The 72,089-nt window shown below is 43.7% G+C and overlaps 1 protein-coding gene across 2 annotated transcripts; it reads right to left on the reverse strand.

Annotated features, from left to right (window-relative positions):
• Positions 1-607: 607 nt before the first annotated feature.
• On the reverse strand, positions 608-55,180 carry AMMECR1L (AMMECR1 like). 2 transcript variants are annotated; one of them, XM_040348859.1, is made up of 7 exons: positions 55,086-55,180; positions 18,464-18,793; positions 17,251-17,361; positions 12,561-12,675; positions 10,149-10,239; positions 8,501-8,597; positions 608-2,760 (listed from the first exon to the last, which is right to left on the reverse strand). In XM_040348859.1, exons 2-7 carry the CDS (start codon positions 18,778-18,780, stop codon positions 2,649-2,651), a joined length of 843 nt encoding a protein of 280 aa, XP_040204793.1. In that variant the 5' UTR covers positions 18,781-18,793; positions 55,086-55,180; the 3' UTR covers positions 608-2,648. The 2 variants fall into 2 exon arrangements, with proteins under 2 accessions (XP_040204793.1, XP_040204792.1); XM_040348858.1 differs by lacking the exon at positions 55,086-55,180 and adding an exon at positions 29,777-29,869.
• Between the last annotated feature and the right edge of the window lie 16,909 nt (positions 55,181-72,089).

Consider the following 72,089-nt stretch of genomic DNA (forward strand, 5'->3'; position numbering starts at 1 on the left):
CATCCAAAAACGTCCAGTGTGCATGAGGCTTAAAGGGGTTGTAAAGGAAAAACATTTTTTTCATAATAAGCATCCTTTACCTGCAGACATTCCTCTTTTCACTTCCTCATTGTTCGTTTTTGCTCAGAAGTTGCTCTATTTCTTCTCTGTTCTGTTCACTTCCTGCTTGTCTGATTGTTACTGACCACCGTGATGGGAGGCTTTACTGCGGTGGTGAATAACGTGCTCACCCCCTCCTGGGAACTACATCTGTGCGGCAGGATGCTCTCTACGTGTTAGAGACTTCAAGGAGGTGTGGATTACTGGGCGTGCCGCAATTCATACTGGGAAATGTAGTTCTTACATGAACAAACGATGCAAACCAGGAAGTGAATGAGAGAACAGAAACTAGAATGCCGGAGGTGATATAGATGAAGGAATTTAATAGGTATTTACTCGTTTTTAACAGAATTCTGTCTGTCTACCTTGCAGACATTAATTTTAGGCAATTTTTTTTTCCTTTAGTGACCCTTTAAGTGCTTTATTGATTGATTCCCCCAGAATACAAGTTCTCTTTTGTCAATGTAAATGTGCCCAAGTGTTGTAAATCAAGACAGCACCAAATTCCATTGTCTGATTCAATCAGTTCAATTTATTCTGAGCAGCATGAAAGGAAAAACAATCTTCCGATATTCCTCAGAGGAAGGGAGGGGGTATATGCTTTGGGGGGGGGGGGGGGGACTTATCAGATTTACTGCCGGAGAGGCCAGAAAATTGCTGTCTCGTTGCTGGCTTCTCCGGTAGTGAAGACATCAAGGAAGTCTGACATTTCATGTGCAAAATCCATCCTCTCTCCCTGTCCCTGCTACACAAGTGCACACTCTTCCCCTGAGCTGCCTCTCCAGTTTGCCAACAGGCATGACAACTGTCATAAAATATGTCATTATAGACATAGTGTCCATGGAATACAAATGGAACAGTAATGTATAAATGTAACATTTAAAAACAAAAGTAACTTTAATTTTCAATTAAACTTGACCCTACTGACTAATTTGTTTTAATAAAAGCTCGGCAGTGAAATAATTAATGAATCAACTTTGTAACTGGTATAGATTACCTAACGTTTTTGTACTAGCTCTTGAACAATCCATCATGCCTGGTAAGGAACAATAACATTATGTTTACTATCATACAGAGCTGTTGCTGTATCCCCATACATATTTAGAGTAATCCAAAGGGTCCCATAGGCACAGCATTCCATAGACACAGCACCGTCCACAAATCCACACTGCAATTTGAAAAATGTGAACATTTCCCATTCAATATATTGAATAGATCAAAATCCTGTACAACAATAAGGTTAATGCTCAGTCTACACCACCAAGCTGGACAAACTTCAATCTGAAAATCGAAAAAACTGGGTAGGAAATTCTTGGCTGAACAATTAACTGCAGCCAATCAAATGCAGTCACTGTTCAGGTATTCCGACAGCTGCAGAAGCAGCAGCTGTCATAATACAAATGCCAAGTGGACAGATTCTTCCATCCATGCTGTTTAGTGTAGATAGGAAAACCTATTGATTTCTCTCCTTTAGTTTGAAGGACTGAACGAGAAAAATCGTAACATGTATGGCTAGCCTAAGGAATGCTGTTAGCTAGAAAAAAAAAGTTGATTCTTTCACTTCCCTTGCTTTATTTTTTCGAAAACTGTCAGAAAAGTAAAACTGGGCTTTAAAGTGGACAGGAGTTTCCATGGGTAATATTCCAGATCTGTGTTTTCTTTATATTTTAATGCAGAGATCCCACAAGCACTGCCACCCATGGCAATTATAAAAGAGCTGTCTTGTTTGCAGCATAATATAGTATAAATAATTTCTATGCTTGTATCAGTAATATGGGCCTGAATGCATGTGTATACTGCATGGTATTACAGAGCTCCAATAAACGTTAAGTTGTAGTTGTATCCCTATTATATAAAGAGACTAAAAAGTGAAAAATGGTAGTGCTAAGGGTAAAATATATATTTTTATATATGTAACAATTAAAACCACATGGAAACTCACATGCCAGGTAAAAGTTATTTTGTATATTGTCTAGTCTTTTTGTGCCACGCGTCTCTCATTAGCAACAAGTGTGGCACAAGATCTGGGTTGGCCTAGCTGTTCCTGATGCAGAGCACCACACTAAGTACATGTTATCCAATTCAAGGCAAGCATAATAGGTAAGAGATCCCATTTTGTAAGTTAAGGATATTTCTTGAGGTTAGAAAAAGACTATATATATATATATATATATATATATATATATATATATATATATATATATACATATTTATTTATATAATAAAAAATTAAGGAGTTAAGAATGTAAAAACCTAAAAGTGCTATTTTTGTGGGGCAAGTGACCCCTATACACTTCAGGGGTTGGTGGAGACTGTAACATCCCCCGTAGCTCTCCCTCCTTAGTCCCTGGAGAGCGCTTGGGTGAGGTAAGGCTGCATGTGTCTGCGAGTCTCTGGGCACTGCTCCCCCCTCTGGTGAAGCTCATAAGATGGTGCAGTAGTACAGGTAACTGGACCAGGAGGAGGGAGCTGAGGAGGAGTCAGATGTCAGAAGGTCACAGGCATTGCCGGCGAGCGGGGGACAGGGCTGCGGTGGGGGCAGCGCTGTGTCAGGAGTAATGCGTATAATGAGGCGGTGCATGCACAGTGCCATTTTGCTGTGCTGGTTGGCGGGAGGCCATGTATTCCGTGTAACTGATTGTCACCTTCTCACTTCGGTACCTGTACCAGAAACACAGTGATACATGAAATGCTTAAACACATAAAAATGTAAGGTGATAAACAGATACATTTGCATGTTTTTAGTCAATAAGGATCAAAGCTGACTACATACCTATGGATTAGTCAGCCTGTAGGATACCTGGAACTCAGGAAGACAGATCTATGCATACATCCCATCATTTTCATTAAAGTGAAACTCCAGACAAAATAATGTAAACATCTTAGGTAAATACCTAATGTATGTCATGTCTTACTCTTATAGCTGAAAGCCTTCTCTGTGTGCACAGTTTAACACCCGTATCCCTTGAAATTATGAAAATGGTGCTAGCTTATCTTTTACTGAAGAAGTTCCGCATTAGGATGCAACATGTATAGGGGGACGGAGCCTGGATTGTGATGTCATCCCATGATCATCTTACTAGCAGCGTTGAGCCGATTTGTAATACTGCGCTCCTGTTCAGCATTGTTACAGTGCCGTATCCTGTAAGTGGATTTTTAGCTTTACATGGGCAGTATTAAAATTTGTTAAAATTTGAAACGTAGAACACTAGTGGCTCTTTTCTTTTCGCCTTTTTATAAATGTATCCCCATGTTCAGTGGCGGGGAGAGAGGAACGTTTGAGGACACCAGAGGATTAACCCCTGAAGGGGGCAAATGCTTTTGTGAAAATACTGGTGATTTATTGGTCATATTTTGGAGTTGAGCAGCCATCATTCACTGTTGGTGGAGGCACGAATGACACTTGAATTTTTGTTTTTACAAAGATATATCACTTTGAAGCATAGTGGTGGATTTGTTTATTACTTTGGACTTTAGTATATGATTACATCTGTGAATTTTAATTTGATTTATTTCATAAAATATTTTTTATTCACTATTTTTGTTAGTAACATATCATTGTATTTGGAGATTGTCATTGTTCACTCGTTTGATTGTATTTAAAGGTTGCGCTGTACTATATTGTGATTATATTAGCATGGAGGGTGTGGTGAAATCATCTTTAGCGTGTTCAGCTTGCAACTTTTGTTCATTTTTGCAATATCTGGTATTTATTGTTTATTTATTTTTTTATTGATTGCACTGATTAAAAGGAATTTAATATCTGTCAGTACATGTTTAGAAATCTCTGTTAAAGAGATTTTTGTACTTACTTTTCCACTGGAGTCTAGATGTGTGCATCTTGGGTGAATGGCATGTGAAATATGTACGAAAACATTTATAGATACTTTAATTTGTGTGGGGAAAAAAATCTATAGATTGTATATTGACGATTTAATACCTGTGCAAAGTTAATTACAATAATGATTTTCAAAACAGGTGCAGTTGTCCTTTTAGTACCACCTAATATTTTATACAAATGCTGGAGTCCTTACTAAAGAAATATATAAGGTTAACTTTGCAAAGTGAATTTTCACTTTGTGAATTTGATGAAAATTCACTTTGCAAAGTAGACCCAATCACATGCATGGAAAATTTAAAAAATAAAATGTATTTTGGTTGCACAGGTTTGTAAATTTCCCTTAAAAAGTAAAAATTCACTTGGCCAAGTAAACAATCTAAACCCCTTTATTAAATCAACCCCATTGTGAGCAAACAGTAATATTTAGCCTGTGTACAGGTAATTATAGATGACAAAATGGGATTATTGATTTATCACTATTAGGTAATCGGACAATAGCAACAAAAAGCTACTGGGACATCCTCCCCATAGAACCTGCTCCCACTCCCAGGTAGTGTAGTGATGAAGGGACAACCAGATTAATAATAGGTATATGAGCCGCATTTAATAACAACGTCCCATATACTGCAAAAGGTGTCCAGGATTGCTCCCCAGCCCATAAGGCAGCATCAGAGAGAACCTTTCATGACTGCACAGGAAAAAAGTTTCCCTAACTTCATCTTTGTGTTGTAAATTTTAAGGGGAGGGAGAGTCGTGTCTTGGAAGTCAGATGCATGGGATGGTCCAGAGACAGCTTGTACATACTAGAAAGAGAAGCCTGGGGGCACCTCAGAACTGCCCCTGGCAGGGGGGAGAGAGACTTGTACTATCTCTGTACCTCAAGGACATAAACAAAAGAATATCTTTTTTTTTTAATTGAATAATATATAGAAAATAAAAACATTGTGGAAAGAACCACATTGACAATAATTGTTAAATACAGTCAATCGTTACAGCCATGTGTACTGCTTAAACATTGTAGAAGGGATGGAAAAGACCCCCAGTGTTGAGATCCTTCTGAAGAAGCGACAATTGCTGCAAAACTAGTAAAGGACAATCGCCAAGACGCATCATATCTGATACCCCCATCTCGACACTCTCATGTAGACACAAACTGAGAGTGATCTTTGAGCCTTGAAATTCGATGTGCAAGCATGGTAGGATAGATGTTTGCCACAGTGCAATAGGGTCCTGGACAAAGCTGTGTCTAGAATCAGGCCCAGATACTCCAGCCTTGGAGATGGTTGCAGTGAAGATTTAAATCCTGTGGAATTTCTGCCAAGATTGCACAGTATGGCAGTTGTGGTCCCTTAAGGACAGAGGAGACTGATTCTTCAGCAGAAGATCAAAGTAGTAGCCAATCCCTTAGCAAGAGTGACTAACTGGTAGTGCAGGTCACCCATCGCAAAACTCAGATAATAATGGTTTTATGGAAAAATGGGGGATGTGCAGGTAGGCATCCTTGATATCCATGGGAGCCAGAAAACACCCCTGAAGAAGGTACACAATGACCAATCTCACATTCTCCATGTGAAGTTTCTGTATCTGCGGGAACATGTTGAGACATTTTAAGTTCAGAATTGGACGCAATTCTTCAATGGGCTTTGGGACCATAAAGAGGTTTGAATAAAACCTTTGAAAGCATTTTCCTGCTTGGATGATAGCAACAACCCCTGAGAATAGTTGCTGCATACCAGCTATTAGTACCGCCTGGACAGAGAATGGGCTTTGTTTGAGAACATAAAGTAAGGGGAAGGCAAAGTGTGAAATTCCAGCTGGTTTCCAGGTCCAAAATAAGTTTGAACCAGAAAAACCTGAAAGCTGACAAACGTCTCCCACTTCGAAAAGTGGGGTCTCCCTGTCACTGGCCTTGGCACCTGACTTGGCTAGTTTGGAAGGCTACATCTTATTATGGAAAAACATTCCAGTCTTAGCCTTGGTGTTGGAAGTCATGGAAGGATGAAAGGAACCCTTTCTAACATCCAGAGTGAAACACCTACTGATGGAGGTGCAAGCCCTCTTTTTTTGGAGGAGGAGAGTACTTCTATTCTTATAATCTTCTTGATGTACTTATCTCAAGAAAGAGGGCCCATACTGGAGAGTTGACAGAGAGAATTAACCAAGGCATTAGCAAATGCATTTACACAGTATTGTAAGGCTGTATGCAACAATGCTAATCAACTGTGGACAGAAGTATCCCTAATGAACTAGGGTCTCAAGCCATACGTTTTGACCAGATCACAATTAATCTGATGGACAGTCATGGAAGCAGGCTGCATGGCAGGACTAGCCAGGGAAAATGGCTTTTAAGTGACACTAAACTCTGGTTTAAAAAAAGAAAATTCTATACAAGTATGTATTTATTAACTCAAAAAGTACCTTTTATTGCCCTCAGCCTCCTCCAATCTCCTCTAATGTCAAGCAAAAGTGTACTGTGTCTATGAGCGCAGAAAGTATTTCTTTCAACCTAGAGACTTCAACACTGGATGAATCCTCTCAATTCATGGCCTCTGATGATGAGGGATCCTCCTCTTGTAAATCCACCTTCTCTGGAGCCTCATCAGGTTCAATAGTGAATTCAAAGGCTGAATCTGGAGGGTAGGCAGAAATGGAATGGGTGTGCAACTCCTGTTGCCCATGGCCTTAACAAGGCTTGAAATTCTATCCATGAACTCAGACAGTATGGCAGAAAATTCTTCAGAATATTACCACAGGAGGACAGGGAATCAAAAAGGGTGCAAGGAACCAGGCCCATGAACAGCAGTAGTGACCACCCCCCACCCCCTACATTGAAGCCGTAAACTGACGCTGAGCAACTGGAACCCTCTGGACCCTTGACTCTATGATCTGCCATACCCTCAAAACATTGCCCTAGAAGGGGTATGCACATGCACCGCTGTGATAGAGTGGGGAGGATAAGCCCTCAGTACATCACCTGTATGTCCCTTTCAAAGCAAGGCCATTCAGGCGCAGTATGCTACACTGGCATGCGCCATTGCCACCAATTCGAACAGAGGCCCTACTGCACAATAGAGTCAATATCCAAACGCACAACAGCACTACCACAGGTGACCTCCAGAATAGCGCCATCCAGGAGGAAAAGGGTGCCAATGCAGTGCTAACCCCTGAGCTTTTCGAGCTGCCACCTGTAAGCATGACCAGAAAAAATAATCCCCAAAGGGGAAAAAACAGGGGTACCCTTGGTTCTGAATGTTTAAAAGGCTTCCGCTAGAGCTGCATGATTAATCGTTAAAAAATTGTGATCTTCGATTCAACTCCCCTCACAATCTTAATCCAGCATTTCCACGATCCTATGTGCAGAGCCGTTCTCTGCTCAGATCTGTAAAAAAAAAGCCAGCAAATGTTTATCAACATTCCTCAGTGCTGGGAGATAAAGAGAAACATTGTAACATTTTGTTTTTTAGATCAAAGGGATGAACTTCGGTCTGTAAATGAGGTCAGTTTAACCACTTAAAGACTTCGTTTTTTTCTGACACTTGTTGCTTACAAGTTAAAATCAGTATTTTCTGCTAGAAAATGACTTAGGACCCCAAATATTTTTTTGAGATATATATATATATATATATATATATATATATATATATATATATTAGCAGAGACCGTAGAGAATAAAATGGTGGCTGTTGTAATATTTTATGTCACACTGTAAAAATACACTTCAATGAATTAAAAAAAAACTAAACAGTAAAGTTAGCCCAATTTGAAAGATGATGTTATGCCGCGAGAATCATGAGAGAACCGTGATCTTTATTCTAAGCAAAAAAATTGTGATTCTCATTTTAGCCAGAATTGTGCAGCTCTAGCTTCCACCCTGACTTACTGATCAAACAAAGGAATATTGAGAAGTTAAACATTTCCTTACTTTGCTCTCCTTGATGGGCACACCCCTGCAGGGGTCTTTAGAGTCTGGGCTCTGCACCAAGCAGACCAAGGCTCTGGATGTGTAAAGCATCCTGTGGCTAACTCCACACATTGTGCTATGTGCCAAGGGGAGTGTCCTCAGCATAGCACAACATTACAGGCCAGACATGCGTCTTCATTGCAGTGAGGTCTGGGTACAGCCGCTGGAGGTGCTGGCTGAGAGACAACCTATCTGGAAGCTGCAATAAAAAGCTGCAGTGTCTATGGTGCAGCCAGTTTAATAGAAGGTTCAGAAGAGATCAAAATCCAGAAAAAAAATGTCATATGAGAAGGCAAGCTTCTCTCAGCAGAGAGAAGTCCATAACCCAAGGACACTAGCAAAAAACAGAGGCTAGCTGGGAGTAAGAGAGGTTATATGGAGTTTGTCCCAGCAGCTTTTTTTATTTGTCAGTGTCCACCCAGCTGATGATAGGTGCATAAAGCTCAGTAATAAAGACTTAGAAGCCTGTGTTCTGTATTATATGTTCAGGAAAGTACTGTTGCATGATAAATAGGAAAATAAAACTAGATGTCTTAAATGTAATGAAAAGTTTGTCGTTTTTGGTACAGGTAAACATATAGTACCCTAAAGGAACTTACCTTGTGAGTTTGATGCTTTTCCTAAACTCATTAGTAATAGGAGCTTTAAAGCCGCCTTTCCTGAGCAGAGAGTCTATTGTCTGAATCTGATCCCAGTCTGGGGAAACACATATACATATTAAGATATGTAGACACTTCAAAGTAACAAAAGTCATTACGAAACTGACAACAATGTTTTTTTACAACTTCCAGCTGTGTGCACTCTCTCTATTTATGATCCTCAACCAAAAAGAAATAACCAACCACAGGTAACTTGCAGGTGCCCATAGGTCAAGAAACGACCTAGTCCCAGTATGCTTTGCAAACAACAAAATAAGTCATATACAGTAGATACTCCTAAATGTACACTGCAACATCCCACCAATTATTTTAGTCCAGATTTTTTTCTTCTTCCATCTTATTTAGTCCTAGTGGGGGCCTGGTCCATAAACACTAAGCAACAGATCATGTGCCCTTAGCAGCTAACCGGGATTTGCCAGGTTTTCCTGCGTGAACAAGGATAGGCACATCTCTACACTAATGTTATACATGTTACAAGTTATATAACAGACTCAATTCCCATATTGATACATGGCCATGGGTTTATTCATTAAAGCAAAGCTCAATGGCTGTAAGCATATTATAGCCATTGCATCTGTAGTCAGATCTGTAAAAAGATTATTTTGGATTGGTAAACTTGGGGCGCCGCTCAAAACTGGAGGATAACAGGTGTCCCTGTCAGAATTCAGAAAGTAGGAGCAGGAATCAGGCATTAATTCAGAAGTCTGTGCATATGTGGGATAGTACGCTGCTCAAACCGACCTAGTGCTTCAGATGTGGATATGGCTGTGTATGACCTCAGTCAATGCTGCTGTGGCCACCCCCCCTTGAAATGTTTCACCCCGCCTGCCAGGGAAGTGGGGCGAAACATGTCAGAGGGAGTGGCTGGAGCAATGCTGGCTGAGGCCATACACACCCATATCCACATCTGAAGCACAAGGTCGGTTTGTGTGGCTTCTTATCCCACATATGCCCACACTTTTGAATTGAATGTTGACAGGATGAGATGAAATGGACTGATGTTAGATATTTATACTCTTCAACTTCATAAAGTTGAAATTGCTCTCCTTCTTATTCCCTGATCTGCTGGTGAAACGGCGATGGCTTACATGTTTTCTACAGCAGGTAAAGCCGTGACAGTCCATTGTCTAGGCTGTTCTTATAATTGCAGTACAACACAGTGTATCGATCTGAACAGCCGTATTAAAGGATACGTTCACTTTAAAAGAAAAAAAATACAAATTTTTTTGCATGTAAAAAAATTTGCATTTATTAACTTTTTGTTTTTGGAGCCTGTAAAGCATTGCACCAGTGATCAGCAGATCGCTTGTGCCATGCAGGTCTCCTGCAGACCTGTCAGTGTATCTGTGTGCCCGTACATCCATAAAAACAGGTGAAACATGTAACATGTTCCCAAAGGTGAATTTATGCTTTAAAGAAAATTAGCCTGAAAGCCATACATCAACGTACACTAAAAGCGCATGTTAATGCAGTGAAGAAAATATGCAAACAGTCAAATCATAAGTACACATTACTATATCTTGTCTTTGTGTAAACATGAACCAGGAAAAAATATATGTAAAAGGTAGAGACACTCAAATAGAGACACCTTGTTCCTTGGCTACTTCTGGCAGGTAGGTGGCTGTGCGTTTTACTCCTTTTTCATTTAGGAACTCAATCCGGATTCCATGGACTCCAACCTGAATGGGAAAGTTAACAGAACTAGACAGAGTTGAACCCTTTTGATTGGAAACATTTAATAAATGATTGTGAAGACTTTGGGAAGGAACTGTCATAAAATAAAATTAAACATTGCTATACACAGGAGAAAATGTACTTGTATATATTTGTCTACTGACAGACCATAGCATTTTGTTACTTGCAATGAACATTCACTGCTCAGGAAACAATTATCAGCATGTTTATTTCTGCATATCTACTAGGAGGGAACAATGGTGAATGTGCTAAAGCCCTACAATCTGCTGAATTGCCTTCCTGTGTGAATCCAGCATCACCAGATGTGCTCAGTGAGCTGAACATGTGCTGATTGGTCGCAAACATTAAGGCAAAATCTATTTTTGTGAGATTTGCATTTCAGCCTAGGTTCACACTGCTGCGAATTCAAAATCGCGGTAAAATGCGCGATTTTACCGCGATTTCGCGGCTGCGATTTTGCCGCGATTTCTGCCGCAATTTAATGTAAATCGACATGTCAAATCGCATCTCAAATTGTTCCAAATCGTACCCAGTGTGAACCAGGGCTTAAAGTATTTCATTTCCAAAAAAAAGACAAAGAAGATCGAACTTTGTAAATGCAGACTTGTTTTCTATCTGTATCAGCTGATCATACAGAATTAAAAAACAGGCATAGGCAAAACTGTATCAGCTAATCCCATATCTGGAGTAGATTGGTGCAAAGCCAGCAGCCATTTTTAAAGTGGAACATCAGGCAGATAGAAAAATGCAGTGATGCCCATTCTCTTTCAATGATTTGACATAGCTGTGCTGCTGTGGATTTTTTGCATGGTCGCATGTTGTGCTAGTGATACCGGAATCACAAGACTGACTTCAGAAATTCTTTATCAGGCAAAACAGTTCTCGTCTTTGTACTTAGCTGTTTGCTGAGAGTTCAGTGAGCCAGTATTCTGAATAAACTAGCTATAGTAAGTGTTCTGTATAGAAAGCATATTTTTAGCAACAGGTATGGGTCACGTGTAAATGCTCCACTATCTCCCACAAAGCAGCATTTGGTGCCTGCTCACACAGCAAAATACTGTTATGCCTTGTACACACGATCGGAATTTCTGATGGGATAAAATCCGATGAAATTTTCTGTCGGAATTCCGTTCAAGCTGTCTTGCATACACACTGTCAGACCGAATTCCGACCGTCCAAAACACGGTGACGTAAAACACTACGACGAGCTGAGAAAAATGAAGTTCAATGCTTCCGAGCATACGTCGACTTGATTCTGAGCATGCGTGTTTTGTTCCACACAGACAATCGTAATTTCCGATAGGATTTTTTTCCATTGGAAAAAAATAAAACATGTTCTATTTCTAAACTCCGACGGAAAAAAGTTCGATGGGGCCCACACACGGTCAGAATATCCAATGAAAATATTCCGTCTGACCTTTTTCATCGGAAATTCCGATCGTGTGTACAAGGCATTAGGTGGGTAACGTGCTGCCAAGCCCTATGAAAACAAATATATTCAGAAAATCTGAATTTGCATGGGATTTTCAGTGGATTCCCAGGATGACACGTGCATCATATGGTACTGAAACGGGCAGGCATTGACCACGTACTTTAGCTAGTGAATATAGAATACATGTTTACTCTAAGGGCCAGTTCACACCACAAAAATACACTCAGGATACGTTTCGGATCAGTTTTTGCTTACAGTTCACACCACACACAGTTCCAGTGCGTTTTTGATATCATTTTCTAGGGTCCATACAGTTCTGTGCAGAAAAAATGCAGCACACTCTACTTTATTTCCTGCACTGGAAACTGACTGCACAGTGTGAACTAGAGCCATTGGAATGCATGGAAAATACTGTCCATGCATTTTTAGTGACAAAAAACTCACGGAACTGCATCTGGTGTGAACTAGCACAAAAGGTAAAAATCAAGCTTATATTGTGTTTGCTGGCCAACAAAATTGCACATACTAGCCCTATGCAGTCAGGGACCTGCGTTCCAGGCATTCATCCCTGAATGCATAGGGCCCTAAAAGGGTAGAGAGCGGAGAGGGGGGGGGGGGACAGGTCAAACTTCATAACTACACTTAGGAAGCTCCTAGTTACACAGGACAAAATGTTACATTGTACTTGTCCCACAGGGGGCAGAACAGTGTAAAAAAAAATTATAGCGCTTCTTTGAAAACATCAATAAAAATGTATTGAAATAGAATAGATAAAAAACATCATCTTTAAAAAACTTTCTAAATCTAATCAAAAAAGGTAAAAGAAAGTTGACCTACAACCTTTATAGATTCTTTTTAAAATTACTAAATCACCTCCCAATCCAGAAAGTCGCCTACATCTTCAAAGTTGGTGAGCAGAGACACGGAGCATGACAGCTTGGGCAGCTCCTCGCGGGTTAGTGGAGGAAAGCGGCTGTCCTTAAGGGCACTGCAGAATGAAAAACTAATGTAATAGAAATCATTTTTATACTTGTAGTATGCATAGTAGATGTTAAACATTTGGATCGGTAAGCCAAGTATGTTGACAAAAGTAATTTATGCATTTCACTATATCCTGCATTTAAAGAGGAAGTAAACCCTGATTGGGTGTTACTTCCTCTTTGTTTCCCTGCAAAGGTAAAGAATAATGGGTTACTATGCATCATTATTTTCCTCAAAATTCTAAAAACAATGTTTGTTTGAAATCTTTGCAAATTTATTTAAAATAAAAAAAATGAAAAAAATCACATAAGTATTCACAGACTTTGCCATGACACTCAAAATTGAGCTCAGGTGAATCCTGTTTTAACTGACCATCCTTGAGGCCAGGTTCACCCTAGTCCAACAAACGCTCCGACATTGGGAGCTCATGTCGCATGACGTGTGAAAATCAATGTTTCTATATGGGAGCTGTCTTAACTGGTCTGACACATGTCGGAGCGACTTTGCAAATGCTCCCTGTACTACTTTGGTCCGACTTTGATCCTACTTCACTCCATTGAATATCATTGAAGTCAGATCAAAGTCGGAAAGCAGTCTTGCACGCTCCGACTTTGGCATGCGACTTGTACTCTGCTGATCTTGAGGGGGAACTCCACGCCAAATTTTAACAAAAAAACGGCATGGGTTCCCCCTCCAAGAGCATACCAGGCCCATGGGTCTGGTGTGGATTTATTTTTTGTTTTCAAAAGAGCTTTATTGTAAATAGAAAAAGGCAAGACATAGTCAAGTATAGGCAAGCATACGGCCAAAAGGCACATGTGTACATTGTAGGTATTGGTTACAACAGAAGCAACTTCAAACAGTGCTCGTTTCAGAAAGATGCAAATATATCGAAACATGGTACAACTGGAATAAACAATAACCAGAGACATTATCCTAGGTTGCCAATATTGCAGTCCAACGGGAGACCGAAAGGTCGGTCATCTCGAGTAGTCGAGAATTAGAAAGGGAGTAAGAGAAAAGATGTAAAATTAAACAAAAAAAAAAGAAGTAAAAAGGAAGGTCAGTCCTGGAGTCTGAATAGAAACCATGGGTTCCATTTGGCGTCAAACTTAGGTAGCGAGTCATACAGGGTGTGAAATATTTTCTCAGACAGCATCATTTGGTCTACTCTATTTAATATTAGCGTGAAGGGAACTGCATCTTTCTTCCAGCAAAGGGCAATAGCCCATAACATGGCCAGGCAGACTGCGTGAATAAGCCTAGCCATGGGCAACTGTACTTCTTGAATTTTATCAAAAAGAAGACATTGTGTAAGCTTAAGGTCCACATGTTCTCCCGCTAGGGTGTCAATCAGTTTCAATGCTTCTGTCCAGGTGGGTTTGATTTTGGGACAGTCCCAGAACAAATGGACATAGGAGCCCGGTGTCCCACAGCCCCTAAAACATAGTTGGGAGGCCTGGGGGAATATACTGTGGAGGCGCATAGGGGTGTAATACCATCGGGTTAGTAGCTTAACCACAGTTTCCCTAATAGAGAGAGAAAGAGTGCTTTTACGCATATTGATCCAGCAGGATTGCCAGTCCATGTCACTGGCGGTCAACTGTAGCTCCCGTTCCCACTGGGTCCTGTATTTCAACCCAGTGGAATGAAGAGCCGCGACCATCATAGCATAGATCCCCGATATCAACCCCTTGCCTCTGGGAGTAGAGTTACATATAGTTTCAAAGTCAGAAGGACGATCAGAGGGGGGGGGTACCATAATGCGATTGAAAAAAGTGCCGAATTTGGAGGAAATGATAGAATTCCCCCCCTAGTATCCCAAATTTTGACTGTAGAGTGGCAAAAGGCATAAACTTGGAGTCCTGCAAGAAATCCCGAAGCCTGGTTAAGCCTAGGTCCACCCAAGTCTGAAAAGCCTCAGGGCAGGAGTAGGCTGGGGCAAAACGTGAGTCACCCAAGTATGAGGCGTTCAGGGGTGGTCGTGAGACTAAGCCTAGTTTAAGTTTATAACTATCCCAGAGGTGTAGGGAAGAGGCCACTATGAGGTTCTTGGATCGGATGGCAAAACCCGTGGGGTTAGAGGACCACATGAGGCCCGGGAGATAAAATGGGACTATGGAGTCCATTTCAAATCTAACCCAGGGGACCTTGGGATTGCGGATATTCCATTGGGCCTGTTGGGAGAATCTACTGGATAAATAATAGAGCCAGATCTGGGGAACCCCAAGGCCACCTCTCTTGGAAGAACAGTAAAGGACCTCCTTCGCAAATCTAGGGGGTCTATTTTTCCAGATGAAATTGTTAAACAGGGATTGAATTTTGAGGACGTAAGATTTGGGTAATTTGAGCGGAAGGGATCTAAATAGGTACATTAATTTTGGGAGGCAATTCATTTTCAGGGCAGTCACTCTTCCTCTGGTGTGGATTTAAAGGGGAACCCCCTACACCGATAAAACAGCGTGGGGGTCCCCCCAATATCCATACCAGAACGTATCCGAGCAGCAGCCCAGCAGGTCAGGAAAGGGGGTGGGGACGAGCGCGCACCCAGCATTACAGCGGGAAGGAGCGTCGAGTCAACACCGGAAGAAAAGAAGAGGGAAGAAGAAGTTAAAGGGGGCTCCCAGATTCCGATAACCCCCCGCCTGCATACCCCGACAACCAACGGCCAGGGTTGTCGAGAAGAGGCCCTGTTCTCATCAACATGGGGGCTGGGTGCTTTGGGGGGGGGCCAGGCTGCTGCTCGAATACGGGTCTGGTATGGATTTTGGGGGGACCCCCACAAAGTTTTTTAGGCGTTGGGGGTTCCCCTTTAAATCCGCACGAGACCCATGGGCCTGGTATGCTCTTGGAGGGGGAACCCATGCCGTTTTTTTGTTAAAATTTGGCGTGGAGTTTCCCCTCAAGATCAGCAGAGTACAAGTCGCATGCCAAAGTCGGAGCGTGCAAGACTGCTTTCCGACTTTGATCTGACTTCAGTGATATTCAATGGAGTGAAGTAGGATCAAAGTCGGACCAAAGTAGTACAGGGAGCATTTGCAAAGTTGCTCCGACATGTGTTGGACCAGTTAAGACGGCTCCCATAGGAAAAAATTTATTTTCACACGTCATGCGACATGAGCTCCCAATGTCGGAGCGTTTGTCGGACTAGTGTGAACCCGGCCTGAGATGTTTCTCCAACTTGATTGGAGTCCCCCTGTGGTAAATTTAGTTGATTGGACATGATATGGAAAAAGCACACACCTGTCTATATAAGATCCCACAGTTAACAGTTCATGTCAGAGCACAAACCAAGCCAGAGGTCTACAGAAGTCCAAAGAATTGTCTGTAGACCTCCGAGACAGGATTGTATCGACGCACAGATCCGGGGAGGTGTACAGAAAAATTTCTGAAGCATTAAAGGTTCCAATGAACACAGTGGCCTCCATCAACTTGAAATGGAAGAAGTTTGGAACCATCAGGACTCAAACTGAGAGATCAGGGGAGAAGGGCCTTAGTCATGGAGGTGACCAAGAACCCGATGATCACTCTGACAGAGCTCCAGCATTTCTCTGTGGAAAGAGGAGAACCTTCCAGAAGAACAACCATCTCTGCAGAACTTCACCAATCAGGCTTGTATGGTAGAGTGGCCAGACGGAAGCAACTTCTCAGTAAAAGGCACATGACAGCCCACCTGTCAAAAGGCACCTGAAGGACTCTCAGACCACGAGAAACAAAATTCTCTGGTCTGATGAATTAAAGATTGAACTCTTTGGCCTGAATGGCAACCGTCATGTCTGGAGAAAACCAGGCGCCGCTCATCACCTGGGCAATACCATCCCTACAGTAAAGCATGGTGGTGGCAGCATAATGTCGTGGGGTTGTTTTTCAGCGGCAGGAACTGGGAGACTAGTCAGGATCAAGGGAAAGATGAATGCAGAAATGTACAGAGACATCCCTGATAAAAATCTGCTCCAGAGCGCTCTGGACCTCAGATTGGGATGAAGGTTCATCTTTTAACAGGACCCTAAGCACACAGCCGAGATAACAAAGGAGTGGCTACGGGACAACTCTGTGAATGTCCTTGAGTGGCCCAGCCTTGAACGTCTCTGGAGAGACCTGGAAATGGCTGTACACTGACACTCCCCATTCAACCTGATGGAGCTTGAGATGTCCTGCAAAGAAGAATGAGTGAAACTGCCCAAAAATAGGTGTGGCAAGCTTGTAGCATCGTACTGAAAAAGACTTCAGGCTCCAATTGGTGCCAAAGGTGCTTCGACAAAGTTTTAAGCAAAGGATTTGAATACTTATGTACATGTTTTTTTTTTTATAATAAATTTGCAAATATTTCAAACAAACTTCTTTCACATTGTCATTAAGGGGTATTGTTTGTAGAATTTTGAAGAAAATAATTAATTTAATCCATTTTGAAATAAGGCTGTAATAACAAAATGTGGAAAAAGTGAAGCACTGTGAATACTTTCTGGATGTACTGTAGTAGCCTTATATGAAGTGGATGATACAAATTATCCCTAAACTAAACCCAAATATATCCATAATATAAATTGCCACTTGAAAATCGAATCTGTTTTGGTGTTGGTACCTGGTTAAGGTGTATTCCCTGAGACCTGAGTGTAGATTCATGGCTGAAAAGGTCCCGATACAGCCACGAAGACGCTTATCACGTCCAGCTTTCCAGGTAACAAACAACGGACTGGAAATAAGAGAAATGAACAAAAGTACACTGCAAATTATCCACAAAGGTAAATATAGGAAAAGCAAGAAATTACAGGTTAATGTATTATACCTGCATACCTGTATAAATAAAAGTGTATTATATATAGTGTCTCACTGACTAGACTAACTGGCCAGAAACTCTGAAAACCTGTTCAGTACCTTGCTGGATCTTCTAGACAACACCATAACTGTGACTCCACAGGAGACCTGAAGCATCCCAGAATAAGAGCATCCACAAAGACATCAGTGGATTGCGCAACTGTCCAAGGATGGTGAGCGGGGTACTCCGTCCCACAGGTATTACATCCCAACAGTGTTATGCTGCATCCTGAGTTTTCCAGCAAATGCAACAAGGATTCACATAACTAAAAGACACTTTTCTAAAGACTTAAGCCTCGTACACACGATAGGTTAACCAGAGGACAACGGTCTGAACGGGTACGATTTGGAACAATTTGAGATGCGATTTGACATGTCAAATCGCATCTCAAATCGGTGGCAATTGTCGGCAATGGCACTGTCCTAATCAGTGCGACGCCGCATCTGCGATTTCAAAAAGTAGTTCCTGTATGCTCTAGCTTACAGCAATCAATTGATCTAATAAAAAACGAACCTTTAGTGTTCCTTTAAGTGACTTGGTAACCAGTCAGGGGCCACAATGAGCGTAGCGGGTGGATGACAGGTCACGGCTACTCTATAGGCCCTCCGATCCGCCAATGTATCTGAATCCGGCCCCTAGAGTTTATGGATAGGAATTCTCCTGCGACCAACTCTTTCCATTTCCACCCTTAATCTGGCCATTCATTATACAATTTTCTTATTCAATTTCCTTTATGTTCACCTTGACCTCATATTATATGGTTTTGGTAATTCTAAAGGAAAATTGTATAATGTATGGTCAGCATAACTCTTGAGTCATGTCATTGGTGTGCGTTTACCTTTTCCAACCAGAAGCCAATTCTGTATTGTTCATATTGTCAACACATAGAAGTATACAGTATGGCAAACAAATAAAAAAAGTGATGGCTACAGTGTTTGTATTAGAGGCCACTGGTGATAGAAGCTATAGATAGACTTACTAGGGGTCATTAGTGAAACGTGGCAGACGAGGCTGTGGGAAGCCATGTAGGTGACAATACAGAACATCAAAGCAGTAGCAGCCCATTTCAGCTGACACCACCAACTGCTCCCTGGTGCTTGTGGTCCCGTTGGGACGGGAGAGTGGGGTGAGGGCACCTGGGCCCACCGTCTTGTCCTCAGGGGGCTGGCAGTTATGAGGAGCTGGGGGCTGCTGGGCACTGCCTGCTGGAGAAGGGCACAGTTTGGGTTTCTTCACTCCGCAGCAGCCTGAAGATGGCTTGTTCTCTGCAGTCGATACACAGCGTCTCTTCCCCATGCTGTGACACACCCTGTCCATAACACCAAAACAATACATCAATATACATACCGGAATCCATCAATAATGGGCTACACGTATAAAAGCGTAAAAAAGAGACAGTTTTCACCCTCAGCAAACAGATTTCCCCTTTATGGTTCTAGAGAAATGTGGAAATCTGGTGGTTGTGGGCTACAAGAACTGTTCTTCTATCAAACACGTATATACATGACGCTCACAGTGAACAGTAATACGAGGCATGGTACACTCCAATCCTTATCCCCATAAAAAGAAAACCAAATTCTATTAAAATAGAAAAGGCATAACTTTTTTTTTCCGATTTTTGTAATGGAATAAAGGAAGATTATAACCTCAGGCAGATTTTTGCCATCTGTGTCCCATTGGGGAGATTTCCCTTCACTTCCTGTCCCATAGACAAAACAGGGAGTGAGAGAAAATCCCTCCAAAGTGAGGTTTCTGGATGGTAACAGCTAAACACGCCTGCACAATTTGTGTCAATATGGCGGCTTATAGTCCCTGTTGAAAATTTACATGACAGGGTGACTAGCACTTGAGGGGCCAAGACAGAGCATTGTCACCTGAGAGGAAGTGCCCTAACAAGGATCTTCATGACAAGATCATCGGGTATTGTATTAATCGCAGCTGCAGATTTGAAAACATTCAAAATGACTATTGAATTCCCATTAACATATAATGCTTTTATGACATTTTAATTATTGAGCTTAGATCTACTTTAATGAGAATTATTTGGATTGTTCTTCAAGCATTGCAAGGAACAATCCACACAGTGCAAAGTGAAGTAATCAATAAGAATTTACTTTACCCAAGTCTAATACATGATTTATGCCCTTTGTTTGCTAAGAACACTACACATTGCGCTTTGCTCCTTGCACTACTTTATGTACAATCATTTCCTATATTTATATATATCCATACAATATCATGAAACTTTTTAATTTCCCAAAAGAGCTTACACTCTACGGTCTATAACACAGACACCAACATACACACTTCAGGGCCATTAATGTTAAAAGCTGAATAACCAACCAGGACACTTACACACACAGGGCCAGATCCACGAAGAAGTTACGACGGCGTATCTATTGATACGCCGCGTAACTGCTAGGTTGCTCTGGCGTATCTTTGTTTTGTATCCACAAAACAAGATACGCCTGAAGCTGGGCTAGATCCGACTGGCGTACATCTTAGTACGCCGTCGGATCTAAGTTGCATATTTACGCTGGCCGCTAGGTGGCGCTTCCGTCGATTTCCGCATTGAGTATGCAAATTAGCTAGATACGCCAATCCACAAACGTACATCCGGCCGGTGCATTTTTTTACGTCGTTTCCGTAAGGCTTTTTCTGGCGTAAAGTTACCCCTGCTATATGTGGCGTACTCAAAGTGAAGTATGGACGTCGTTGCCGCGTCTAATTTTGAAAATTTTACGTCGTTTGCGTAAGTTGTTCGCGAATATGGCTTTGCGTAGAATTACGTTCACTTTTAAAGCATTGGCTTGTTGCGGGTTAATTTGGAGCATGCGCACTGGGATACCCCCACGCATGGCGCATGCGCCGTTAAAAAAAACGTCATTTACGTTGGGTCAAGACGTATTAACATAAAACACGCCCCCATCTCATCCATTTGAATTGCGCGCCCTTACGCAGACACAGTTACACTATACCGCCGTAACTTACGGTGCAAATTCTTTCAGGATACGGAAAATACGCTGTAAGTTATCAGTATCATGACAACCCTAATGGAAACTCAGCTGATTCGTTCCACAACCACTGCTAGTGGATGCATACTGTATGTGGCCAGAAATGTGGGGGGTGCTGGTGACGCTCGGAGACACTCAGGTGTCCCCAAACACTTTTTATGACAATAACTTGCATATAATCCTTGAAAATTAGCACTTTAGATTTTTCCTATAGACTTTTACAGGGTGTTCCCGCGGCTTTTTCGAATTTGCCGCGAACATCCCAGTGCTCTGTGTCCCGAGCCACCCTTTTTTAAAGCCAATTAGAGCCTTGGGCTCTAATCATGTGCTTAAAAAAAAAAAACAATTGGAATCCATGCGTCTGGTGCCCTGCGTGAAGTTTAGGGGCCGGGTGCATGGATTAGGGGGGGCGGCGCCCCTGCGCCCCTAATGGATGGGCCGCCACTGACTGGCTCTCTACAAGAGCAGGTGCCTTAATATGAGTGGCTCTGTACCAGGGCCATCTCAAAATGTGACTGGCTTCCCACCAGGGTAATCTCTAAATTTAGCTAGTTCTCTACCAGGGCAGAGTCTCTAAATATGACTGGCTCACCAATAGGGTGGTTTCCAAATATGACTGGCTCGCTACTAAAGTGGCCTCAAAACATGATTGGCTCTCTACCAGGGCTTTCTCTAAATATAACTGGCTCCCCGCAGGACAGTCTGCAGGACAGTCTCTAAATATGGCTGCTTTTTCTTTTTTTTTTACCAAGGCAGTCTCTAAATATGACTGGTTCTCTATCACGGCAATTCTCTGTATGTTACATTTCATGTACTTTACATCTTTATTTTATATCTTTAAATTCAGCAATGCTTGTAAGTGCCATGAAATTGCAGATATTTAATTAAAAGTTGGTTTAGAGATATTTTAGTTTTTAGGTGAGGCTCGAGGGTCAACAGGTCTGCAAATATGTGGCAAAGAGTTTGGGAACCACCCATCTATGTTTGCTGTCAGCACTCTAGAGGCAGATTTATGTTATATATGCTGCATATTGAATACCAAAATGGCATGAACTTAGTAGAGGTATTATCTGGGATTATTTTAAAATGCAAACTTGACATTTAGCATACAATTTGTGAATAGACATAATGCAATAGAATACCCAGAAGCTAGAGACAACAGATCTTTAAAATAATTTCCTGGACACTACAGGATGCAATTTAATCTATAGCAATGCTATTAAAAACAATTACAGTAGATTCAGGGCAAGCTGCACCTAATGTGCAGACAGCAATAAAACAACTGGGTTCCTGTATGTTTTAGCTTTGCAAAAAGCTTTGGGAGCTCATAAATGAGAGTGTTTCTATCGGCTAGCTGTAAGGCCGCCAAAGACAGAGGGAATTTCTTTCCAGCAACCAGGGGTTGGTGATCACTGCTGGGCGCACTTTGTGTGTCCATGTCTGTATCATAAAGCTACTGGATGTACAGTTGGTCAAGGAGCATAAATTAAGAATTTACATGATTCTGTCCACTATTTTAAAATGAAGATTGAACCCCATGATTTTGGAATTTGTGATATAATTGAGTCAAGTAGATTCCTTCCATTAAAGAAAGCTTATTTAACCACTTCCATACCAGGCACTTACGCACCTTCCCGCCCAAGCCAATTTTCAGCTTTCAGCACTGTCGCACTTTGAATGGCAATTGCGCGGTCATGCTACACTGTACCCAAACAAAATTGGCGTCCTTTTTTCCCCACAAATAGAGCTTTCTTTTGCGCAACAACTAAAAAAAGACTGAAAATTTTGAAAAAAATTTACATTTTAATTTTTTTCTGTTAATTTTTTTGTAAATACGTTTTTCTCTTTCAATTACGGGCACTGATATGGCGGCACTAATGGGCCCCGATGAGATGACATCGATGAGGTAGTACTGACGGGCACAGATGAGGTGGCACTGATTGGCAGCGCTGGTATGCGGCACTGATGGGCACTCATAGGCGGCACTGATGGGCACACATAGGCGGCACCGATGGGCACACATAGGCGGCACCGATGGGCACACATAGGCGGCACCGATGGGCACACATAGGCGGCACTGATGGGCACACATAGGCGGCACTGATGGGCACTCATGGGCGGCACTGGGCACTCATGGGCGGCACTTATGGGTGGCACTGATGGATACTTATGGGTGGCACAGATGGGCACTGATAGGTGGGCACTGGGCATGGATGGACACTGTGGGGTGGCACTGATGGACACTGGGGTGGCACTGATGGACACTGTGGGGCAACACTGATTTATCCAGGTTGCCAGTCAGTGCCCATTTGTGGGCACTGATTGGCATCTTTTTTTAATGCTGTTTTTTTTTTTTTTTTTTAGACTTTTTTTTTTTTTTTTGGTGATCCGAGGGGGGGCTGCGCTGATAAACAATCAGCGCGAACCCCCCCTGTCAGGAGAGCCGCCGATAGGCTCTCCTTTACTCGCGTCTGTCAGACGCGAGTGAGGAAGAGCCATCAACGGCTCTTCCTGTTTACATCATGATCAGCCGTGGTTGGACACAGCCGATCACGTGGTAAAGAGTCTCCGCCGGAGGCTCTTTACCGAGATCGGAGATACAGGGTGTCAGACTGACACCCCGCATCACCGATCGCCGCGCTGAAATCCTGCAGGACGTCCTGTCAGGATTTCACAACCACTTCCCGGACGTAAATCGGCTATAGGCCGGGCGGGAAGTGGTTAATGGACCAAAGAGGAACATGGAAAGGTCAGCAGTACACTTTGTTTTACTATAAACAAATTCCTATTTATGAAACAATTCTAGTTAGTGCACACAGCTGATGCAATAAGGACTCATTTACATTTGCTTTGGCTTAAAGTGGTTGTAAACCCCACTGTTTGACTTTTACCTACAGGTAAGCCTATAATAAGGCTTACCTGTGGGTATAAAGAATATCTCCTAAACCGTGCAGCGGCGCATGCGCAGGGGGGATCCTCGGCTGAAGGGCCGGCCGCCGCCGACCCTTGCCGGAATGAAATCTCCCGCGCGCCTTTTTTGCCTTGCAGGTGTAATAAAAATAAAAAAATTGTATATGCGGGTTTACAACCACTTTAACGGCTAGTTTACACTTGCTTCAAAACAGGCTTTGTTAAAGCTCTCTGAACGCTACTCAAAGCTCCTGTCACTAAATAAAATGATTAGCTTACACCTTGCTTTTTCTTTGGCTTCAAAAAATAGGATTTTTTGTACTCACCGTAAAATCCTTTTCTCTGAAGTCCATGGACGGACACAGCTCCTTAAATCTTGACAAGTGGGTTATGTTCCCTGTTTACAGGAGAGGACTAGGCAGAAACATGTTAAATAGTTAAATACATGTTACATTAACAGAGTTGAACAGCCCCGCCCAGGGGGCGGTCCCTCCAGACATAACCCTCCTCACTGCAGCTTGCAGCCTCAGTTCGTAACAAGCAGTACAAACCTAAAAAGGAGGGGTGGGAGCTGTGTCCGTCCATGGACTTCAGAGAAAAGGATTTTACGGTGAGTACAAAAAATCCTATTTTCTCTTATCGTCCATGGACGGACACAGCTCCTTAAATCTTGACAAGTGGGACGTCCCCAAGCAGTGTCAAAAAACGAGGGGTGGGAAATATATCAGTAAAAACAATTTTAACTTCACCCCAAAACAAGCAGAGCTCCTCAACGGAGGAGGTGCAACTTTAAACAGCCGCCGGCAAAAACTAGCGGCTGAAAAAAACATCATAAGATGCACTCACAGCAACCATGTAAGTTCTGGAAAAAGCGTGAACGGACGAGCAAATCGCCGCCTCGCACACCTGTGAGACCGACGCATGATGTCGGAAAAAAAAAAAAAAAAAAAAAAAAAAAAAAAAAAAACCCAGGAAGCACCAATTGCCCTGGTCGAAAGTGCCGTGACCGGAAAGGGGGGCCCGCCCTTAGGAGCATAGGCCTGTATGACGGCCTGCCCGATCCACCGAGAAATGGTGGTCGACGAGACCGCCAGGCCCTTTTGTGGACCAGACACCGACACAAAAGAGAGTCAGAAGCTCCGAAATGGAGCCGTAGTAGGCTGGTATACCCGCAAAGCGCGTACCACGCCTAAAGTATGAAAGGCCGAAACCTCCTTCGGAAGAAGGGAAGGTCGCGGGCGCACCATCACCTAATCCTTATGGGGGATCAAGCATGGCGGCTTGCAAGACAAGACCGCCAACTCAGAAACCCCTCTAACAGAGGTAAAGGCCACTAAAGGGGCCACCTTCTGAGATAGTGTCAAGAGAAAATCTCTCTGATGTTTCCAAAAGGAAGGTTCCTGAAGAACCGAGAGCACCAGAGTCAAAACTCATGGGGGAAGAGATGGGCCAAGAGGGGAAAGTATATGACAAACCCCTTGCACACAAAAAAAGGGGACCCACCAGGGAACGGGCCGCAAAAAGGCCACTAAAAGAACACAGCCAAGGCTGAAATCTGCCCCCAAACGGTGCTTTAAGCAATTTTTAGATCCAATCCAAGCTTTAAAAACAGCAGGACCCTGGACATTGAAAGTACGCCCGTGGACGTCACTCCATCCCTTCGCACCAAGAGAGGTGCGACGGTAGATCCTCCGGAAGAAGACTACGGTGCCCTGTTGAGATGACCGAGTCAGACAGACCCTGGTCACCTAAAGTCTGGCTTCCAATAACCATGTTAAGCAAGTCAGTGACTGTACAACAGGAGGAAGTATGGGACCTTGAGACAGGAACCTCCTGCCCTGGCAATCGCCAGGGTGCCTCCGCTACCAGGCGCCCGATATCAGCGTACCAAGGACGCCGAGATTAATCTGGAGCGATTAGAATCATCGGGATCTCCTCAGCATCCACTCTGTGGAGCGGCCGAGGAAGCAACTACCATGGAGGAATGGCAAAAAATCACCGATACAGACAACACAGGGCCACCAGCGCGACTGACGCGTCTGTACAAGATCACTAGACCTGGCCACTAACTGACACCCTTGCGGCGGAGACAAGCTGCCAGGAGATCCATGCCATGTGAGGTTCACCTCCTGCAAGGGAGCCGAAACACCCCAAGCACAAAGACCAGTCGCCCTGGTCCAGCATCTGGCGACTCCAGTAGTCTGCCTGCCGGCATACCTGATGGTAGACTGAAGCCACGGCCGTGGCGTTGTCCGGCTGAAACCAGATTGGTCGACCACAAGGAGAAGCATAGCCTGATCGCCTAAAATAGTAGGACAATGAACAGTAGACAGCACCTGGTATTCCCAGGCGGTCTTCCACCAGGCACTAGCCAGGCCCGACCCTGGGTAGCTACCGAGACCAGACACATTCAAGGAGGTGTGGTCATAGGTCCCGCAAGTCCAGCGACTCAGGGCCGACTGGACCCCCCAGTTTTGTGAACCTCCAGGTTCACAACCCGTGAGCTGGCATTCGTCGTAAACACCGACCACTGGAAGGAAGGAACAACTTCCCGGACCGAAGAGTCGGGAATCTCTGTCACCAACTCAGAGAGACTCTGACTAGGTGGCGCACAGGAATCTAATGATTTCAGAGACAAGAGATTTTTACCACCTGGACAGTAGTTCCACTGGAAAACCAGGGTGTGGAACTGGGCATACAGTACCACCTTGAAGGAGGCTACCCACAGACCCTGAACCAGCAGGCGCCCGGAGAGAAGACCGATTGCGTGATGCCAATACCTTCTCCGCAGACTGAAGAGTCTGCAATTTCTCCAGGGGAAGAAGGACCTTTGCCACTGAGGAGTCTGGATCAACACTAGATACTCCAACGCTGAGTCGGAACCTAGCATGCCCATAATTTGAACCCTGGGTCGCACACATGTAGGGCAGGCTTGCTGCCACTGAGCTACACTTTCTGGCCTAAACGTTTAACATCCACCCGAATCTTCGGAGGGTCTGAATGGGAATAACCCATCCACTAGGTCGGAGACAGAAGCTGCTCTCAGAAGAAAGTCGTCAAAGTAGCCAATGAGGCAAAGCCTCGCTGTCCCAACAAAATTCAAATAAGTGCGAGCTCCTAGCTGAAAACCCATGGTGCTGACGCCAGATCAAAAGGGAGGGCCACAGGCTGACAGAGACCCTTCTCTCATCACGAAGCACAGAAAAAAACACTGTGACATGTGCAAAACGGGACATGCATGTATGCGTCCCTGATGTCTGAGGACGTCAGGACATCCCCCGGATGAAGCGCAGCTACTCTCGTCCTGCAGGAAAGGTAAAATTACCTTGCAGCTTAGCAAATCCCACACTGCCCAAGGCAGACCGACGTGCCGGGAGGGGAAGACACAAGGACAGAACTTTGTTCTGTGGATAGGAGGAAACCCTATCTAGTACTCCGAAGAGACCACCTCGCAGACCCACTAGTCGGAGAGCAGGGAGGTTTCACTGAATTGTGAACCTGCAAGCCGCCCCTCCCACCTAGAGACAGGGAGGGAAGGCTATATACATTGGCAGGATTTGGGTGCCGGCGTGATCGGCTTATGCACCCAGGGACAGATTAGTCCCCCAGCTGGGCCTTTGACGCCCTGGGAGGGTTGCCCCTAAATAATACACACACATAGTGTGTATGTATATTATGTAGGTGTATGCACACATGTCTTTGGAGGAAACCGGAGTACCCGGAGGAAACCCCCACAGACACAGGGAGCGACAATGCAAGCTCCAGGCAGATTGGCGTCAGTGTGCAGATTGGCGTCAGTGTGCAGATTCGAACCAATGACTCTTTTGCTGCCAAGTAATGGAGTTAAGCACTACACCACCGTGTGCATAAAACCATTCTGAAACAGACGCCCTGGATAACAAGGGCGCAGCATTCAATGAAGCATCACAGACCTATATGAGGCCCTGGACCAGCTGGTCCGCTAGGCTAATAACCTCAGGAGAGAGTCGGTGCTCCTCCACTGTCTGGTGCAAAATGCTCACTCTGTGAGTTGTATACAGCACTAGGGGTCAGGACTACTCCAAGATGGCCGCCGAGCGTTCAGAACGCGGCCACAGGAAAAAGGCCAGCACAATGTAAGCTGCGCCATAGCGTGGCTACGACAAAATGGGCGCCAATGGGAGTTTTCAATGTAATTGAAAAATCTCCCAAAAAATAGCGCCAGCGACCACTGAGACCCCAGTGTAGTGGCCACAATAGGCCGCAAGCCAGACCCCAGCATGGTAAACATGGAACGGGTCAGTACTTCGGATCTTCTATCAGTCAGATCCATACAAGTAGGGGTTCCCGCCCGGCGGTGAGGGACTACAAAAGCCCTCAGTGGCTTTTCTCATTCCGCATCTCAGAAATTATCAAAGAAGGGCACAGAAGGAAAAAACCTATACAGCGGTCTGATTTGTGTGATCCAAAAAAGACCGAGCCCTCAGCGGAAACCCAGCTGCACTATGCAGCTTAGGAGAGTCCCTTGCAGCAGTAAAAAGCGCACCCATAAATGCCTTATTCTGCCTTTTTTTTTTAACTAGGTACCTAGTCCATGGCTCCATAACAGAGCATTCCCCAGGGGATAGCGGGGGAAGGGGGCACTCTTTTACCACCCGCCCGCAGTCCACCCCCACCCTGGCACAAACTGTGTCCAGGACTAACAATAAAAACTCTGTGGGAATCACAGGTGCTAACACCTGCTGCCACCACCAGCATGTGGGGAAGGACCCAGATACTGACTCCAATATTTACATATAGTGTGTATTATAATATGCACACCTGTCCATACAAATAGACAAAGGCTCCTAGAGCCCTATTCAGGGCCTCTCACCCACTTGCTGCGCTGACCAGGGGTAACCAGGGGACTCCCTCAGGAGGAGACTGCACAGCGCTGCCTGTGAGGAAAAGAACCGTGAGGTAACTTTTGCAGGGACCTGTGTTTAAACAGGAAAAGCCTCATAGGGCTGTTTTATTTAAGGATAAGACACAGATACAGCATAAAAAGCAAAACCATTACAGGTGTCACCAATCAGTCAGCGTCTGCTGAAGTATAATCATAAACATCTGTGCTCATCACAGGGCTTTTTACCACAGGAAAGCCCAATACAAAAAAAGAAAAAACACAGGCCAGATAACAGTCCCCTCAGGAAGGCCCCCTCCCCCCTGACAGCGGCAATGTTAGCAATGCAGCAAGGGAAAGGAGCAGGGAAGTAAGGGGAAGGGACCCCCGAACCCCAGGAATGCCCAGCTGTACCAACCCACCGAAGCAGGAGGGACTGTACTTACCCGTCCGAGCGAGGACTCGCTGACGCATTCCTGACAGACCTACAACCGCAATGGAGGTAGCTGTCGGCCCGGTCCACTGTGATTGAGGCAACACCACAGCTCAGTCATATGTGGACCTCGGAGCAAAGCTCACCGGCCACCTCAGGAGTCATGAGGTATGGCGTGGCAGACCAAGCCTCTATGCAAAGGTGTGCCCACGCTTGCTGGTCGGACTGAGTAGACTACAAGGATCTATAATATCCAGCCTGTCTCTCAGCCAACAGTTGAAAGAAGATTCTTCAAGAAAAAGTAAAGTAAAATAAAATAAAATTTCTCCTCAGGGCGCTGGGCCCAAAGGGAGCCATACGTCCTTCTCCTTTGCTAGGCAGAACGAAACTGAGGCTGCAAGCTGCAGTGAGGAGGGTTATGTCTGGAGGGACCGCCCCCTGGGCGGGGCTGTTCAACTCTGTTAATGTAACATGTATTTAACTATTTAACATGTTTCTGCCTAGTCCTCTCCTGTAAACAGGGAACATAACCCACTTGTCAAGATTTAAGGAGCTGTGTCCGTCCATGGACGATAAGAGAAATGATACCCAATGTAGCTTTAGTGGTGCTTAAAAGCGTCTTCAAAGCCTCCATAGAAGTCCATAGAATGGCAAAGCTCGCTTGAAGCCCCGCTGAAGTCTCATCGAAGCCCCACTGAAGTCTCATACAAGCCCCACCGAAGCCTCATCAAAGCCCCACCGAAGCCTCATCAAAGCCCCACCGAAGCCTCATGGAAGCACCAAGCAAAAGCAGGTGTAAACAGGACTGTAAGCAAACCATTTTATTTAGTGACAGGGGCTTTAACTAGCACTCAGAGAGCTTTAACAAAGCCTGTCCGAAGCCATGTTTTGAAGCAAGCAACTAGCCTTTAACCCCTTACTAGTCCCAGTGTTGTTAGAGTAGGAACTACACTTTGCAGAGACACCATGGTAGTGGTGTGGTTTGCACATACTGTATATTTGTAGATGTAGAAAGAACTTTTCTATAAGCTACTAGAAATAGAGAACCTGTTAGGACAGGAATGTGGGAGCTACCTTTGCTGACTTGTACCGACTTAAGATTATGTTCATTTAGGAACTGCCAACCTCTGCCAAGCGCCTTCCAGCTGCCAAGCCTGAAAAAGTGTACAGTACATAATTCATTTTAGCAATGATTCTCATCCATTATACTCAACATTTGGGTAGATATTGGTCTAGCTACTTAACCTACTACCACTCAACTTGCCATAGCTGGCCAAATGTACAGAGCACATGGGGTGGATGCTTTGTAGCCAGACCAATTAACAGTGGAATAAAAAGCATACATTAAAGTGGGAGTAAACTCCCATCTCTGAATTTTACCTATCGGTAAGCCTATAATATGCTATGTTTAGGGGATATTTATTGTACATGCAGCCAGTGGTGTAATTGGCGCATCGGGTGGCCGTTCCTTCAGAGTCCTGTGCCATAAATGTGGGCTACCGCATGCGAGTGACATCATCGTGGCTCTGGCCAGTCACACAGCCGGAGTTTGTGAACCCAGAAGAAATATCGGGTGAAGATGGGAGTGCCTGCAGCAGTGACAGCCCGGCGCTGGAAGGGCTTCATTTTTAGGTAAGTTTAACCGCTTGCCGACCAGCCGCCGCAGTTTCACGGCGGCAGGTCGGCTCGGCTGCGCAAAATCACATAATATTAAGTGATTTTGCATTTCAGCCACTAGGGGCGCGCCCCCTGCTCGCCCCTGGTGCCGCGCGTGCAAGGCCGGCGCGATCACGCCGGGCACCCGTGATCGCTCGTTACAGAGCGTGAACCGGGGAGCTGTGTGTGTAAACTATATATAAATAAAAAACGCAGAGGTGATCAAATACCACCAAAAGAAAGCTCTATTTGTGGGGAAAAAAAGTACGCCAATTTTGTTTGGGAGCCACGTCGCACGACCGCGCAATTGTCAGTTAAAGCGGCGCAGTGCCAAATCGCAAAAAGTGGCCCAGTCCATTGACCAGCAAAATGGTCCGGGGCTGAAGTGGTTAACATAATGTGTTAGTATACACCCAGTGGTTTACCACCGCTTTAAAAGTAAAAATCATATCAAAGAGCACACATGAGCTGGTTACATTATCGGTATTGTGACGTGTCAACCAGCACGCCTTCACTTTTGTAGCAAGCATTACCAAGAACATGTTCATAAACACCAGGGGGTTTGGCCTTGTTTCCCTCAATGGAATTCTATTTTCTTTCTAATTAATTGAGGATCATCACCTGTTGGGACATCCAAAAGCAGTCTAATTAAGGGGTGGGCAACAGTCCCAACATAAACAAAAACTGGGGACTGCCTGCAGCTCAAGAGCCACCTGAAAGACCAACACCTGAATCTGACAGTGGATGAGGATGAACCTCTCCGACTGGTGATGGCAAAGTGGCAAGGTTGGAGAAGAAGGATAGGGACCAAAAATAACTAGTGAGGAAGGAGAACACCAAACCATAGACCACAGCACAAAGCTGCTGAACCTGATCCAACCAGAATGGTGGAACAAATAACAATTTCCCTACAGGGAAAAAACTCACAGCCTGAAACTTTGTCAACAAGGTGAGCTCGCTTGTAATGCCACGTACACACAGTCGGAATTTCCGATGGAAAAAGTCAGACAGAATTTTTTCATTGGATATTCCGACCGTGTGTATGCCCCATCGGAAATTCAGACGGACTTAGAAAGAGAACATGTTCTCTTTTTTTCCGAAGAAAACAAAAATTCTATCGTAAATGTCTGTATGGAATTCCGACAAAGAAAAAAATACGCATGCTCAGAAACAATTCGACGCATGCTCGGAAGCATTGAACTTCATTTTTCTAGGCTCATCGTAGTGTTGTACGTCACTGTGTTTTTGACTGTCGGAATTTGATGTGTCTTTATGTATGCAAGACAACTTCCGTCCGTCAGAAAAACGAATTCCGAATTCCGTCAGAAAAACATGTCAGAGTTTATTCCAACGGAAAAACTGGTCGTGTGTACGCGGCATTAGAACCAGTATCGGACAATGGAATCTATAATTGTCCTGGTAGAAGGAAGACTGGAGCCTGTAGAACCTACAAGTCCTGAAAAGTACAGAGTGAGATCTAGGACCTAGGACAGCTCCTAAGGCTAGGCTGGCACAGGAGCTGGAACAAGAAGTTTTTAGATCCAGGAGACCCCCAATAGGACAAAGGTAGGTCTGCTATAGGCATAGGAATGTGAGGAGCTGAAGAGAGTGCTGATTGCGAAGGTTCAGTCTGTAATCCTGAGAAGGCATTCTCTGCATCTAAATGCTTAAAGGGAAAACTACCCAAGAGCTCACTAGAATTACTAAACGTCCCCCAAATTAGTCAAGTTTTAGGGCACCTAAATGCTAATGAAGGTTTGCCTGAGGGTTTAGCTGACTTTTCTACTGACCGTGTGAGAAGCAAAGGAACCAGGCTTAGAAGACCAGAGCAAACCTACTCCAAGAGTAGGTAAAGGAAAGGAAGGGGACCTTTCTCTAGAAGACCAGAGTGAACCTACTCCAAGAGTAGGTAAAGGAAAGGAAGGGGACCTTTCTCTAGATTGAACCAGGCTTAGAAGTACAGAGAGAACCTACTCAAGAGTAGGTAAGAGAAAGGAAGGGGACCCTTCTCTAGATTGAACCAGGCTTAGAAGTACAGAGAGAACCTACTCCAAGAGTAGGTAAAGGAAAGGAAGGGGACCTTTCTCTAGATTGAACCAGGCTTAGAAGACCAGAGCGAACCTACTCCAAGAGTAGGTAAAGGAAAGGAAGGGGACCTTTCTCTAGAAGACCAGAGTGAACCTACTCCAAGAGTAGGTAAAGGAAAGGAAGGGGACCTTTCTCTAGATTGAACCAGGCTTAAAAGTACAGAGCGAACCTAGTCCAAGAGTAAAGGAAAGGAAGGGGACCTTTCTCTAGACTGAACCAGGCTTAGAAGTACAGAGAGAACCTACACCAAGAGTAGGTAAAGGAAAGGAAGGGGACCTTTCTCTAGAAGACCAGAGTGAACCTACTCCAAGAGTAGGTAAAGGAAAGGAAGGGGACCTTTCTCTAGAAGACCAGAGTGAACCTACTCCAAGAGTAGGTAAAGGAAAGGAAGGGGACCTTTCTCTAGAAGACCAGAGTGAACCTACTCCAAGAGTAGGTAAAGGAAAGGAAGGGGACCTTTCTCTAGATTAAACCAGGCTTAGAAGACCAGAGCGAACCTACTCCAAGAGTAGGTAAACGGACCGATGGATTTTTTCATCAGATATCCGATGAAGCTGTCTTTCATCAGTCTTGCCTACACACCATCAGTTAAAAAAACGATCACATCCAACGCAATGACGTAAAACACAAAGACGTGCAGAGAAAAATGAAGTTCAATGCTTCCAAGCATGCGTAGATTTGATTCTGAGCATGCGTGGATTTTTGACCGATGGATTTCCCCACAGACGATCGTTTTTTTCTATCCGTTTTTTAACCATCAGAAAATTTTAAAACAGGTTATATTTTTTTTCACCGATTGGAAAAAATGGATGGGGCCCACACACGATCGGTTCGTCCGATGAAATCAGTCCGTTTTCATCAGACAAACCGATCGTGTGTACAGGGCATAAAAGTGAATGTGGTATTCGTTTGGTGAAGTCCATTGTTAACCACTTTCTCTCCTCAGGCCATTTATAAGCCGGTGATTCCCTACAATGTAAAAGTGATCCGAGCAGCAGTAGAGTGGCTGGATCACTTTTACAGATGGTGGAATAGGCTCCCCCCCCCCACTCCCGCCAGGCCGCCACCACATTTACCAAGTTCTCACGTCCAATCAGGGAGTCCTGTAAGAATGCGACTGGCGGAATCTGCTTCCTGAGACACAGTGAGAGGAACTGATGTTGTTTCCCCCCCCCCCCCCCCTTCCGGGTGAAAAACCGGGAGGGGGGGGAGGCAATCTCAGACCCCCACCCAGAGCAATCTGGACCAAGACATGGAAGATGGTTCAGAGGCCTTTAATAGGCCAAATAGGGGGGGGGAGGGAGGGGGGAGGGGATGGGAAGGAGGGAGGGATGGGTTGGAGGGGATGGGCCGGAGGGAGGGAGGGGGGGAGGGGATGGGCCGGAGGGAGGGAGGGGGGAGGGGGGAAGGGGGGGGAGGGATGGAGGGGGGGGGGAGATGCCCTGTCTCACCTGGACAATTAGATGTGAGCGTGAACCATAGAAAGGAAAAATGTAGATCTAGATCGAGGAATAAAAAACAAAAAAACGAGGATGCCAGTAATTAAATGCCTATCATACAATGTTAAGGGACTAAATAGCCCATACAAGAGACATAAGGTGTTGAAGGAACTAAAATATTATAAGGCAGATATCGCATTCCTACAAGAGACCCATCTGACAATAGGATCAAACGTTAGGATGCACTCGCCAGACTTTCCCACTTGGTATTATGGAGATACCATCTCCAAGAGGGCTAGAGGGGTCGCAATTGGGGTAGCCAAGGGTACAAGGTTTGTGCTTACAGAGAGACTAACTGACCCAGAAGGGAGATTCCTCTTTTTGAGAGGAAAACTTGAGGAGGAAGACTATACCCTTGTAAACGTATATGCACCTAACACCTCCCCAATGAAATACATTGTGGGAATTTTGGGGAAATTAAAAGATTTCAGTAGGGGAAAGATAATACTAGGAGGAGACTTAAACTTCTGTATGGATCCGAAAGTGGATAAATCACACCGGACATTAGAAACTCAGGACACACAATTAAGAAAGGCTAAAGCTAGCTTACACAGAAGTCAGCTAGTAGATACATGGAGGATTTTCAATCCTAGTCAACGTGATTATACTTTTTACTCCCAGGTGCATGGTAGCTACTCTCGGATCGACCACATCTTCATTGATCATAGAATGCTGGAGGGTGTGGTCGAGACGAGAATAGAGCCCATGACGATCTCTGACCACGCGCCCATTAGTATTTCTATAAAAATTTCGGGCAATCAAAGGCCCAACCAAAGCTGGAGATTAAATGAGGAACTACTGATTGAGGAGAGAAGCGTAACAAGGGTCAAAAAAGAACTAGAAGAATATTTTAAGATCAATGAAACGGAGGAAATCTCGGCAGCTACCCTATGGGATGCCCATAAGGCAGTAATAAGAGGGGTCCTGATCTCCGAAGGAGCAAGGAGAAAAAAGGAAGCGATTAGCAAAAAAGTAAAATTAATGGACGAGATTTTCAGCCTAGAACAAATACACAAAAAAGATAGTAAGCAACGAGATGTATACCTAACCCTTGTTAACAAACGAAATAAACTTAAAGATCTCATGGACCAGGATACAAGAAAAGAATTCAACTTAATAGCAGGGGAAAGGTATAGGTGGGGAAATAAAACAAGCAAACATCTGGCTCGGTTGGTGAAAAAAAAAAAATCAAGGAATTACATTGACAAAATCAAAAATGATAAAGGAGAGGTTGCCCATACAACAAAAGAAATCGCCAAAACATTTAGACTATACTATGAAAAATTATACTCAGTTGAACAAAAAATTTGGCAGATAGGAGAGAAAGAAAATAAGATCACAACCTTTTTAAAAGAAGCAAGACTCCCAAAAATTAGTCAATTCGACGCAGAGGGGATGGACAGGCCAATCACGGAGAATGAAATTAAGTTAGCATTAACAAACTCAGCCTCAGGTAAAAGCCCAGGCCCAGATGGCTTTACAGTAATGTACTACAAAAAATGTAAAGAGATACTACTACCAAGGTTATGTAAGTACTTCAACGGCCTTGGGAAGGGGTACAAATTAAGTAAGGAGGCCTCAGAAGCAATTATCACATTAGCATGGTCATCCCGAAGGAAGGCAAAGACCTGAAAGGATGCTCGGGGTACCGGCCAATATCCTTGCTAAACACGGATATAAAACTGTTCGCAAAGATTTTGGCCGGGAGAGTTAAGCAGGAAATGAATAAATCGGTGCATCCAGACCAGACGGGGTTCATCCAGGGGCGAGAGGGGAGAGACAATGGCGTCAGAACACTTTTGATTATCAGGAAAATGAGGACAATGGGGTCCCCAGGTCTACTCATGTCAATAGACGCAGAAAAAGCGTTCGACAGGGTTGACTGGGGACTCATGCTCTCTACTTTAAAGGAAATGGGGTTTGGCCGGGGGATGATGAATTGGGTGGCTGCCCTATATCAGTCCCCTATGGCCAAAATTAAAATAAACGGCAGCTTCTCGCAAACATTCCAAATGAAAAATGGAACACGGCAGGGGTGTCCATTGTCACCACTGCTGTTTGTGTTGTCAATGGAACCTCTGCTAGCCAAGATCCGTAATAGCCAAAAAATAAAAGGGATCAAAATAGGGGAGGAGGAACATAAACTTGCAGCGTTTGCAGACGACGTCCTCTTCTATTTAACTGAACCCAAAACATCAATTCCAAACCTATTAAGCCTTTGCTATGAATACGGAGAAATTTCAAATTTTAAATTAAATATTACCAAAACGAAGATCATGAGCATAAATGTTAGTAAGATAGAAGAAAAATCCCTGAAAAAAAAACATCGTTTCGACTGGGTCAGTGAACTTAAATACCTTGGGATTATGTTAGCCAAATCAATTAAAAAAATGTACGAGATAAATTTTATCCCATTGCTAAACGAAATTAAGAAAGAGACAAAAAGGGTGGAAAATAGAGCAATATCATGGATAGGACGAATCAACTATTGCAAAATGGTCATCATGCCAAAGGTCCTATATAAATTCCAGATGATCCCCATAGCCCTCCCGAGAACTCTACTCTCAGCCCTTAATAAATTAATTATGAACTTTATATGGAAGAACAAGAAACACAGGATATCTTCTCAAACATTAATGCAACCAAAAAAAAAGGGAGGACTCGCCGTTCCGGACGTTAAGAGATACTACGATGCGGTTATTTTGACAAGGGTGGTGGAGTGGGCCAGACTCAATAAAGAAAAAAGATGGGTAAGTTTAGAAAATGAATTATCACAGGCTAGGCTAGATAAGATAATTTGGAACCCCCCCAAATTTAGGACACTGGATATAAACCTACACGAGATAACAAAAAAGGCACTGAAAACATGGGATATAGTATATAAAAAAATTGAGAAAGAATATAACTCACCTCTCATAGCACTGAAAAACAACGATTTTTTTGCACCGGGTAAGACACAAGTGGGGGGGCATTGGATTAAAAAAGATACGGCACAATTAAGAGACATAATGAGTGAGGGTCACATTAGAACACTGCAGGAGTTAAATCTTAATAAAAATTTAATGGAAATCAATGAGTGGAGGTATCAGCAGCTTAATCATTTTATCCAAGGTCTCCCACACCCGTTGAGGTCAGGAGACCAGCTGTCAGACTTGGAAAAAATCTGTACCACGGAAAGATCCAAAGGTATTGTTTCAAAACTCTATAGGATCTTAATGAAGATGGAGGAGCCGGGTATACCCCCATTCATTGAAAAATGGGAAAGGGAATTGGGCACAAAGTGGGATAGGACTACAATAGAGAGAATGTTGATTCTGACCCACTCCTCCGCGGTGGATAGCCGCACGGCGGAAATGTGCTTTAAATGCTTTGCCGGTTGGTATATGACACCGGATAAATTAAAACAATTTAAAGAGGGGCAGACAGGGAACTGCTGGAGGGGGTGTAGCACACTAGGAAATATGGCACACCTTTGGTGGGGATGCCCTAAGATAAAAGAGTACTGGGAAAAAATATTGGGATGCGTTGAGGAGATCACAAAGAAAAAGATAAAGATGGACCCATGGGTTGTTTTATTTCATGGGGGAGAAGAAGGTATTAAAAGGTACAGGGAATCACTGATACCGCACCTCCTGAACGCCGCCAAGAGATTAATCCCTAGAAGGTGGCAAGATCCAGACCCCCCTCTGATTTGGGAATGGATCGACGCAGTCGAAGAAACATACAAAATGGAAGAACTGAAAGAGGGTTTAGAGGGCAATAATATTTTATCAAGCACAAAATGGGAAAACTGGAGGATCTTCAAGAAAACTTGGAGCTACGCAGAAAAGCTAAGGGAAGAATTTTAAACGCTCTCCTAGAAGAATATTAGAAAGATCTACAGGTCTGAAGAAATTGTCCAAGGTGAGACAGGGGAGGGGGGGGGGGAGGGGTAGAGGTAAGGGGGGGTAAAAATTTGAAATGGTCAACCTTTGGGTATTTTTATCTGCTCTTTCGCAAGAGGAGGTATATACGGGTTTCATATGGGTTTATTGTATATGCGCATGTTATAATAGCATATGTAAAAAAAAAAAAAAAAAAACAAAACAAAAAGGAAACAAATAAATAAATAAATAATATATTAATTAAAAAAAAAAAAAAAAAAAAAAAAAAAAAAAAAAGAGAAACCCTTATAAAGAAAAGCGACACTAATGATGCAAAACCAAAATAGAGATGCAATGGGCTGGTACGTAGAACATGAGCATATATCCGCACTCTATGAGGTAGAGTCTGAAGTGGAAATAAAAGAGAATAAAAAAAAAAAAAAAAAAAAAAAAAAAAAAAAAAAAAAAAAAAAAGAAACCGGAAGCGATGATGATTTTGTCACTTCCAGTTTCGGTTTCAAGTAAACAAGCCGTTATCAGCATGTGAAAGCATCTGATCAAACCGATCTCAGTTTGATCAGAAGCTTTGGAGTCCAGAGGAGAGATTTGGGCTCTAATAGACCCCAGATTTCTCTAAAATAAAAGGACCTGTCATGGACCATGATATCACAAGGGATGTTATTCATCACCTGTGACAGCAACAAAGTTGATCCAAACAAAAACAAATGAAAGGTACACTGTAAAATGTAAATAAAATAATAGAATAAAAAAACTCAAAGCACTCCTCACGCATGTAGGTCTCACACTCATATGTAAACGGTAATCGCACCAAACGTGAAGTATCGAGGTGATTATCAGCGCAAGAGCAATGATTCTAGCACCAGACCTCCCATGTAACTCCAAACTGGTAACCTGGTGTTGTCTACGGAGATTTTTAGGTACCGTAGTTTGGCGTTTTTAATGGAATTCCACGTAAGGACATGTTAGGTATCTATTTACTCAGAGTAACATCATCTCAGATTTTTACTTTTAGACGTTTTGTGCATTAAAATTCATTAACCATTTGGCCTCTGGAAGATTTACCCCCCTTCCTGACCAGGCCATTTTTTGTGCTACGGCACTGCGTTTCTTTGACTGACAATTGCACGGTCATGCGACACTGTACCCAAATAAAATGTATGTCCTTTTTTTCTCGCAAATAGAGCTTTCTTTTGATGGTATTTGGTCACCTCTGCAGTTTTTATATTTTGTGCTATGAACAAAAGTAGACCAACAATTTTGCAAATATATATACAGTACAGACCAAAAGTTTGGACACACCTTCTCATTCAAAGAGTTTTCTTTATTTTCATGACTATGACAATTGTAGATTCACACTGAAGGCATCAAAACTATGAATTAACACATGTGGAATTATACATAACAAAAAAGTGTGTAACAACTGAAAATATATTTCATATTCTAGGTTCTTCAAAGTCGCCACCTTTTGCTTTGATTACTGCTTTGCACACTCTTGGCATTCTCTTGATGAGCTTCAAGAGGTAGTCACCTGACGCAGCACCCCATCACTCTCCTTCTTTGTCAAATAGCCCTTACACAGCCTGGAGGTGTGTTTGGGGTCATTGTCCTGTTGAAAAATAAATGATGGTCCAACTAAACGCAAACCGGATGGAATAGCATGCCGCTGCAAGATGCTGTGGTAGCCATGCTGGTTCAGTAAGCCTTCAATTTTGATTAAATCCCCAACAGTGTCACCAGCAAAGCACCCCCACACCATCACACCTCCTCCTCCATGATTCACGTTGGGAACCAGGCATGTAGAGTCCATCCGTTCACCTTTTCTGCGTCGCACAAAGACACGGGGGTTGGAACCAAAGATCTCAAGTTTGGACTCATCAGACCAAAGCACAGATTTCCACTGGTCTAATGTCCATTCCTTGTGTTCTTTAGCCCAAACAAGTCTCTTCTGCTTGTTGCCTTTCTTTAGCAGTGGTTTCCTAGCAGATATTCTACCATGAAGGCCTGATTCACACAGTCTCCTCTTACCAGTTCTAGAGATGTGTCTGCTGCAAAAGGTGGCTACTTTGAAGAACCTAGAATATGAAATATATTTTCAGTTGTTTCACACTTTTTTGTTATGTATAATTCCACATTTGTTAATTCATAGTTTTGATGCCTTCAGTGTGAATCTACAATTTTCATAGTCATGAAAATAACGAAATCTCTTTGAATGAGAAGGTGTGTCCAAACTTTTGGTCTGTACTGTATGTTGGCAGTACGTGTATGTTGGCAGTACATGTAATACATGTGTGTTGGCAGTACCTGTAGTTTGTGTGTGTTGGTTGTACGTGTGTGTTTGCAGTACGTGTAGTACATGTGTGTTGGCAGTACATGCAGTTCATGTCTGCTGGCAGCGCGTGTACATGCATTCAGTACATGCATTTCACAGACCAATCCCTTTATTTCTGATGGGCTCCTAATGTATGACAAGGCACTAAGCAATCCCCCTAATTCCTCAACACACCACAATGAATAGATGCAACTGCATATGCGGACAAAAAGTAAAGCCTGGTACACATGACGAGAATATAGGATGAATGATTGTCTGTTTTGTTTTGCATGCTAGTCTCATATCGAAAACCAATGAATTACTAAAGTTAGGACAGAATACAACTTCAGAAGCAATGCAATGTGATGTATTGTACTGCAATGTATCCTTTTGTTTCCGAACATGTGTGGTCTTGTTTTTTTTGTACAAATATTATACTAATTACACAAAAATCATTTGTTCTATTATGTTAAAGGGGTTGTAAAGGTTTGTTTTTTTATTTTCTAAATAGGTTCCTTTAAGCTAGTGCATTGTTGGTTCACTTACCTTTTCCTTCAATTTACCTTCTAAATGTTTTTTTTCTTTGAATTTCTCACTTTCTGTTTCTCCTCAGTAAGCTTGCCCCCATCATCCAAGCCGTTCTGGCTGGGGGTTAGTCAGGAAGTGAGAAATTCAGACAAAAAATAAACATTTAAAAAGGGAAATCAAAGGAAAAGGTAGGTGAACCAACAATGCACTAGCTTAACCACTTGCTTACTGGGCACATATACCCCCCTCCTGCCCAGGTGAAATTTCAGCTTCCGGCACTGCGTCGCTTTAACTGACTATTGCGCGGTCGTGCGACGTGGCTCCCAAACAAAATTGACGTCCTTTTTTCCCCACAAATAGAGCTTTCTTTTGGTGGTATTTGATCACCTCTGCGGTTTTTATTTTTTGCGCTATAAACAAAAAAAAGCAACAATTTTGAAAAAAAAAACAATATTTTTTACTTGTTGCTATAATAAATAGCCCAATTTTTTTTTCTCAGTTTAGGACGATACGTATTCTTCTACATATGGTAAAAAAAAAAAAAAAAAAAATCGCAATAAGCGCTTACAAAATATGGGACAGAATTATTATTATTATTATTTTTTATTTTATTTTTTACTAGTAATGGCGGCGATCTGCAATTTTTTTTATTGGGACTGCGACATTATGGCGGACACATCGGACACTTTTGACACATTTTTGGCGCCATTCACATTTATACAGCGATCAGTGCGATAAATATGCACTAATTACTGTATTAATGTGACTGGCATTCAAGGGGTTAACACTAGGGGGTGAGGAAGGGGTTAAATGTGTGCCTGTATTGTGTTCTCACTGTGTGTGGAGGGGGGGTGACTGGGGGAGGTGACCGATCTATGTCCCTATGTACAAGGGACACAGATCGGTCTCCTCTCTCCCCTGACAGGACGTGGAGCTCTGTGTTTACACACAGAGCTCCACGTCCCTGCTCTGTCATTACCGATCGCGGGTACCTGGCGGACATCGCGACCGCCAGGCACGCGCATCGGCATCTCGGGGACGCGCCGGGCCCCCCAGTGGCCGGAGGAATCCAGGACGTCAATTGACGTCCTGTTGGATATTCAGAGCCACCGTGAAGCCGTCATTTGACGATGGCCCGGGGCTCAAGTGGTTAAAGGAACCTATTTAGAAAATAAAACACCTTTAAGAAAAAAAAATTGTGCTTGTCCCTTTTGAATTATTTTGCATGAACTGTCGTGATTGGCTCTCGAAATCGGTGTACTAATGAATAGATTATTGGAGAACCGCTCTGAATGCGTGTTTTTTTCCCCATCTGATTGTCTCATCGTGTGTACAAGGCATTAGTTAGACAATTTGTTCTGTGGAGATGCCAAAGAAAGCATGTCGGTGCACACAGAACAGTGCGGACTGCTCCTAAAAGATTTCAGTATGGTTGCACAGTTGTGCGCTGTGGTAACGCATGTTCCAGCATGTTATCGCAAAGAACGCTAATGTGTTGGTATACAGTGCCTTGAAAAAGTATTCGTACCCCTTGAAATTTTCCACATGTAGACAATGTTTTGTATACTATTGCAAACTTGTATGCCCCGAACCACGGTCAATTGAAGTTTCATAGATCCGTGCTTGAGAAGGTTCGAAAAGTACAGGAAGGTCATCTGCTGTTATGTGGGGATTTTAATATTGTTCCAGATGTCACTATGGATGTTTCTTCTGGTCCCAAGAGGATTTCTTCCCCTCTATCCACCTTTTTTAGAGAGAATGATCTTTTTGACATATGGAGGTGTTGTCATGCGGAGGAGAGGGACTATACGTTTCTCTCCTCGCGTCACAACACTTATTCCAGGATTGACATGTTCATTTCTGACAAATGGCTACTACAGAATGTTACTGACTCTCGCATCCACTCTATCACCTGGTCGGACCACGCACCAATCAGTATTAAAATAGCTAATAAGAATTCTAAACAGCACTCGTACCTGTGGCGTGTTAATAATTATCTACTCCAAAACCCTACTCACAAGGAATTTCTTAACCACTTCCCGCCCGGCCTATGGCCGATTTACGTCCGGGAAGTGGTTATGAAATCCTGACAGGACGTTCCAGAACGTCCTGCAGGATTTCATGCCGCGCGCGCCCGTGGGGGCGCGCATCGCGGCGATCGGTGATGCGGGGTGTCAGTCTGACACCCTGCATCTCCGATCTCGGTAAAGAGCCTCCGGCGGAGACTCTTTACCACGTGATCAGCCGTGTCCAACCACGGCTGATCACGATGTAAACAGGAAGAGCCGTTGATGGCTCTTCCTCCTCGCGTCTGACAAACGCGAGTAGAGGATAGCCGATCGGCGGCTCTCCTGACAGGGGGGGTTCGCGCTGATTGGTTATCAGCGCAGCCCACCCTCGGATCGCCACACTGGACCACCAGGGATGCCCACCCTGGACCACCAGGGTGGGCAAAAAAAAAAAAAACAGAAAAAAAAAAAGTTAAAAAAAAAAAAAAAAAAAAAAGCATAAAGAAAAAAGATGCCAGTCAGTGCCCACAAATGGGCACTGACTGGCAACAATCAGTGCTGCCACCCCAGTGTCCATCAGCGCCACCCCAGTGTCCATCAGCGCCACCCCAGTGTCCATCAGCGCCACCCCACAGTGCCCATCCATGCCCAGTGCCCACCTAGCAGTGCCCATCTGTGCCACCCATAAGTATACATCAGTGCCGCCCATGAGTGCCCATCTGTGCCGCCTATGTGTGCCCATCAGTGCCGCCTATGTGTGCCCATCAGTGCTGCCTATGTGTGCCCATCAGTGCCGCCTATGTGTGCCCATCAGTGCCGCCTGTGTGCCCATCAGTGCCGCCTATGTGTGCCCATCAGTGCCGCCTATGTGTGCCCATCAGTGTCGCATACCAGCGCCGCCAATCAGTGCCACCTCATCTGTGCCCGTCAGTACTACCTCATCGATGTCCATCAGTGCCATCTCATCGGTGCCCATTAGTGCCGCCATATCAGTGCCCGTAATTGAAAGAGAAAAACTTATTTACAAAAAAATTAACAGAAAAAAATAAAAACTTATTTTTTTTTCCAAATTTTCAGCCTTTTTTTAGTTGTTGCGCAAAAAAAAAAAATCGCAGAGGTGATCAAATACCACCAAAAGAAAGCTCTATTTGTGGGGGAAAAAGACGCCAATTTTGTTTGGGTACAGTGTAGCATGACCGCGCAATTGCCATTCAAAGTGCGACAGTGCTGAAAGCTGAAAATTGGCTTGGGCGGGAAGCTGCGCAAGTACCTGGTATGGAAGTGGTTAAACAAAAATTGACGGAATTTTTCTCCAACAACGTAGGTTCGGTGTCCGACCCGGCGGTACTGTGGAATGCCCACAAATCTTATATGCGAGGTTTCTTCATTCAACTCGGATCGCGAGTTAAGAAATTAAGAACTAAGAAACTCGATGAATTATCCAAAAAGATAGAGGCGGTTGATTTCAGAAATAAATCTACTCCGTCGCCTCACCTTCGGTCCCAACTATTTGAGCTGAGACACGAATTACGGTCCTTACTACTTGAATCCTATGAACTTAATTTGAGGAAACTTAAAGCAACCTCCTACACTGCTAATAATAAGTCAGGGAAGCTAATGGCTAGTCGCATCAGAGGTCTTAGACTTAAAACTAAAATCCCCTACCTTTATCACCCAACTTCTGGTGAAAAGCTCATCAATCCACAATCCATTGCCGATGCCTTTGGCATTTATTATGATAATTTGTATAACCTCAAATTGGATGCTAGCACCCATCAACCAACTAGTGAGGAGATTGGGTCTTTCCTCGATCAAATCACTTTACCTAAATTATCTGCTGAACATCTTGAGCAATTGAATGCCCCTATCACTATAAATGAAATCAGTAAAACCATTGATGGTCTGCCTTCCTCTAAGTCTCCGGGCCCTGATGGGTATACTGGGGAATATTTCAAGTTATTTAAGGATTTCGTTTCCCCTCACTTAACAACACTGTACAACCACTCGATTTCTACCTCCGCTTTTCCAAGAGAAATGTTGTCGGCCATTATAGTTACTCTACCCAAACCTGGTAAAGAACCCAACTCTCCTTCTAATTTTAGGCCAATCTCCTTACTTAACGTTGATTTGAAAATATATGCCAAGTTGATAGCCAGCAGATTAAATCAAATTCTCCCAGACCTAATCCACACTGACCAAGCGGGTTTTATGAGAGGCCGCCAGGCTTCAGATGCTACTAGGAGAATGGTGAATGTGATTCACAATGTGGGACTGATGGGAACGCCTTCTCTGCTTCTTTCTCTGGATGCAGAGAAGGCGTTCGACAGGGTTAATTGGGACTACTTGAACTTGACTCTTCGGAAATTTGGATTTGCTGGGCCTATCCTTGAAGCAATACTGGCTCTGTATACTACTCCTACAGCCAGAGTCTTTACCTCAGGTCTTTTATCTAAACCTTTTGATATTTCCAATGGAACTCGACAGGGGTGTCCACTTTCTCCCCTAATTTTCAACATGCTGATTGAACCCCTGGCAGAACATGTTAGAACTAATTCTAAAATTTCAGGAATTAATATTGGCAATCAAGTACATAAAATAAGCTTGTTTGCGGATGATGTCATCTTAATGATAACTAATCCATTCTCCTCCTTACCCGAAATCCAAAAGCTTCTATCCTGGTTTGGCGAGGTTTCATTTTACAAGGCTAATGCCTTGAAGTCACTCATCTTAGACATTGGAGTTGATGCTGTTAATAAAAATTTGTTGCAACATCAATTCCCCTATGTTTGGGCGGATTCCACCATCCCATATTTGGGTGTTCATCTCACAAGGACCACCGAAAAATTATATGAACACAACTACCTTGCCCTTAGAAGTAAACTACAAACTGACCTTCAGATTTTGAGCAAATTCAAATTTTCTTGGTGGGGTAGATTATCAGCCTTCAAAATGGTACATCTTCCACAAGTTTTATATTTTTTCAGGACTTTGCCCATTCCTGTTCCTGTTATGTTTTTTAAGTCCATGCAATCTCTCTTGTCTAAATTTGTCTGGAATGGGAAGAAATCCAGGTGTACTCATGATAGGTTAATTAAACATAGAATGAGCGGTGGAACTGGATATATTGATTTCCAGGACTATTATCATTCCTCCATCTTGTCCCAACTGAAGGAGTGGTTCTATCATACTCCTACTACTCAATGGGGGCTGATAGAGGCTAGTTACTGTACGTATGGTTCTACCAACCTCTGGTTGTTTGGTTCTCTATTGGGTGTTAAGACCCCAATACACGTACCTCCTAAGATGCTTGCATCCATACGAACTTGGCAAAAATTTATAAGCTCCACTGGTCTAGCAGGGCCCGGAGTCGAAGTTAGAATTCCCATCCAAACATTATACTTTGTTACTAACAGGATGCCGATTTCCTTTTGGAACCAGAAAGGTATTAGGTATCTGGACGACTTTTATTCGAATGGATACATCAAGACCTTTTCTTCTATCCAATCGGAATATGACCTCCCTCACACCAACGAGTTTCAATATACTCAATTAATGCATTGTCTATATAAACTTGGCAATATTTCCAAACAAGTTAATGCTTCAGCTTGGACCTATTTTTCTTCGCCAATACGACAAAATAAGGGCATTTCTTTATTTTATCAATTAATGCAACAAAAACGAGTTTTTAATAAATCTGCCTCCCATCTTCTTTGGGAAAAAGATCTTAAATGCTCTTTCACGAATGACCAATGGCGCTTGGCCTGTAAGGCCAATCAATCTGCCACTCGTTGCACCTCCTTGTGGGAGTTATTTATCAAAATCACTTTGCGTTGGTACCTTACTCCGGTAATAGTGTCTAAATTTGACCCCCAAACCCCTGCAGCTTGTTGGAGACGTTGCCCAACTTCAGTCAGAGGAGACATATTCCATATATTATGGAGTTGTCCAAAGCTCACAATCTATTGGGCAGGAGTCTTCAATATAATATCTGACCTGACTCAAACACGAGTGGCTCCTGATCCAGCATTGGCTATTTTATCATTAGGAATAGACAGGTTTTCATTTAATCTTCGTAGAACGATAACCCATCTACTCTTGGCAGCTAGATTGTCGATTACAAGAAAGTGGAAAGATCCTGATCCGCCTTCCCCTGATGACGCTATTGACCTCTTGGATTTACATAATTCCTATGAAAGGATTTTAGCGTCATCCTTGGGCTCTCTTCATAAATACTCAATCCAATGGGACCTCTGGAACGTCTGGTTCAAAAACAGGACATAATTCTGTTTACCTTATTTCCTCCGACACGTTGTTTACTATTCAGATAGGAAATATGAGAGGAGATAGCTCTCGAACACTATGATTTCCATATGGGGTGTTCGGGAAAGCTAGTTCCTTTATTTTATTTGTTTGCTAATGTATTTCTTTCTTTTTCCTTTGATATTGTGATTTGATCTCTTATTGACTTGATACTATTGAGAAAATATTCTACAGAAAATACTCTACAATTTTTCTTATGATGATTGGTAGTATTATATTGCTTAGCCAACACATATCTGTATGTTAGATAATGAGTATTACTTTGTCTCCTACTGTTACGATGCATTGTGTACTATATGCTATTGTAATGCATTATTTTGTTTGATTGAAAAATATCAATAAAAAACTATTGAAATAAAAAAAGAAATTTTCCACATGTTACAACCAAAAACGTAAATGTATTTAATTGGGATTTTATGTGATAGACCAACACAAAGTGGCTCATAATTGGGAAGTGGAAGAAAAATTATAGTTTTACAAATAAATATGTGAAAAGTGTGGTGTGCATTTGTATTCAGCTCCCCTGAGTCAATACTTTGTAGAACCTCCTTTCACTGCAATTACAGCTACAAGTCTTTTTGGGGATGTCTCTACCAGCTTTGCAAATCTAGAGTGAGAGATTTTTGCCAATATGCCCAGAGAGTGTCTGTGAAGAGCAATTTTCAAGTCTTGCCACATATTTTCAATTTGGTTTAGGTCTGGACTTTGACTGGGCCATTCTAACACATGAACATGCTTTGATCTAAACCATTCCATTGTAGCTCTGGCTGTAGGTTTAGGGTCGCTGTCCTGCTGGAAGGTGAACCAGTCTCAAGTCCTTTGCAAACTCTACTAGGTTTTCTTCTAAAGGCTTGTACACACGATAGGTTAAACCGATGAAAACGGTCTGAAGGACCGTTTTCATAGGTCCAAACCGATCGTGTGTGGGCCCCATAGGTTGTTTAACCTTAGGTTAAAAAAATGGCAACTTGCTTTAAAATTTAACCTATGGATGGTAACCGATAGGTCAAAACCGATCGTTAGTATGCAAAACCATCGGTTAAAAACCTGTGCATCCTCAGAATCAAGTCGACGCATGCTTGGAAGCATTGAACTTCATTTTTTTCAGCACGTCGTCGTGTTTTACGTCACCGCGTTCTGACACGATCGTTTTTTTAACCTATGATGTGTACGCATGACGGACCATCAGTCAGCTTCATAGGTTAACCTAGGACAACTGTCCTTCAGACCGTTTTCATCGGATGGACTGATCGTGTGTACGAGGCTTAAGATTGCCCTGTATTTGGCTTCATCCATCTCCCCATCAACTCTGACCAGCTTCCCTGTCCCTTCTCAAGAAAAGCATCCACACAACATGATGTTGCCACCACCATGTTTCACAGTGGGGATGGTGTGTTCAGAGTGATGTGCAGTGTTCGTTTTCCTACACACATAGTGTTTTGCTTTAAGGCCAAAATTTGAAATTTTGGTCTCATCTGACTAGAGCGCCTTCTTCCAGATGTTTGCTGTGTCCCCCACATGGCTTCTCACAAACTGCAAACGAGACTTCTTATGGCTTTCTTTCAACAATGGCTTTCTTCTTACCACTCTTCCATAAAGGCCAGATTTGTAGAGTGCATGACTAAAGCCTTGTACATACGATCAGATTTTCGACGGGAATGTGTGATGACAGACTGTTGGCCTAAAGTCCGACCATTTGTACGCTCCATCAGACTATTGTTGTCCAACTTTCCGCTGACAAACGTTGGATGGCAGGCTAATACATTTTCCGCAGACAATGGCCTGTTGTCAGATTTTCCTATCGTGTGTACACAAGTCCGTCACACAAAAGTCCAAAGTACAAACATGCATGCTCAGAAATCAATGCTCACCAAACACAACATTAGCAGAAGGTGCAGAAAGAGTGGCGATCAAGAGCTGAAATTTCATGTAGTACGTCACTACGTTTGTGTTTGTTGGCTGATAATTGTGTGCCATTTGTATGCATGACAAGTTTATGGCCAACGCCCTTCGGACAAAAATCTGCAGAAAATCCGATCGTGTGATTTCAATGGGCAGGGGCACTTTAGGAGCGGTAAATACACTGCTCCTAAAGCACCTCAAAGGAGCTGCTTGTAGGACTTTTTTTTATGTCCTGCCAGCGCAACTGTCCAGTTTGAAAGCACTCAGGCTTTCACATTGGAGTGAAAGCAGAGGCGCTTTACAGGCACTATTTTTAGCGCTATGGCGCCTGTAAAGCGCCTCAGTGTGAAAGGGGTCTGAAGCGGTATACACACCATTAGATTTTCTTCAGATTTACCAAAACCATAAGAGGTCAAATCTTAAGAGTTTCAATAGCCCTTGCACTACATGGTTTTGGTAAATGTTAAGACAAAAATCTGCAGAAAATCTAATAGTGTGTATGGGGTCTAATAGTTGTCCTGTGGACAGATTTTCCCACCTGCAGCTCCTCCAGAGTTACCATGGGCCTCTTGTCTGCTTCTCTGATTAATGCTCTCCTGTCCGTTTAGGTGGACAGCCATGTCTTGGTAGGTTTGCAGTTGTGCTATACTCTTTCCATTTTCAGATGATGGATTGTTGAATAGTTCTCCGTGAGATGTTCAAAGCTTGGGATTTTTTTTTTATAACCCTGCTTTAAAATTCTCCACAACTTTATCCCTGACCTGTCTGGTGTGTTCCTTGGCCTTCATGATGCTGTTTTTTTACCAATGCCCTGTACACACGATCGGTTCATCCGATGAAAACGGTCTGATGGATTTTTTCATCAGATATCCGATGAAGCTGACTTTCATCAGTCTTGCCTACACACCATCAGTTAAAAATCCGATTGTGTCCAACGCGGTGACGTAAAACACAACAACGTGCAAAGAAAAATGAAGTTTAATGCTTCCGAGCATGCGTCGACTTGATTATGAGCATGCGTGGATTTTAGTTAGGGGTATCAGAGTAAAGGGGGCGGAATACAAATGCACGCCACACTTTTCACATATTTGTTTGTAAAAGATTTGGAAAACTATTTATTATTTTCCTTCCACTTCACAAGTATGTGCCACTTTGTGTTGGTCTATCACATAAAAAAACCAATAAAATACATTTACGCTTTTGACAAAATGTCAAGGGGTATGAATACTTTTTCAAGGCACTGGATAAAGGTTGCCATTTATTGTGGATGACACCATATAATACATATTCAGTAAGAAAAACACATACGCTACAGCACAGCACAGCACACGGTAATACAGTGCACTGCATAGATGTTGAGGGCATGTTTTTTTAATGCATACAGGAGTGTTGAGAGCTCATTCAAAATGACTAGACAACAATGATGATTAGTGTCAGGATTGGTGTGACAAATGATCAGTAGCAGAATTGGCATGACAGATGATTGCTCGTCAGAATTGGCGTGACAGATTATCGGTGTTAGGATTAGTATGACAGATGATCAGTTTCAGGATTGGTGTGACAGATGATCACTTGTCAGAATTGGTGAAACAGATGACTGGTGTCAGGATTGGTATGACAGATAAGTGTCAGAATTAGTGTGATAGGTGATCAGTGACAGGAAAGGAGTGACAAATAATCAGTGAGGGAAAGGGTATATTAAATAATCAGTGACAGGAAATTTATGACAATTGATCAGATTCAGGAAAGGTGTTCAGTGATAAATAAAGGTGTCAATATGATTGGTATCAGGAAAAGATGACACATGGTTAGTGACAGGAAAGAAATGACAGGTGATTGGTGACAGTGGAGCTGACAGATAACAAATGATCGATGACAGGGTGGTATGATGGATGATCAGTGTCATAGTTAGTATGAAAGATGATTGCTGTTGGGATTGGTATGGTAGACTGTCAGGGTTGGCATGACAGATGATCAGTGTCAGGACTGGTATGACAGGCGATCTTTGTCAGGGTTGGTATGATGGATGATCAATTTGAGGATTGGTAAAACAGATGATCAGTGTCAGGGATGTTATGACAGATGATCAGTGTCAGGGTTGGTATGGCAGATGATCAGGGTTGGTATGGCAGATGATCAGTGTCAGGGTTGGTATGGCAGATGATCAGTTTCAGGGTTGGTATGGCAGATGATCAGTGTCAGGGTTGGTATGGCAGATGATCAGTGTCAGGGTTGGTATGGCAGATGATCAGTGTCAGGGTTGGTATGGCAGATGATCAGTGTCAGGGATGTTATGGCAGATGATCAGTGTCAGGGATGTTATGGCAGATGATCAGTGTCAGGACTGGTATGACAGGCGATCTTTGTCAGGGTTGGTATGATGGATGATCAATTTGAGGATTGGTAAAACAGATGATCAGTGTCAGGGATGGTATGACAGATGATCAGGGTCAGGGATGTTATGACAGATGATCAGTGTCAGGGATGTTATGACAGATGATCAGTGTCAGGGTTGGTATGGCAGATGATCAATGTCAGGGTTGGTATGATGGATGATCAATTTGAGGATTGGTAAAACAGATGATCAGTTTCAGGGATGGTATGACAGATGATCAGTGTCAGGGTTGGTATGATAGATGATCATCTGTTTTACCAATCCTCAAATTGATCATCTATCATACCAACCCTGACACTGATCATCTGCCATACCATCCCTGACACTGATCATCTGCCATAACATCCCTGACACTGATCATCTGCCATACCATCCCTGACACTGATCATCTGTCATGACATCCCTGACACTGATCATCTGTTTTACCAATCCTCAAATTGATCAGTGTCAGGGATGTCATGACAGATGATCAGTGTCAGGGATGGTATGGCAGATGATCAGTGTCAGGGATGGTATGGCAGATGATCAGTGTCAGGGATGGTATGGCAGATGATCAGTGTCAGGGATGGTATGGCAGATGATCAGTGTCAGGGATGGTATGGCAGATGATCAGTGTCAGGGATGGTATGGCAGATGATCAGTGTCAGGGTTGGTATGGCAGATGATCAGTGTCAGGGTTGGTATGATGGATGATCAATTTGAGGATTGGTAAAACAGATGATCAGTGTCAGGGATGGTATGACAGATGATCAGTGTCAGGGTTGGTATGACAGATGATCAGTGTCAGGGTTGGTATGACAGATGATCAGTGTCAGGGTTGGTATGACAGATGATCAGTGTCAGGGTTGGTATGACAGATGATCAGTGTCAGGGTTGGTATGACAGATGATCAGTGTCAGGGTTGGTATGACAGATGATCAGTGTCAGGGTTGGTATGACAGATGATCAGTGTCAGGGTTGGTATGACAGATGATCAGTGTCAGGGTTGGTATGGCAGATGATCAGTGTCAGGGTTGGTATGACAGATGATCAGTGTCAGGGTTGGTATGACAGATGATCAGTGTCAGGGTTGGTATGACAGATGATCAGTGTCAGGGATGGTATGACAGATGATCAGTGTCAGGGTTGGTATGACAGATGATCAGTGTCAGGGTTGGTATGACAGATGATCAGTGTCAGGGTTGGTATGACAGATGATCAGTGTCAGGGTTGGTATGACAGATGATCAGTGTCAGGGATGGTATGACAGATGATCAGTGTCAGGGTTGGTATGACAGATGATCAGTGTCAGGGTTGGTATGACAGATGATCAGTGTCAGGGTTGGTATGACAGATGATCAGTGTCAGGGTTGGTATGACAGATGATCAGTGTCAGGCATGTTATGACAGATGATCAGTGTCAGGGTTGGTATGGCAGATGACTGGTGAAAAAAAAAGTAAAAAGAATAATTAGAACAAGGAAAAGGTGTTCAGTGACAAACAAAGGTGCCACATAATTCAGGAAAAGCATGACAGAGTATCAGAGTCAGGAAAGAAATGACAGGTGACAGCATGGGTGCGGTATGATCAGTGTCAGGACTGGTATGACAAATGATTGGTCTCAGGATTGATGTGATAAATGATCAGTGATTGGATAGGAGTGACAGATGATCAGTGAGGAAAAAGGTGTGATAAATAATCAGTGACAGGACAGATGATCAGATTCAGTGTTCAGTAATATAGCGGTGTGGTATGATTGGTATCAGGAAAGATGATTGGTGACAGCAAAGCTGTGACAGATAACCGATGTCAGGATTGATAAAATGAAAAAATAATCAGTGAGAGGAAAGTTCTGACAGATGATGTTTGGTAACAAAGGTAGCACATAATTCAGTGTCGGGATTGGTATGAGAGGTGACAGCAATGGTGGGAGAAGATCGGTGTGGAGGGCGGGCACTAGGTGTAGTTTTCTTCTTTCTTTTTGCACACAATGCTCATTCCTTTGAATAGGATGCCCTATGTGCAACACATACGCCTAAGAAGCTCATGCATCTTTTCAGTGGTGGTTTTTACAGCACATCGGCTAGCTGTGTTTGGGGGTCATTAATGACACAACTGTGATGTGTACTTTGTGTGTATTCCACTGAACACACAGGTGAGGAGATACAGTGGAGATGATAGGACTGGGATGAGGAGAATATGAAGGGGTGGGGGGGGATTTGTGAATGGAGAAAGATATGGGGGGGGGTGTGAATGGAGAATGAGATGATAGGGGGGGTTATGTGAATGGAGGATGAGATGATAGGGGGGGGTTGTGAATGGAGGATGAGATGATGGGGGGGGGGGTGTAAATGAAGGACGAGATGATAGGGGGGGTTGTGTGAATGGAGGACGAGATGATAGGGGGGGTTGTGTGAATGGAGGATGAGATGATAGGGGGGGTTGTGAATGGAGGATGAGATGATAGGGGGGGTTGTGAATGGAGGATGAGATGATGGGGGGGTGTAAATGAAGGATGAGATGATAGGGGGGGTTGTGAATGGAGTATGAGATGATGGGGGGGTTATGTGAATGGAGAATGAGATGATAGGGGGGTTATGTGAATGAAGGATGAGATGATAGGGGGGGGTTGTGAATGGAGGATGAGATGATGGGGGGGTGTAAATGAAGGATGAGATGATAGGGGGGGGTTGTGAATGGAGTATGAGATGATGGGGGGGTTATGTGAATGGAGAATGAGATGATAGGGGGGGTTATGTGAATGGAGGATGAGATGATAGGGGGGGTTGTGAATGGAGGATGAGATGATGGGGGTTATGTGAATGGAGGATGAGATGATGGGGGGTTGTGAATGGAGGATGAGGTGCTGGATGGGGGGGTTGTGAATAGAGGATGAGATGATGGGGGGGGGGTTGTGAATGGAGGATGAGGTGCTGGATGGGGGGGGGGGGTTGTGAATGGAGGATGAGATGCTGGATGGGGGGGGGGTTGTGAATGGAGGATGAGATGATGGGGGGGTTGTGAATGGAGGATGAGATGCTGGATGGGGGGGGGGGTTATGTGAATGGAGGATGAGATGCTGGATGGGGGGGGGGGTTGTGAATGGAGGATGAGATGATGGGGGGGTTGTGAATGGAGGATGAGATGCTGGATGGGGGGGGGGGGTTATGTGAATGGAGGATGAGGTGCTGGATGGGGGGGTTGTGAATAGAGGTTGAGATGATGGGGGGGGGTTGTGAATGGAGGATGAGGTGCTGGATGGGGGGGTTGTGAATAGAGGTTGAGATAATGGGGGGGGGTTGTGAATGGAGGATGAGGTGCTGGATGGGGGGGGGGGTTTGTGAATGGAGGATGAAATGCTGGATGGGGGGGGGTTGTGAATGGAGGATGAGATGCTGGATGGGGGGGGGGGGGGTATGTGAATGGAGGATGATAAGAAATGCTGGATGGGGGGGGGGGGGTTATGTGAATGGTGGATGAGATGCTGGATGGGGGGGGGGGGGGGTTATGTGAATGGAGGATGATAAGAAATGCTGGATGGGGGGGGGGGTTATGTGAATGGTGGATGAGATGCTGGATGGGGGGGGGGGTATGTGAATGGAGGATGAGGTGCTGGATGGGGGGGGGGTATGTGAATGGAGGATGATAGGAAATGCTGGTATCACACTCTCCTCAGTACAATCACATTGCTCTGTCCCGGGTTCTACCTCAGATGTGAGAAGCGGACCTGTATGGACCCATCCCCCACACTGCAGACAATACATGTGTGTGTCACACGTGTTCCTCTAACACAAACAAGACATCCCAAATCTCACCCGGTGCTGGTTCCGGTCTTTTCCAGCCGCCAGCCCGGAGTCTGCCATCCGCAGCCGAACCGAACCGGGCCGTTCCCAACCGGAACCGGAAAACAGCTGGTGGGACGTCACAGGAGAGGATCGCCAATAAAAAGCCGCAAGTCAATCATCGGAGCGATTGTCAGACGCAGAATCTAGTCTTCAGCGGCCAATCAGATGGGCGGGGGCGGGGGCGGGGCTATGTGCTCCATTCCTTTACTTATTCTTAGCGGGTATAGAGGGGAGCCAGGCGGGGCATGCAAGGTACCGGTGTTACCGGGCTGACCTGACATGGAAGCACAGAGCTCCGCATAGACGTTTATTTCATTGTCAGTTTATTCTGGCCAGTGAAATGAATGGTTTCCAATGGCATAGTTCACACCAGTGCAGGCAGTTCCAGAAAGAAAAAGTACAACATGCTGCATATTTCCTGGACTGTACTGGAATGCAGTAAGGCTCCATTCACGTCTATGCATGTTGCTTTTGAGCGTTTTTTGCTGTGCTTTCTGCATTTCTGTAACCGCAATTTTGCCACGATTTGCGTTTTGCCATTTGTGTGTTTCTTTTTTCTTTTCTTTTTTACATTCACTTTTTTTCGTGATTTTTTTTTTAGTTCAGCTGTCTGTGGGGAGGCCCGCTGACAGCTGATGACTCGTCAGTTGTTAAAGCGGGGGTTCACCCTATGAACGAAATTTTTTTTTTTTTATTGTACCATAAAATCAGGCATTGTAGCGCGAGCTACAGTATGCCTGTCCCGATTTTTTTACCCCCGTACTCACCTTGTACTCGTAGATCGAAGATACCGGGGAATGGGCGTGCCTATGGAGACGGAGGATGATTGACGGCCGGCTCTGGCGCGTCACGCTTCTCCGGAAATAGCCGAAATAGGCTTGGCTCTTCACGGCGCCTGCGCATAGCCTGTGCGCAGGCGCCGTGAAGAGCCGAGACCTACTCCGGCTGTCTTCGGGGAGAGTGACGTGCAAGGGCCGGCCGTCAATCATCCTCCCTCTCCCTAGGCACGCCCATTCCCCGCGGGAGCCGAAATCTTTATCGTACAGGTACACAGTGAGTACGGGGGTAAAAAAATCGGGACAGGCATACTGTAGCTCGCGCTACAATGCCTGTCTCGATGGAAAAATGATGCAAGTGAGGGTGAACTACCGCTTTAAGGACGGACACGGCAGCCGGCTTCCAGGACTGCTCCTTAGATACCAGCTATATAAAGTAAATGTAAAAAATAAAATAAAAAACGCAGGACTTGTGTTATGGATGTGGGTCCATTGAAGCCTATTACATGCAAAACTCAACATTTTCCGGGAAAAAACGTCCCCAACCATTTTCAAGAATTGATGAATCCATAGGAACCATGTTAAAAAATATCCCTGCATTTCCGCAAAAAGCCTCAAAAAACGCAATAATAGCTAGATTCACGTAGGGTGTCCTAACTTTGCGGCGGCGTAGCTTAGCGTGTTTAGGCTACGCCGCCGTAAGTTTGAGAATCAAGTACTTGCCTCGCTAAGTACTTGCCTGCTAAGTTACGGCGGCGTAGCCTAAAGCGGGCGGGCGTAATGGCGCCTAATTCAAATTTCGCTGAGGGGGCGTGTTTTATGTTAATGGGGCTTGACCTGACGTGATTGACGTTTTTTTAGAAGGGCGCATGCGCCGTCCGCCTACATTTCCCAGTGTGCATTGCGGCTAAGTGCGCACAACGGGCCTATTGATTTCAACGTGGACGTAAATGACGTAAATCCCTATTCACGGACGACTTACGCAAACGACGTAAAATTTTCGAAGCGGGAACGGCGGCCATACTTAACATTGGCTACGCCTCCTAGGGGCAGCTTTATCTTTAGGCGGCCTATCTCTTACGGAAACGACGTAAAATTTACTGCGACGGGCGGACGTACGTTTGTGAATAGGCGTATCTAGTGATTTACCTATTCTACGCCGACCGCAATGGAAGCGCCACCTATCGGCCACCCTAAATATTGCACCCTAAGATAGGACGGCGCAAGCCGTCCTATCTTAGATAGGTTTAAGTGTATCTCTGTTTGAGAATACACTTAAACTTAGGTGGGCGTAGATTCCGAGTTAGGTCGGCGTATCTACTGATACGCCAACCTGAATCTAGCTATATGTGATTCGAGCCCAAGGGCTGGTTTACACCTCAAAAACACACTCTAGATGCGTTTTTGTATGCGCATTTTTGATGTGTTTTTAATGCTTTTCCAGATGCATTACAGCTGCTTTTTTTTTTTTCATTTTTTTTCCCCCCACTGTACTGCAGTCCAGTTTTTGATGCGTTTTACTGCGTTCCAGTGCAGGAAAAATGCAGCATGTTCTACTTCTGGAACTGACTGCACTGGTGAGAAAGATGCCATTGGAAATCATGTACCCTACTTCCCATGTGTTTTTGATACAAAAAAAAAAAAAACATACTGGACTGCATGTGGTGTGAACTGGCCCTAAAATCAAAAACACACCGAACACCAGTACAGTTTAAAAAAATCAGAAAAAAAGGAAAACATCTAAAATGCATCAAAAACGTGCATACAGGAATGCATCTGGAACAGATCTGAAGTGTGTTTTTGTAGTGTGAACACCCTAAAGTGCTTAGTTGCGTTTTGGCTGTTTTTCTTCTAGGGCACTTACACCCCCCTTCCCGCGAAGACCAATTTTCAGCTTTCATTGCTCTCACACTTTATATGCTAGTTACTTATTTAAAAAATTAAAATTAAAAAATTATAAAAAAAAATTCACACACACATAGCTTTCTTTTTGGTGGTATATAATCACCACTATTTTGTTTTATTTTTTGCGATATAAGTAAAAAAAAAGAGTAAAAGTTTTGAAAAACAACAACTTTTTTTAAAATTTCTATATAAAATGTTGCAAATAATACATTTTTGTTTATAAAATGTATCCTGCTACATATCTTTGGTAAAAATAACCCAAATTCTCAACTTCACCCCCCTGATTAATCGATGTCGCGATCGGGTCAAAGTGTGGAGTAGGCTGAAACTGTCCCCTGTAGGTAGAGTAAACTTGATAAAGATGATCCTTATGCCAGAGTTGTTGTATGTACTTCATAACTCCCCGATGGTCATCCCCCTCAAAAAGTTTAGAATTATTAATTCAGTCTTCCGTTCCCTCATATGGCTAGCTAAACCCCCTAGAATCAAGCTTGAACAACTGCAACGGTCAAAGGATGCTGGTGGACTGGCATTGCCCAATACTTGGCTGTACTATCTGGCTTCCCAAATGCAACATATTGCTAGAAATGTAGGCCCTGGACAGGACCGGGAGCTGAATTTGCGGGACTCTTCGGCCCAGCTGCTCAGCTTCACCACCGGGGGGGAGGTGGCAGAGGGACTGGAGGCCCTACAATATACCAAGTCCAACAAGCTTTTCCCCACGTATGTGCTCATGCAGAAGGTTTGGAACAAGGTTAGGATGCTTCAGGGGGTGACAGGGTTCACTAAATACAGTCCTATTTGGGATAATCAGTACTATCGGGAACTGGCTAAAATACCTTATGGCCTAAAGTGGAAACAATATGGCATCTCCCTTATGACCCATGTGATTAGGGAGGGCAGACTTAGATCCTTCCAGGAGCTCAGTGCAGACTTTCGATTGCCGGCCTCTATGCAATTCTACTACCTACAACTTAAACATGCTATAGACGCTCAGGGGGAGGCAGATATCTGGTCCTTGGACTCGGCGTCTGTCTTCAATTATCTATTTGAGGTGGACACGTATAAGGGCTTTATTTCATGTTGCTATGCCATGCTCCTGAATCTCTTCATACCGGGTGCCCCTTTGAGGGCGTTGACCCGGTGGGAACAAGATGTGGCAGCGTTTCAGGAGGGGCAGTGGGAGGAGGCCTTGCAGGCGGTTCCCACGTGTTCCCTGAACGTGTCACACAGATTATCACAGCTCTATGTCCTTCTGAGAGTGCACTATACGCCGGCTAGGCTGGCACGAATGGGGGTGGGGGTTAGGTGCTGTAGAGATCATGGTGATCTTATTCACCTGCTGTGGCGTTGCCCAAAATTACACCTATACTGGACAAAGGTCATCCATACCCTTAATGGGGCTTTTCAGGCTCGGATACCACTAGAACCCAAAACCGGTTTGCTGGGGATAGGTGACAACCTGCTGGAAGAGAGTGTCTCTAGGCAAGCCATTGGTAGGGCCCTATTTCAGGCCCGATTGATGATACTGAGGCACTGGAAAGACACCGAACCACCGACGGTGCAGGAATGGATCAAACAGATGGGAGTTACATTAAGGCTGGAAAAAGTGTATCAGCACAGAGGGTCCAGCGCTAAATTTGAAAAATTAGCTGAATGTTCCGGGTCTGGCCCCGGTGGATTTAGTGTTGCGGGGAGGGGGTGAATTTCTGAGTTCTGATAAATTACAGGATGGCTAGTGCAGGATGTACTATATCAAGGTGTGGGGGCGGGGACATGTATTCGGGTACTTGTGAATTGACTGCTGGGGGAGTGGACTGGGTATACACATTTGTATCTAAAGTTTCTCCTTGTTCTTCTTTACCTTTGTTATTTTTTTTTCTTTTTCTGATTGCGGGTGTGCTGCGCCACACTGTGTAAAATGCTTATGCTCTGGAGCTCTTTGTTTGTACTGACATTTCAGTTCAATAAAAACCTTTGTTTGATAAAAAAAAAAAATAACCCAATTTAGTGGATATTATTTGGTCTGCGTAAAAGTTCTAGAGTCTACAAGCTATGGTACACATTATTAAAAATTATCACATCTGATGCACTGACGGCCTATCTCATTTCTTGAGTTCCTGAAATGTCAGAAAAGTACAAAAACCCCCCCCCCCCCCCCAAAAAAAATAACCCATTTTTGAAAAGTAGACAGTCCAAGGTATTTAGTAAGAGGCATGGTGAGTTTTTTTGAAGCTGTATTTTTTTCCCCACAATTCTTGGGAAAATAATTTTTTTTTTTTTACACAAAATTGTCATGATAACAAGTTATTTCTCACACACAGTATGTGCATATTTCCAATTACACCCCAAAATACATTCTGCTACACGTCCCGAGTATCGCAATACCACATGTATGAGACTTTTTCACAACCTAGAGAGGCCCAACATGCAAGGAGCACCGTTAGGTGTTCTAGGGGCATAACTGACACATCTAATTTCCTGATGACCTATCACACCCTTGAAGGCCCTGAAGCACCAGGACAGTGGAATTACCCACAAAATGACCCTATTTTGGAAAGCAAACACCCTGACGTACATTCTATGAGGCATGGGCTGCAGAAAGGGACTTTGGTACTCTGATGGGCGGCAGATAGGTACTGGGGTACTCTGATGGGCTGCAGATAGATACTCGGGTACTCTGATGGGCTGCAGAAAGGGACTTGGGTACTCTGATGGGCTGCAGATAGGTACTGGGGTACTCTGATGGGCTGCAGATAGGTACTCAGGTACTCTGATGGGCTGCAGAAAGGAACTCAGGTACTCTGATGCTGATGGGCTGCAGATAGGTACTCGGGTACTCTGATGGGCTGCAGATAGGTACTCGGGTACTCTGATGGGCTGCAGAAAGGAACTCAGGTACTCTGATGCTGATGGGCTGCAGATAGGTACTCGGGTACTCTGATGGGCTGCAGATAGGTACTCGGGTACTCTTGATGGGCCCAACATGAAGGAAGAACCGTCAGGTGTTCTAAAAGCATAAATTACACATCTAATTTCCCGATGACCAATAACACTTTTGAAGGACCTGGAGCACCAGGACAGTGGAATTACCCACAAAATGACCCTATTTTGGAAAGTTAACACCCCAACGTATATTCTGAGGCATAATACGTCTTTTGAATATGCAATTTTTTTCCAAACGTTTTTGGAAAATGTGGAAAGAAAATTAAAACTTTTTTGTTTTTACAAAGTTGTCAATTCATAAGATATTTCACATAGCATGTACATAGCAAAAATGACACCCCAAAATACATTCTGCTACTCGTCCTGAGTATGGCGATACCACGTGTGAGACTTTTACACAGCCTGGCCACATACATGCAGGGAGAACCATCAGGCGATCTAGGAGCATAAATTACACTAATTTCATCTCATTTATTGATGACCTATCACACTCTTGAAGGCCCTGGAGCACTAGGACAGTGGAATTACCCACAAAATGACCCCATTTTGGAAAGCAAACACCCTGACATTTTTTTTTCCAAGTAATTTTTATCTATACATTTTTTGATATGGTCATACGTAATGCATTACATGTATACATAAAAGTAAAAGGTACAGATCTCCAACGTACATTCTATGGGGCATGGGCTGGAAACAGGTACTCGGGTACTCTGATAGGCTGGAAACAGGTACTCGGGTACTCTGATGGGCTGGAGACAGGTACTCAGGTACGCTGATGGGCTGCAGATAGGTACTCTGGGCTGAAGACAGGTACTCGGATAATCTGGGCTGCAGAAAGGTACTCGCGAACTTTGATGGGCTGCAGATAGGTACTCTGGGCTGGAGACAGGTACTCGGATAATCTGGGCTGGAGACAGGTACTTGGGTACTTTGATGGGCTGCAGATACAGTACAGACCAAAAGTTTGGACACACCTTCTCATTCAAAGAGTTTTCTTTATTTTCATGACTATGAAAATTGTAGATTCACACTGAAGGCATCAAAACTATGATTTAACACATGTGGAATTATACATAACAAAAAAGTGTGAAACAACTGAAAATATATTTCATATTCTAGGTTCTTCAAAGTAGCCACCTTTTGCAGCAGACACATCTCTAGAACTGTTAAGAGGAGACTGTGTGAATCAGGCCTTCATGGTAGAATATCTTCTAGGAAACCACTGCTAAAGAAAGGCAACAAGCAGAAGAGACTTGTTTGGGATAAATAACACAAGGAATGGACATTAGACCAGTGGAAATCTGTGCTTTGGTCTGATGAGTCCAAACTTGAGATCTTTGGTTCCAACCCCCGTGTCTTTGTGCGACGAAAAAAAGGAGAACGGATGGACTCTACATGCCTGGTTCCCACCGTGAAGCATGGAGGAGGAGGTGTGGGGGTTCTTTGCTGGTGATTTATTCAAAATTGAAGGCATACTGAACCAGCATGGCTACCACAGCATCTTGCAGCGGCATGCTATTCCATCCGGTTTGCGTTTAGTTGGACCATCATTTATTTTTCAACAGGACAATGACCCCAAACACACCTCCAGGCTGTGTAAGGGCTATTTGACCAAGAAGGAGAGTGATGGGGTGCTGCGCCAGGTGACTACCTCTTGAGAATGCCAAGAGTGTGCCAAGCAGTAATCAAAGCAAAAGGTGGCTACTTTGAAGAACCTAGAATATGAAAATATATTTTCAGTTGTTTCACACTTTTTTGTTATGTATAATTCCACATGTGTTAATTTATAGTTTTGATGCCTTGAGTGTGAATCTACAATTTTCATAGTCATGAAAATAAAGAAAACTCTTTGAATGAGAAGGTGTGTCCAAAATTTTGGTCTGTACTGTATGTACTAGGGTACTCTGATGGGCTGATGACAGGTACTCACTAGATTGAGCACATCTCATATGACCGGCTGTGATTGGACACAGCCAGTCACGTGGTAAAGATACATTTTTATTGGCTCTTTACCCCGATCGGGGATGGGCGTTTCCTGAGGGACACACCTCATCACCGATCGCCACACTGCCGGTGTCATTTTTCAATGGCCTGGTATGGAACTGGTTAAATGCACAAGTGATGGATTTATTTTTCTGCCTAAAAATGCCTGTGTGTGCAAGGACACTGTGAGGGAGATTTACTAAAACTAGAGCCCTCAAAATCTGTTGCAGCTGTGCATGGTAGCCAATCAGCTTCTGCCTGCAGTCACACTGGGTATGATTTAAAGTAGTGTGATTTAACCATTGGCTTACTGGGCACTATTACCCCCTTCCTACCCAGCAGCCCGATTTGCTGCTGGGTTTTTTATCTTTTGCTAAACAAAAAAAAACAAAAACATTGTTTTGTAAACCAATAATTTTGTCCTTCATTGATAGGCTGCACTGATAAGACCCCTTTAACATTGAGGCGCTTTACAGGCGCTATAGCGACTGTAAAGCACCTCTCCTTTCACTCCAATGTGCAAGCCTGAGGGCTTTCACACTGGAGTGGTCTGCTGGCAGGACATCAAAAAAAGTCCTGCAAGCCGCATTCTTGAGGCGCTTTAAGAGCGGTGTATACATCTTTCCTAAAGCGCCCCTGCCCATTCAAATCAATGGGCAGGGGCGCTTTAAACCCTTTTTTTTCCCGGGCACTAGTGGGTATTAAAAGCACTGCTAAAATGACGGTAGTGGCGCCTTACCGCCGACGCCCAGGTGCTGGTAGTGTGAAAGGGTCTCTAAAGGTTTGAACTCGTATTATATGGTTTTGGTAAATCTGAAGACAAAAATCTTCAAAAAATAAAATAGTGTGTATGGGGCCTTAGTCATGCACTCCACAAATCCGACGCGGCGCTTTAAACCCTTTTTCGGCCGCTAGCGAGGAGTGAAAGGGCTCTAAGTGACACTGATTATGAGGTACTGATAGGTGGCACTGATGGGCACTGAGGGGACCAATGTCCCTCTAACAGAAGCCAGTTAACAGCTTTCTTCTTTTTTTAATGCTGACAGCCTAAGGGAAAACAAAAAGCAAATGGCAGGCTTCTGTTTACTTCTATGATGAGCTGTCATTGGCTGACAGCTGATCATGTGGCAACGTGCCCACTGTGATTGGCGCTTTACCACAATCTGTGATCAGCCGAGTCCCAAGGACTCTGCAATCACAGAGTGCGCCGTCTGAGAACGGGAGGATGTCCATGTACACCCTCCCAGCAAAGGAAGCTGGGCACCAAGTGGTTAAAGCCCGACTTCAACCACTACTTCTCTGAGATTTAATACAGCTTCAGTTTTACTTTATGAGAGGGACTGTCCATGTCATAGGGAGAAACAGTGATGATTATTAGGGGTGCAACGGATCAAAAAACTCACGGTTTGGATCGTTTCTCGGATCAGAGTCACGGATCGGATAATTTTTCAAATCAGCAAAAAAAAAAAAAAAAAAAGACAAGACAAATAAACATAAGTTTTGTCTTTTTGTTTATTAACACTTTTAAATTATTTTAAAATATTCCTTCCCCAAAGTAGAGGCAGGATGTGGAGGCACTTCGGTAGCCGCCACAGGCAGCCTGGAGGCCGTTCCAGGGGAGGACGGAACACTGGGCAGTCAGGGAATGCAGGGGAGCTCACCTAGGCTGCTGCCGGGTGGAGCAAGATGGGCACTGCTCCAGGAGGTAGGCCGATGCTGCGGCCTGCCCCCAAGGCAGGTGTAGGCTGCGGATGTGCTGCGGGGGCGCTCTCAGGCACTCCGGAGGCTGATCCAGGAGGGGAGCGAACTCCAGGCAATCAGGAAGACCAGGAAAGCTTGTTGCGGTGTTGTCTCGACCCATGCAGGATCTCGCCCGCGTCACTTTCGGTGCGGCTCCATCACTCAAACAGCTGAAGGCGGTAATTTAATGCTCATGATGTCAAGGTTTAGTCAGACTGAGCAGAAAAAACGGTTCCAATCACAGGGCGAAGAGAAGGGGCGACAACGGACAACCCTGTTGCGTCCCATTGGTGATTTTAAAAGGTTCCGACAGAACTCAGTTGGCCCGAACTCAAGCCGATGGTCAGGAGTAAATCATGGAAATCCATTGGAGCATATTAGTGCCAAAGCCTTACTGTAGAACTGATAGCATAAAATTCCAATTCACCCTGTCAAAGACCTTCTCCACATCAGTACTGAGAAACACACATTACGTCTGGGGTTCACCTGCAGTAAATTTAACACTTTTGTGGTATTGTCCCTGGCTTCTCGGGTAGGAACAAAGCCTACCTGATCTCGATGTATTAGGTTTGAGATAAGATGTTGATCACTGAGATGTGTGCTAGTAGGGTGTCGGTCACGAATGTTGTGGAAGAGCCTAGCGCATTGAACAGCTTGACCATGAATGGGGCGAGGGATGGTAATAGGGTCTTATAATATCCGGGCCGGGTGCTTTACCCTGTTTGAAGGCTGCCACAGCCCTCTGGAGTTCCTCTATAGTAATGGGATCTTCTAGGATGTCCCTGTCTGCTGTCGATAGTTGAGGCATTTGAGATGACGCAAGGTAGGAGTCTATCTGTTTCTGGATGGGGGGTTGGGCCGTCAAATTATATAAAGAGTTATAGAATTACTTTGCTATATCATGAGCTTTCGTGACCTTAGGCCTGCTGGGCGGTACTAGATGAGGGATATAGGTTGCTAGTTTCTGCTCTCTTAGGGTTCTGGCCAGCAGTTTACCACATTTATCTCCAGATTTGAAGGAGAATTTCCGGCAAATCTGCAAGGCCTATTTGGCATTGAATTGTAACACATCTGTTATTTGTGTGCGTTTAATGAAGAGGTCCTTCTCCAAAGACGGAGATGGTGTCCTTTTATGACAGGTCTCTAGGGATTTTAGGTCGTCCAATAATGTCGTGAGCAGTTTGGTGCGTTTCCGTTTGAGCCTAGCTCCGTGCTTAATAAGCACACCGTGAATAACCGCTTTGTGTGCTTCCCAAATGATGCCAGGGTCACAGTCTGGGGTGTCGTTGGTTCTAAAATAACAGGTTCCCTGGTGACGTCTGCAAGCACATCCTTGTCTTGTAAGAGGCTTTCATTCGGTCTCCAATGTTTGGTCATGGTGGTCATAGAGTCGTTCAGGACATAGATCAAGAATACCAGAGCATGGTCTGACCAAGTGATGGAGCCTATGGATGAGGTACATAACTGTTGGATTCATATTGTTGAGTATCCATAATTATCAAGTTTCCCCCTTTATCAGAGGGTTTAATAACTATAGTATTATTTTGTTGTAAAGTTGTTAAAGCGGCTTTTTAAGCGCCGTTAGGTTCGACTGAGAGGGACTTTGAGTGAGTGAGTGAATTACTTATATAGCGCTACAAATACGAACTAAATCGCCTCAAGGCGCTTGGCATCCATTTTCCTTCTGTTTAACCCTCAGAATAGATGGGTCTTTAGTTTTTTTTTCTGAAGGCCAGGTGATCAATTTCCATTCAGATATTAGTTGGTAAAGCGTTCCATAGTCGAGGTCCTTGAACTGAAAAAACGTTCTCCTTTGGTCTTATATCGGGCTTTGGGAATTTGTAATAATTTTTGGTTAGATGATCTAAGAACTCGATTTGGGTTTTGTTGCCATTTGGTCTGGCAAATTTGCTTAGTTACTTGATTGGTAAATGCCCAAACACTAGGGTTTGCCTGCAGGGTGGGGAACATCCTAGATTTGGGCTTATAATCTCTCGGACGTGATGTTATAGGCAATGGGTGAGCCGGAGGGCACAGATATAGAGGTCCAAAAGCAACCCCTAGTTGGTCTGCCTCATGTAGGTCAGTTTCGTCAATATGACCCTCCTCCCATAATTCCATAAGCTCCTCCAGTGCCTTCACATCTTCGATAGTCATCTGACCCCATAATGGGTTATCAAAATTCGTGGAAAGAATCGATGGTTTAGGCTTGTCAAACAATACTTTTAACATAAGTTTACGAGAAAAAAGATTCAGATCTTTTATAAGTTCAAAACAATCAACGTTTTTGGTAGGACAAAAAGTTAAACCAAAATTGAGAACTGAAATGTGATCAGATGAAAGCTGGAAGGACGATAAATTGATCACTTGGAAGTTGTTTTGAGGGATTTGGGATTCAATAATTCCGGATTTGATAACTTTTTTGGGTCTAGCACCGGCTGAGTGAAAATCTGAGCCGGACGAAAATCCAATTGTGACATACCAAGATTCAGATGACTTACTTGTAATGGTGAAGGTGTTTGAGAAAGATTGGAAACATTGGTGTTTATAGACAATTCAGAAAGACCGGGTGCATTTGTGAGTTTATTTTTGGCAACAGCTGCCTGTGTGTTCATAGGTCCCCTAGGACCAGAAGTGCGCTTCTAAGTGCCCATTTGAGAAGTACCTTTACCAACTTTGGGTTGAAAAAAAACATGCGTTTTAGTGATTTGAGTAGGATCCTGTACCGGCATAGAAGAAGTGGATGAGAGAGAAGAGTCTGAATCAGTGGGGCAGATTCAGATAGGTTACGCAGATCTAAAGATCCGCTGACCTATATGATTTACGTTACTCCGGCGTAAGTTTTTGAGGCAAGTGCTTTATTCAGAAAGCACTTGCCTCTAAAGTTGCGGTGGCGTATCGTAAATCCCCCGGCGAAATTCAAATTCCGCGGCTAGGGGGCGTGTAACATTTAAATCAGGCGCATTCCCGCGCCGAACGAACTGCGCCGTCCGTAAAATTTCCCAGCGTGCATTGCTCTAAATGACGTCGCTAGGACGTCATTGGTTTCGACGTGAACTTAAATTACGTCCATCCATGTTCGCGAACGACTTTCGCAAACAACGTAAAAAATTCAAAACTCAGCGCGAGAACGACGGCCATACTTAACATAGGATACCCCTCACATAGCAGGGGTAACTATACGCCGGAAAAAGCCGAACGCAAACAACGTAAAAAAAATGCACCGGGCGGTCGTTCGTTTCTGAATCGGCGGAAATCCTCATTTGCGTCGCGTAAAAAAAACGAAACGACACCTAGCGGCCGGCCTGGAATTGCAGCCTAAGATCCGACGGTGTAAGTCACTTACACCTGTCGGATCTTAGGGAGATCTATGCGGAACCCGATTCTATGAATCAGGCGCATAGATCTGACCGACGGAACTCAGAGATACGACGGTGTATCAGGAGATACGCCGTCGTATCTCTATCTGAATCTGGCCCCGTATGTTCAACAGAGGATTCACGTTGATTCTGTTTTTTATTATTTGGACGTCTACGATTTTTTGCAGCAGACCCCCAGTTATAGGCTTATATGTTATCATAGGACAGTTTGTCACAGACATATTTTTTTTCCCTTATTTTTCAATAGAGTGGAAACATAATTTTCAAGGTCTGCTTTCAATGTAGTTTCTCTAGTGTGGAAGTGCTCCTCTGCTGTAATGGAGCTATTCTCATTGTAAAGTCTTTCAATCTCAATGTCTAAAGCAGTGAGATCGGAAGAGTATTGTTTACATAACAAATTCATAATTTTAGCAGAACAGCTTTGCAAATTACTTTCCCATTCTGCCTTGAATTCAAGATCCACATTGAACAATGTAGGAAAAATGTTAATTCTCAAACCCCAGGGGGTAATGTTGTCTTCTATGTATTTAGAAAAATACCATTTATTCCAAAATAATCTGGATTTTCGTTCCAGCATATGCTGTAGTCTTACGAAAAAAACGGTCCATAGATAGACCCCCGCTAGCTTTACTCTGGGATTTTTGAATTTTGTCCATGAGGCCTCCAAAGGCGTTGCCACAATAATTCGCCATACTCAAAAAAAAAAGGAAGCTAAAATCCTCAGCCTGGTTACAGTAATGCAATCACTTTTGACATAAATGTAGACATCACTAAACAAAATACATCAAATTCAGACAATATAGGTTAGTATGATTTGAGAAAACAGTGCCCACTAAGGAGTGATGGGTGGGTAACACCCTGAGATTAAAAAAAAAAACTGTTTGTGGGACACAGATTCTCACCACCACTAGGGTGTCGTGATTTGAAAATCTGTGTCCCACAAACAGTTTTTTCACAGGATGTCATCAATACAAAATGTGCTCGGTCAGTAAATTTTCCATGGTTTGGCAGTGGGAAAAAAAAAAACCCACAGGAGGTTGGCAACCGTTCGCAGGTCTATCGCAGAGAGAACACCAGTACAGATAATGAACTGTGAATTTGCACTGCTTGGCAAACTGCAGAGATGATCAGGATTTCAGTATCAAGCCTGAATCTTCCAATAGCAATAGATGACTGGAGAAAGTTTCTGAAATTCAGGGCTAATGTAGAAATAATATCAGTAAACTGGGAAAAACCTACACTGATTGGCTCACTGGAAAGCCTTAAGCTGGCCATAGATGTGTAGCCACTGCCACTGATCTATCAACTTCTGCTGAACAGATCTGTTGTAAAAAGCCACTTAATCAGCGGCTGCAAAGCTATATATTCTGACAACAGTGTTGCTCATCTTCCTTTAAAAAAGTAATTAGTTACAGTTACAAATTACTTTGCCAATGAAGTAACTGAGTCACTAACTCAATTACTTTTTTGGACAAGTAATTAGTTACTCAGCAAAGTAACTGACTTTTTTTTGCCGGCGTATAAGACGACACTGTGCCATCTGTAAACATGCCTCACTGTGCCATCTGTAACATGCCTCACTGTGCCATCTGTAACATGCCTCACTGTGCCATCTGTTACATGCCTCACTGTGCCTGTAAGTAACATGCCTCACTGTGCCTGTAAGTAACATGCCTCACTGTGCCTGTTACTTACAGGCACAGTGAGGCATGTTACAGCACAGAAAATAGTAAGGATAGTGCGCATACCAAAAAAAACGTGATAAACCAGCAGCAGACTCAAAAATGTTATACAACATATACAGGAATCGATAAAAAGAAGGAGTTGCGCTACAAACACCTTATAGATAATGATGTCTATAAGTAAATTGCTAAATAAAATCACATGTGTATATAAACCCGTATAGATATGGTGTATAAACAATAAATGTCCAATAGGTGAAAGAAAATATAGTCCAAAATCCGTGATTTATGATGCTAAGGTGTAGGCTGGGATAGATGAATATCCAAAGTTCAGGCTGACCCTTACCGGAAATAAAGATCCTAATGGATCAAGTTGGGCATAGAGTAGTGTGTATCCAATCAATGCACCGAACGAAAGACCTTCTGCCAGGATGCTCCAAGGTCACCAACCACAGCGCAGCAACCAAGGAAAAAGAAAGACCAAAATAGTGCAAAACCGTATAACAAAACATAGAACACTTAGACTTGCTCCCAGTGAACACTTGACAGACAGCGTGAAGTAAAATGAGGAACCACCACCACAGAGACACACTGACCCTTACCAGAGCCCTGTGATCCTCGAGGGATCAGCTAAGCATATAATCAGTATTGCAGCTTGTAATGATGTGGCGTCATAAAATATGTTCTCCAGTTCAGGGATCAGATGGCAAGGTAACCGTAAAGAAGAGAAGGGGCTCACATAGTGAAATACCATCAGGTTTAATAAAAGTAACGAGTAAAAGACTTACACTTAGGTAGTATAAGAACAGCATGGAAAAACGAAACAGCCGGCCGGCAAACAGAACGAGGTGCGTCCTCAATACGCGGTGACGTCAGCACGTCGCCTCCCAACGTTTCGTCTTCAGGAAGACTTGGTCACGGGATTGAGGATACGTTCTGCGTCATCGCGTTAAATACACAAAGAACATAGAGGGCGGGGAATTGCCAAGTTCGGAACTCGAACGAGTGCAGGCCCGCCATCTTGCAAGAGGGAAGCTGTTAGGGCAACAGCACCTGATACTTAAATAAATGGATGTTGTGAAGCTAAGGTTATTCTAAAGGGCGCACTATAAGGCGCAGATGACAGAAAAAACTTTTTATGCCATGCAGATTAAAGAAACCGAAAAGGGGCTCAAATTAAGAGGCCCAAGTGGAATTACCTACCAAATGGCGGGCCTACACTCACCAGAGCAAGGCATCACATCCATATTAATTAACATATAAAAATATTGTTTAAAAATGAGTATTTAGCATTAAGACATATAAAAACATGTAAAAAACGAGTTTGTGCATGTTACTGCATCAGACATTACCTATAAATATCGTTAAACAATATAGAAACAAAATGGTCAATACAGGCTCATAGTTCAAAGGGCAAACTACACCTTTAGTCAATAGAACATATTTAAACGTAACAGCCTTGACAGTAGCCATTGCGACCATTACCAAAATGCCTAGCTCACAATGAATGATGAGGAAAAACAAAAATAAAAGCAGAAAAAAATATATGACATATACCGTTATGGCATTTTTTTTTTGAGTAAGTATATAAATATTATACATATCAAAACGCCCATCTAAAAGGAGAGTGTATAATCAGGATATGTAAATAATATATAGAGGATTGATAGATTAACTCTAGATGGTAATTTAGGAATTATCTATAAAGCAATTGACATCAACTTCGATATTGAGTCCGTATGGTTCATAGCACCTAAGCGTATGTACCCACATCATCTCTGTCCTCGAGATGCTCCTGACCAAATCACTACCTCTCCAGTGGGCCTGGAATTTATCTATCCCTAGGAATATAGTACCCGTGGGGTCTTTGTTATGGACCAGCAAATAGTGTTTCGAAACCAAATGGTTGGGAAACCCACTGTAAATGTTGGTCACATGTTCGTTCAGGCGTACTTGTAGGGCCCGCTTGGTTCTGCCTACATATTGAAGCCCGCAAGGGCATTGAAGTAGATAGATAACACCCAACGTAGAGCACGTAATGAAAGACTCAATCTGATAACTTTTGGATGTACTGCTGGAACAAAAACTGGTGTTTTTTTTCGGGGTAACACTATTAACCGCACAGGTTTGACAGTGACCAAACTTAAAAAAAAACACCAGTCCTGACAAGAACATAGACTGAATCCCAGGTGGATTTAACACATTCGGTGCCAACTTATTTCTTAGTGGCTGTGAACCTCTAAACACCACCTGAGGTTTATCAGGTAAAATGGTGTTTAAAACTTTGTCACTCTTGAGAACATGCCAGTGCTTGGCTACAATGTGCTTCACGTTGGCATGCTGACAAGAGTAGTCGATCACAAACGGAGTTTTAAACTCCCTCCTTGAGTTGCTCTTAGGTTTAACCTTAAGTAACTCCTCCCGATCAGTGTGGATTACCATCTCAAGAGTGTCATCAAGGGACCTTGGACAGTAACCTTTTTCAACGAAACGTTGAGTCAGGACACCTGCCTGCTCAAAAAAGGTGTCATGGTTGGTACAGTTTCTTTTTAAACAAAGGAA

This window comes from Rana temporaria, chromosome 4 (assembly GCF_905171775.1).
Source record: "Rana temporaria chromosome 4, aRanTem1.1, whole genome shotgun sequence".
Lineage (NCBI taxonomy): Eukaryota > Metazoa > Chordata > Amphibia > Anura > Ranidae > Rana > Rana temporaria.

Coding starts and splice junctions, on each gene's coding strand:
- AMMECR1L (XM_040348859.1), bottom strand. CDS start 18,780: ATGGGGAAGAGACGCTGTGTATCGACTGCAGAGAACAAGCCATCTTCA. Junction 12,676..17,250: donor AGGGAATACACCTTAACCAG/GTACCAACACCA, acceptor TTCATTCTGCAG/TGCCCTTAAGGACAGCCGCT. Junction 10,240..12,560: donor GCGACTTTCTGGATTGGGAG/GTGATTTAGTAA, acceptor TTTCCCATTCAG/GTTGGAGTCCATGGAATCCG.